Source organism: Lepus europaeus, chromosome 9 (genome assembly GCF_033115175.1).
Source record: "Lepus europaeus isolate LE1 chromosome 9, mLepTim1.pri, whole genome shotgun sequence".
NCBI lineage: Eukaryota > Metazoa > Chordata > Mammalia > Lagomorpha > Leporidae > Lepus > Lepus europaeus.
Window position 1 is genome coordinate 10,763,894 of NC_084835.1, and position 72,089 is coordinate 10,835,982.

Genomic DNA, 72,089 nt, shown 5'->3' on the forward strand with positions numbered 1-72,089 from the left:
CAGAGTCCTGGAAAACTAGCCTTCTAGGAGGAGGGAATGCCTATGCAAAGGCCCTGAGACTGGGATGAATCTTGGAACTCATGACAAAAAGGAGGCCAGCATGATGGAGAAAGAAGAGTGAGGAAGTGGGTGGAGGATGGAGGGAGTAAGGCAGGCTTTTGTGCTCTTGTTTCCTGAGGGCAGCAAGGCAGTTGCCAGGGCATGGAGACTGGATCAGATCCTGCTCCATGACAGACAGACTGCAGAGTCACAGGCCAGGCCTGGTCCCCTCCATCTTCCCCCATTTGAAGATGGGGTGATGATGTGGGAGGCACTGACTGGGCACCACATGAACCAGTTCAGGTAAGGTCAGTGCCTGGATGCTGCCAGAGGATGGGAGGTACTGTTTCCTCATGGTTGACCTCTGTGAGGGCCAGGCTCTGCTACCCTGTCACTACCAAGTCCCCAGGCCTGGCCTGTAGTGGCTGCACATTGCCCATCAGTGATTGGCTGACCAGGGGTCCAACACCTGTGAGGAGCAGCTGTGGGTGGGGGTGAGGCTGGCAGGCGGTGGAAGTTGGAGGGGCTTGTGCACGTGCAGACCTGCCTCTCAGAACTCTTTCTGTTTCTTTTCCTCTTGGACCCCTACCTACTAATTCGCTATAAGCAGTGCCCTTGCTAAGGCTATACCAGGAATCTGTGTTGTAAGCAGGTCCTGGACCCAGCCTCCAACCCTGAGGCTTTCAAGCTTTTGTGACTGCTCTCCCAAGGAGGAAATACATTTCACACAGTGAAGACAAAAAGCAAAAGCCAGCACTCACATGTTCACTTGTTCTCTGAGCGTCCTTCCAGTGTGATTCCTCCCCTGGTAGAGAAGCAAATGGAAGCCCTGCTTAGAGAACACGTCCGAGGTCATGTGGCTGGGCAGGGGCTCCAGATCCCGCATTTTGAACCACAACACTCCTGAGTGGCTGAAATAGAGGTGGTCATCTTACTACATGCAAGGTGCCCTGTTTTCTATTCCATTTCTCTTTTTCAAAATGCAGGTCAGGACCCACTAAATGGGTCATTTGAAACACCCCGCCCAGCCCCATGCAGGATATGCTCTCTGAGACGCAGAGTGCCTGGGACGCCTCCACTGGCACACCCCTACCATCCAGCTCTCCCACCCCTACCCAAGCTCTCCTCCCAGCTCCCACTCTGTTTCCCCTCCCTCCAACCCCATTGTGCTGGCTGTACGAATGACTCAATCTCTCTCCCACATGTGAGCTGACAGCACCTAGGCAGCCAGGAGTCCCCAGTGGCCGTTAGACCCGTGGAAGTGGGAGAGAACTAGGAAGAGGGGCCTGCTCCAGTCTTGCAGGCACACACAGTCATTACGATGCAGCCAGTGGTGGAATCTTGGCCGGGATGGACTTTCATTTCCTAGGCCCGGAGCTGGAGGGGGGGAAGCGATGCTCACAGATAGGGAGATGCTGCTGCTGTGTCTTGGCAGGCAGCCAGGCTCCTTAACCCTTGCAGGAGTGCAGACTGAAAGGCAACAGGCAGGTGGTTGGGCTTTGCTCTGGTAGAGGGTGACAACGGGGGAAGACTAATCATTTTATCGATAGTTGTTCTTACTCATGTTTACTGAATGTGTGCTACATCCCTTCTCTGCATAGTCAGTTTCAATAACCCTGGGAGGTTATTGTCATTGTCCCATTTGACAGACAAGGAAGTGGAGGTCCAGAGACCAAAGTGGCTCACTCATTATTTCAAGGCATGTGTGGGAGGGTGAATGTTAGGAGAAGCAGGTTTTGTTTGGGAAAGGGGGTGATCCTTGAGGATCCTGGGTGAGGGGGTCTCAGCAACTTGGATTTACTGTACAATCTTGTGACCATGGGTAGACAACCTGGGCTGCCAGTGAGCGACTCCATCCTTTCGGGCAATCTCTCTGTCCTGCCTCTGTCCTTCCTGGAACTGTGTCTGTTACGTTAGGAATCACATCTTGTTCTCAAACAGCCCCCTTGTCACTGTGCCTACCACCTGGCCTGTTGTATCTCACTGTGAGAAAACGACCATATAGGATGCACTTGTATCCAGCTCACTGCCAAGTCTACATTAGTTCTAGTGGTTTGTCTATTGATTCTGTCTGCTTTCCTAGAACAATGATTAAATCATCTGAGAACAGTGACATTTCACCTCAGATTCTCTCTCTTATTTATTTTGTTAAAAAAAAAAAAGATTTATTTGAAAGTCAAAGTTGAGAGAGAGAGAGAGAATATCTTCCATCTGCTGGTTTACTCCCCAAATGGCTACAGTGGCCAGGGCTGACCTAGGCCAAAGTCAAGAGCCAGAAACTTCATCTGGGTCTCCCATATGGGTGTCAGGCACCCAAGAACTTGTGCTATCTTCCACTGCTTTTCCCAGGCCATTATCGGGGGGGGGGGGACTTGATTGGAAGTAGAGCAGCCAGGACACAAACTGGATCCCATATAAGATGCCAGCATCACAGGCAGTGGCTTTCCATGCTATGCCACAATGCTGGCCCCTCTTTTTCTCACTAAATGTTTATTTATTTATTTATTTTCAACTACTTGAAAGGCAAAGCAAAAGCAAGAGCAAGACAGAGAGAGAATCTTCATTTTCCGATTCACTCTCCAAATGCCCAGAATACTAGGTTGGGCTAGGCTGAAGCCAGGCGCCTAGAACTCCATCCAGGTCTCTCATGTGGGTGCCAGGGGCCCAAGCACTTGAGTCATTATGTGCTACCAGCCAGCACACCTAAGTAGGAAGATGGATCAGAAGCAGAGCAGCCGGGACTCCAATGGCACTCTGTTCTGCAGGTGCCCCAAGCAGCCGCTTAATCTGCTGCATCACAATGCCCACCCCCTTTAGCTTTTCTTGATTCCTAGTAAATGTACTTTAGCTACAAACTTTCTTTCAAATACTGCTTTAGTTCTGTCCCACAGGTTCTGACATGTACATTCTGACATTTTCCTTATGATTTCAGTTTTAATCTAAGGCCTACTGAGTACTGTTTCTTAGTTTCCATGAACTAATAAGTAAGGCATTTTTTAATTTATCACTCTATTTTATTCTTTTTGGAGAATACAATCTGTAGATTCATTTTAAATTTAATGAGGTTTCTTCTATGGCATAATCCGAGGCATATTTCTGAGAAATTCCATGTGTTTAAAAAACAATGTACTCTAAATGTTGGGCATATTTACATGCATACATACAGTTAAGCTTACTGATCATGTATGCAGTATTTGATAGTTCTGATTATTTTTTCTGCTTTATTAATTTCGGGGGGTGGTGTGTTAAAATATTCACTTCTAGTTGGCTATACTCACATTTTCAATTATAGTCCCAATAATTTTTGCTTGGTGCACTTTGAAGTTGCATGTATTATGGTACATAAATATTCCCATTCTTTTTTTTGCTTTTGCCACTCTGTGGCACCTTTCTCTGTCCTGCCTATTATTTGGCTTTAATTATATTCTGCCAGCTATTGGGCTTGCTACCTCAAGCTTTGAAGGTTCTTGTGTGCCTGGGTTATTTTCCTACTCCATTATTTTCTATTTATGTGTTTTTCTATTTTGAATGACTCAAGACACAATCAGGTCTCCCAAATACATATAGCTCTAATTTGAGAATTTCTCTCTTGTCAATATTTTAATAGCTTTATTGAGCTGTAATTCATCTATCACATAGTTTACTCCTTTAAAGTGTAAAATTCAATTATTTTAGTATATTTGCAGAGTTGTACAACATCATCACTAACTTTAGAACATTTTCATACTATCCCAAAGAACCTTGGTATCCACTAAAAATCACTCCCCATTTCTCTCTCCTTCCTGCTAGAGGCAAGCATTGAGTTAGTTTTGGTCTAGAGATTTGCCTATTCTGGAGTTTTCATAGAAGCTGAATCATATAATTGTGACTATTTTCCTTGACTTAGCATAATATTTTCAAGGTCTATCTATGTTTGTAGCAAATATCAGAATTTTATTCACTTTTAATTGCCAAATAACATTCTCCTTTATGGAAACATGACAAATCTGTTCATCAGTTGATGAACATTTGAGTTTTTTATACTTTGTGACTATTGTGAATAATGCTTCAATGAACATTCATGTACAAGTTTTTGTGAGAGTCTCCATCTTTTGATTGGTAAGTTTAACCAGGTTACATTTATTTTGCTAAATCTTATAATGTCATTTATTTTTTCCCATTTACTTTTACCTTTTTTTTGGTCTCTACTTATTTTCCGTTGGCTAGATAGTGTATGAATGGGTGGTTGAAAAGCTATATATTTGGGGGTTGGTGCTGTGGCATAATAGGGCAAGCCTCTGCCTGTGGCGCCAGCATCCCCTATGGACACTGATTCATGTCTTGTCTGCTCCTCTTCTGATACAGCTCCCTGCTTATGACCTGAAAAATCAGCAGAAGATGGTTTAAGTGCTTTGGCCCCTGCACTCACATGGGAGACCTAGAAGATGCTCCTAGCTCCTAGCTTCAGATTAGCTCAGCTCCTGCTGTTGCAGGGTGACCATTTGGGGAATGAACCAGAGGATGGAAGACCTTTCTCTGTGTCTCACCCTCTGTCTATAACTCTGCCTCTCAAATAAATAAAAAATCTTTAAAAAATAAAAGCTATATATTCTGTTATATATTCTTATGGTGGTTACATTAATTTAAGACCCATTTTATGTCTATCTATTATTTGTTTATCTTAGTGGTAAGCATCCTTGCAAAGTTTAATGAAGAGATTACACCTGACAGACCAAGCAGGTATTTCAGTAACGAAGAGAGAGCCCAGGCTGCATTCAGACTGGAGTTTTTATGGATGTGGGGTATGGGCCCTCTTTCTTCTCCCCTTCTACCCTTTCTGGAATATTGCTGGGTGGAGGGCTTTCTGTGTGTGGAATGCCTTCCAAAACTTCACAGTAGCCTCCTTGGTGGAGGGTAGATGAGATGTCCCCAGACTTTTTTTTTTTTTTTTTTGACAGGCAGAGTGGACAGTGAGAGAGAGAGACAGAGAGAAAAGTCTTCCTTTGCCGTTGGTTCACCCTCCAATGGCCGCTGCAGCCGGCACACTATGGCCGGCACACTGCGCTGATCCGAACCCAGGAGCCAGGTGCTTCTCCTGGTCTCCCATGCAGGTGCAGGGCCCAAGCACTTGGGCCATCCTCCATTGCACTCCCAGGCCATAGCAGAGAGCTGGCCTGGAAGAGGAGCAACTGGGACAGGTCCCCAGACTTTTGATGTGTAAATGCTGATTTGCTTCCAACTATGCCCATTTATTCTTATTGATTCTTACACTCATCAATATCTGCTTTTCCTCCTAACAAGTAAAATACTTCATCATACTGCCATGTTGCTGTACAATTTACTTTATACTTTCAGTTCTTTAAAACTATTACTGGGGCCAGCACTGTGGCGTAGCAGGTAAAGCCGTTGCCTGCAGTGCAGGCATCCTGGTTTGAGTCCTGGCTGCTCCATTTCTGATCCAGTTCTCTGCTATGGTCTGGGAACACAGTGAAAGGTAGCCCAAGCCCTTAGGCCCCTGCATCCATGTGGGAGAACTGGAAGAAGCTCTTGGCTCCTGGTTTAGAATCGGCTCAGCTTCAGCCGTTGTGGCTAACTGCGGGGGTGAGCCAGTGGGTAGAAGACCTATCTCTCTCCCTGCCTCTCCTATTCTCTCTCTGTGTAACTCTGACTTTCAAATAAATAAATCTTTAAAAAAACTATTACTATATTCTTCTTGCATCTATTGTTGGTATGAAAAATCTGTTGTTAGCCTAATGTGGTGGTCTGTTCCTCTCTGGCATCCTTGATTTTTCAAGATTTCAAAGAAGGGGGTTTGCACCCTGCTGCTCAACCTGTCTCCTTCTTCTGTTCATATAAGCAGAGTGACTTTGTTAAGACTTCCTGTCTTCCAAAGTATTTTACTATCTTAAATTTCCATTAGCAATGGATTAGAGTTCTATTTGTTACACATACTTGCCAGCACTTGGAATTTAGTTCAAGAAATCTGTTTTCCAGCCATTCTAATAGATAGCTAGTAGCAGCTCATTCGTGCTTTTAATTCGCATGTGTCTTTTTTTTTTTTTTTACCAGCTATAGATTTGCTTTTGCAAAATATCTGTTCAAATATTTAGTGAATAAGATTGCTAGGGTGGGTGTTGTGGCATAGTTTGGTCCCATCAGAGGCTCTCCCTGGGGTCACATGTCACTGATCTTGGCCCCTTGGAGTGGGATATTTGTTCCCCTGGGAAGTAGGAGGTCTTGGGCTGACTTAACTGTCCACAGAGGAAGCTCTGGGTTGGGAAGCCAAGGGCTTAGCCTGGCTGGCAGAAGGCTGTTGGGGACCAACGGCTCTGTAGGAGCCAGATGGAGTCAGGCCTGCCCCAGCCAACCAGAGCCTCACTCAGACGCGAGAGGCAGCTTGCTGGTTTATTATATAGAAGTCAAGGCTCAGAGGGAGAGGGTGGAGGACTGGGGACCCAGGGATGGCCTGGGCATGGGGATGGGATCAGCAACCACCAGGGCTGGTGTACTTCCTTTAGTCGTGTTTCTTTCACAAGGTCAACTTCTTACTGCCTTTCTGCCTTTCTTGAGTTTGCTGAGAGGACGCATCTCCATGTCAAGTTGTTTTACCCTAAATATCAAAACAGAGAAAAGCATGCACTGGAGAGTGCTTGAGAAGCACTGAACTGCAGCTCTGGCCAGAGGGCCACTGCCTTCTGCTTTGCACAGCTGAGGCTGTGTGGCTATTGCTACTACCTGGGGACAGAGTGGCACGATGACTTTTCATAGCTCTGCTTTCCTGTCTTCCAGGGAAACACATGATATTCATATCCTACTACCACCCAGTTACTGGACTTCTGACAGGGCCAGAGTGACCTGTAGAAAGACACCCTGCACATTTCTACCTTTCTCAGGTGGATGGGTATGGGCTGTGGAGTTTTGCTATCAAGTATATAAAAGGTCTCAATTCCAAACTCCACACCCCAGACCACTGCCCACAGCTCTAGGGAAAAGCCTGGATGCCCAACTAAAACATGTAGATAAAAGCCAGCGAGATGTCAGGCAGTGATCCAAGTCTCAGGGAGAAGTGATGTGCTCCTGGCCACATTGACTCATGGGAACCTTGCTGACCTGTGGCAGAGCCATGGGCCTGCTATGAACAATGCCTACGATGCCCACCCCAGGATGTGGCAACCTACTTTTTCTCTACTTCGGAAGTGGATTCCTTCTCTAACTCTTCCTCTCCCATGACCAGCGAAGACAAGCTTCCATCAAAATCGTCCGACATGGTTCTCTTGGCTGATCCAGAACTCTCCGGGCTCAGGACAGAAGCTGAAGGACTTCAGGGGAGGCAGAGTAGGGAAGGCACTGCTCAGGAGAGGCAGAATCACAGGGGCTTCCGTGCACCAGGCTGGTCAACAGCCAAGCACACAGCTGCTCGTCCTCCAGAGGACAGGACAGGGAAGGGAGAGTCTGACCACCCTGGGGACCTAGGGACCCACAGGAGCTCAGCTTCCCTGGCTTCTCACCAAGGATGGGTTGGTCCTCACTCCTGTGCCAGCTACACCTATACACCCAACACTGGCAGCGGGAAATGCCCAAGGTGGGGTGCAAGGGCTGAGAAATTGAGCAAAGGACAGAGAACAAGAAGTTAAGAAGTTACATCATCACAAATGCAGTTGTGGGCTGGACATGGCCCTCCAAGTCCAATGGTTCTTACCCTCAGGACCCCAGAATGGCACCTGATTTCTGAGTTATTGGCCATGTAATTTATTAAAATGAGGTCATACTGGAGTGGGGCTAGCCTCTAATGCAATCTACTAGCGTGGTATTTTAAGGGAAAGGTGGACAGAGACACGCATGCAGAGAGATACCACAGGAAGACTGGTGTTGAGCTCAGGCCAAGGAGCTACCAGAAACCCAGAGATCCCTGGGACACTCACCATTACAGGGACCATGACCCTGCCCCAAACTTCCTCTCAGATTTCTGGCCTCAGAGCTGTGTCTGAGCCTCTTAGCTAGGGGTAGCTTATGTCCCAACTATTTGGGCTGCTACAACAAAATACCATAGATGTGGCTTATGCTGACCTCACTTTCCTTACAGTGCTGGCAGCTGGGGAGTCCATCAGCAGGGTGCCAGCAGACTGGGTATCTGGAGAGGGCAACCTTCCAGGTTCATGATCACAGTCTTGCTCTCTGGGGCCTCTTTCATCAGGGCACTAATTCCATTGACGATGGCTCCACCCTCATGACCTAATCACTCCCAAGGCCCATCTCCTCTATCGCCAGCTTGGCAGTGAGGATGTCAACTCACGCACCGTGAGGGACACAAACATTCAGAACACAGCGCTCACTCGGTGGCCCTAGTGAACTCTTAGCAAGCCCCCTCCTACATCTGCACTGTGCCCCACAGCTGCAGCAGTTTACTCTTTATGTGTCCATGTTCCTGGAGGGAACTGCGATGCAGGGAGCACAGGAAAATCTTTTGTCCCCATTTCACTGACAAGGGCAGGAAGCCCAGAGAGGTGAGGGGGCGTGTTCAGGGTCACATAGCTCAGTGGCAGAGACAAGACTGTCTCGTTCCTTCACTGCCTGCCTTTCAGTCTTATTATTAATGCCCACTATGTTCCTGACCCATCCTGGTCCTGCTCCTGAGGAGCGTGCATCTGCAGGAGGGCTGAGAAGCTGGGATGAGAGATGCCATGCCTGCCCCACAGACCTGGGGTGGCACTGCAGTGTCGGGGCTGGGCTGGGCTGGGCGTGGACAGATTGCCCAGGACAAGGCCCCTCCTGCAAACGCTGACAGCTAGAGACAGTGTGGTAGGGGCTGTGGTGAAGAGCTTCCCCTCCAATTTGCAGAGCGCTAGAGAGTATGTAAAGCCTTTGCTTTCTGCTACATAAGATTCAGCTCACAAGGCCTTTGGGAAAGCACAAAGGCTCTCCCGCACTACACTGTCTTTTATGGGTCTCATCCAGCCTGCACTGTACTCTGCAGTTCATAGAGCACAGGAAAGGTATCAGGTACTCTGTGCTCCTTGAGCCCAGAGACCTATGATCACCTCACTAGGGCTGGGCCCAGGAGGTGCTCAATAGGTTCACATGACTTGGTCAAAAAGCCTGAGCTCAGAAACTGGGGGCAGACTTAAAGCAGCATGTCCTTTCCCAGGGCCTGAGTTCATGCCATGAATGACCTTGACCATGTGGTTCAACTGGCACACCTGGCATAAGCAGGCACGGAAGTGCATAGAAGGTGGGGCTGAAGTGCAGCTGGGGTTCCTGCACACACATCCCCTTTCTTCTCAATTTCCCAGCAGACACTGGCACGGTGGTAATGTTCCCAGCTCCCTTTCTGCAAGACAGCTCTTTGTCCAAACTTGTGTCCCAAAGAAACCCACAATTTGGTTTCATGCTCTCCTGGCCACTGCCTGCTCCTCTCCTCCTGGGCCAACTGCTGTGTTCTCTTGCTGCAGCTCTTCCCTCAGGTCCAGCAGGTGGAGGCTTGGCTCCCCAGCTCTGCTCCCTGCTCACTTCATGCCTTTGTCCACCTGCTACCCCCACAGGGCCCATCCCACAGCTGGAGTCTGCTGTCCACCCAGTCCTTCTCTGTGCCTGCCTTTCATTCGGCCTCTCCTGTCTCACCTGAATTTGTAGTTGTCTGGGAGGAAGTAGCCCATCTTGCCATCCTGCTGTGTGCGGGTGATCTGTTTGAGCAGATTCTGCTTGCTCAGGCCATATCCATTGAACACACGGCCCCCGAAGAGGAGCTTCCCCCCAGAAAACATCTGTGCACAGACAGGAGGAGCACATTAGCATTGCAACATGGACTGAAGGACAGCTGAGTTCTTTATCTCTGGAGGACAATGCCATTCTCCTCGCAGGCCTGGGTGAGAATGTTGGCCTTTGGTGGCTGGGGAAGGAGGACTGCCCTTGCTAAGCCACCCAGGCAGCTGTGCCTGAGCCTGGCCCCTCACCTACGCCCCCAGACCAGAGGGCAGCCCCACTGGCCTGGACTTTGTTCCCCGTTGGGCCAACGTGTTCCAATGCCATCTCACATCTAGACCCTTCCACACTGCTGGGGCCAGAATGGTGTCTTCCCTGTTCAGAGAGCTCCCGCCCACCTGCCTGTGGCTGTCTGCCTGCTGTGTCCCTACCCACTTATCTGGATGCAGTGTTCAGTTCATCCCGTGGTATGGGGGCCCTTTGAGGGGAGGGTTCTTATACCTCTTCAAATATTTCTGTGCAAGGATACTCATCACAGTAAGTTCACCATATACTCCCCCCTCCAAAGGGACATAACTATGCTGTTTAACAAGAGCAGTGAGAAAAGAGAAAGGAAATGATGGGCTTTATAGTAGTTAATGTTAGGTGTTATATACTCATAGAGGGTGGGAGAAATGCTCGCATGATTTTAATTTACAAACCAGGATTCCAAGTGTACATACAGAAGGCTGGTGTGGACCAGTGGGTGCCTAGGACATTTGTTCATTATTGCTAGATTAATAGATGAGACTAGATGATACAACGGTGTCATTATTTTCTACATAGAATTTTTCAAGTTTTATATATAATAATCCAATTTTCCAATACACTCTTTGCAGTACAAAGTCATTTTAAAACAATCAGATGATGAGCATTTGACTGAATGGGTTAAGCATCAGCTGTCTCTTCAGTCTCCTGGGACAGGGATGTGTGGGCTCCTGCTGGGCTAGCAGCTGGGTGACTCTGCTCTTCTGCTCTCTGCGCCTCAGCCTGTGGGGGAGAGACTCCTCCAGGGTGCTTGCTCCCCTCTCCTTCCTCCCACATCTATGTCCTGCAGGGGCAAGGCCTGCTGAGACTGAGTGGCAGGCACTTGGGTGGTGTGTCCCCACAGGGCCCCGACTCACCAAAACCATGCCCTGTACCACAGCATGCTTCTTCACCAGCAGGGGCGGGACCTCCTGCAGGGGGCTGTCCAGGTCATACTGCAGCAGGCGGTAGGGGTCATGCCGGCACTGCCGAGACACCAGTATGGCAGTCATGAGCATGCACTTCAGTGACCACATTCTTGGCTGAGCTGGGACATTTCCCCACCCAACTCCTGCTCAAGGGCCCTTCAGGTCCTGCACACATCTCCCAGCATGAGTCCCAGAGGACGTCCCGTGGCTCAGCTCAGAGCCATCTCTGGAGGAAGGCTGGTGCCCAGATGATGGTTCCATGTGACACTCACTATCCTGGTTCTGTGGGGTCCACAGAATGTGACAGTTCCTCGTGCTTGCCCTAGGATAAGTCCTTCAGAGTTTCAAAGATGGAAACCTCTTCCCATCAAGTAGTCCACGGTTGGCTAGCCACTGGACCTTCCCAGTCACTAAATCCAGCGTAAGCATCTGAACAGAGCCCAACCCTCATGAGCAAAGCTGGCCTCCCCCTGTCTCCATTTCGGTGCTTTGGGCCCACCAATATGGCTAACGTGCTATCTTTGAGTTTATCTGCCTTTTGTTTCCAGGTGTCTCCAGCTACTTCTGTCACAGTGTGAGCTGTGAAATCCACAACTCTTCAGAATCTTGCTAGGAAGAAATGGTTTTGTCTTAATAGTAGAACCCTGGTCCTTTGGAAATCTACACTACCCTGTCTGTCCTCACAACCTGTTGCCCACTGCTTTAGTTGTTCAACCACCTTGGGTCAGGTCTTGCCCCCATTCATGCTGCTCAGAGCTGGGCTATTACTGCTCAGGGATAATTAGAGTGAACAATGGATAGCCCCAAGAAACCTAAAGTCACCTCTAAGTTCCCACCATGTAGGGATTATCCACGTCCTTACACAGATAGGCACGAAGGAGGTGCTCAATGAATGGTCGCTGAATTGGACTCAGTAGGAAGTTGACTCCAGAAAGTAACTGACTTTGATTATATGGAACTAAGGAAAAGGCTCATCATTAACTCTGTGTCATCATGGAATGAGCCAGGGCCTGGGCTCCAGCTGCCTGACTGGAAGGGATTAAAAAACTGAGTTCCAAGTCCTGGCTAGAGTGGGCTCAAGGGTGGGCATGGGGGGTTCAAGGAAGTGACACTGCTTGGAGGAAGGGATGTGCCAGTGTGCCTGGGTTAGGACTGGTCCTTAGCCTGTGCTAAGATTGTTGGAAAGGACTGCCAACTCAGAGGACGATGAGGGCTGAGACTGCCAACACCAGTAGGTGGGACTGGGTTCCATGGGAGATTTCCTTGGGACTTCACTCACGGTGAACTGGGGCCTCCAGTAGTCTTCTCCCTTGTCCACCTTCACACAGGCCACAGGCTCTTCCAGGGACACTCACTGCCTCCCAGAAGCCCACACAAAACAGAATGACCTCCCTGACCCCAACAGGCAGCAGTTCTAAGTTCTCAGGGTTCTCAGTACCCAGGGTGGCCCTGTCACGGCCTTCACAGGGCCTTCAGAAGCAGGTGCTCTGCTGCGAGCTCTTCCGGGGCCTCAACGGTTCCTGACTCCATGGCAGATCACAGGGCCCAGTACAGGTCCAGCACACAGGGGTATTCACTGACATTCTTCAAATATTTACTGAATGTTCATGATATAGTCTCTCCTATAAGTATGCACAGCAATAAACAACCACACTCTGGTATGTGTTCCCAATGAAAAGAACAAGTCCTTGGCTTTGTCTCAAGGCTCATAAGAGGTACCTGCACTAATGTGCTGACACTCATGCTGGGTAGCAGACTGAGTTGGAAACTGAGAAGAGAGTTAAAATATTGCACACAGTGGGAAAAGTATGTGCAAAAGCCCTTGGGTGAAAAGAAACTGAAAGAGGTAGCCTCTTGGTCAGATGCTCAGCCAATTCTAGCACCACATGGGTCTTTGTCCAAGACACCTCCCTAACCCTTGTCCTTTTGGGTCTCCTGGGACCTACCTGGAGACAGGGTGAGGCACGGCCCCGCTGCTGATGTCTGTACAGTGTGTCCAGAAGCCATCTGAGCTGTGCTGTGCTGCTGGGGTTCTGGTTTGAGAGGATCCCAATCACTAGTACTTGGCTGGGGTCTCGGGGCACAGACAGGAATCGCTCCAGCTCCAAGTCAGACACCAGGGGCACCTTTGCTATGCACTTGCAGCCAGCCCGGGCGTCTTCTTTGCGCAGGAGCTTCCGCAGCACCAGCGGGCAGTCCGAGGGCGAGGCCACCCACCTGGTGGAAGTGCGCACCTCCTTGGTCTTCCCTCTGCGAGGAGGAGCACATTGGTCAGGGGCTGTCAGTGGGCAGTGTGCAGGCCGCTGCCCTCAGAACTCCAGAGGGGTGAGGGCCCGCTGCCGAGGAAGCGCCACAGGCAGAGTTTAGTCTGGTCTCCACTCCCAGCATGCAGCGCCTCCCTGAGTGGTCTGCTAATCTCTCTGGGCTTCAGGTGCAAGATGGGAAGGACAAGTGACTCATTCATCTGTGCACTCAGTCAACACACTTTGGAGCTTATTTTACTCCTTTCTGCCACACTCATGTCCTATCCCATCGAGTCACAAGTTTCTCCTATCCACATCCAAGACAGACCTAGGATCTGACCACTTTTCCTGCCCTCCACTCCCCTGATGCGGACCCCGCCTGCTTCATTTCTAGAGGGCCTGCTGGTGGGTCTTGGTTTTTTCCCTGCCCTCTCTTCAGTCTATTCTGCACACAGCTGACAAAAGGGTTCTGTTAAAACCTACCAATGTCACATTGCTACTCTCCTTGAAACTCTTCATTGGCTTTCTGTCTTTTACAGAATCAAAGCCAAAGTCCCTACCATGCCCTTCAAGACGTCACAGGATCTGGGACTCCTTTCTTGCACTCCTTACTGCTCTCATTCTCCAGCGTCCTCACATCTGCCCACTGCGCTCCTCTATATAGTTCTCTGAGCATGCTCCAACCTCGAGGCCTTCGTTCTGCCTGTTCTTTCTGCCTGGTTGGCTCTTCCCTACAGAGCCACAAAAGTGACTATCTCATTTCCTCCAAGTCTTATTTCAAATATCACTGTCGTTGGGCCAGCATCGTGGCTCACTTGGTAAATCCTCTGCCTGCGGCGCCAGCACCCCAGGTTCTAGTCCCAGTTGCTCCTCATCCAGTCCATCTCTCTGCTGTGGCCTGGGAGGGCAGTGGAGGAGGGCCCAAGTGCTTGGGCCTCTGCACCCGTGTGGGAGACCAGGGAGAAGCACTGGCTCCTGGCTTCGGATCTGCACAGCGCTGGCTGTGGCGGCCATTTGGGGAGTGAACCAACGGAAGGAAGACCTTTCTCTCTGTCTCTCTCTCTCTCACTGTCTATAACTCTACCTGTCAAAAAAACAAAAACACAAATATCACTGTCGCAGTGAGACTTTGTGTCCACCCTAATGTGATCCTCCATCCCCAGTAGCCTTTCTCTTCCATGCTCTTCTCTGAAAGCACTGGTTGATATCTAATGTAGTACATATTTTACTTACTTATTGTTATTGTTACGATTGCACTTTGTCCCACTAGACTTTGAGGAGTGTTTTGCTCAATGGAGTAAAATAGCAACACTTGGTAAATGGTAATCAATAAGCAGAGATTTAATAGACATTCAAGAGAATGTTTATTGGGCACCTACTCTGTCCAAACACCAAACTGGGTTGTTTCAAGTGTTGTACGGTTGTAGTTAGGTAGGAACAAGCAGCCATATAAAGCACTGCTATGATTTCATTTTTCTCATTACTACTGCCTTACATCGTATATACCATATTATAGCATCCACAGCCCTTGGAATTGGCATTGTCTGGGTCATTCTGTATATCCCAGTGGAATAAGCCGGGCATAAACTATTTTTGACACTTACAGACAATAAAACAGAAGGTTACTGCCAGAGGAGTGAGCTGCCTGAGTTCATACAGTAATTAGTTGGCAAGGGCTGGGTTTAGGAATCCAGTTATGGTAGAGCAACAGCAACACAAGTAATTTACAACTCACAATTTTTCAGAGGCTGCTTACACTAGCAATACTTGCTGAACACACTTACTAAGAATATCTCTTGGTCATGAACCTGAACTTCCGGTGAGTGAGGAAGTTTGGCTCTACCAATGTACACTGGCCATCTAGTGTTAAAATATTTTAAATGCCTACAACTTCAGAGAAAATCAGAAGATTGTTTGGAATTTCAGGAAGGCAGGTACAAATAAAGCCAGATTATGAAAGCTGGAACAAATTTATAATCCTCCAGTGTGCAATGTCATATGACAGCAAGCATCAGGAATGCTCAGGGAATCAAAATTTCACCTAAGGAACAAAATAAGGTATCAGAAACTGACCAGATAACAATAAAATACGTAAATTCTCAGATGTATAATTCAAAATAGTTCTTTTAAGGAAACTCATTGAGCTTCAGGAAAACACAGAGAAATTATTTAATTCTCCAACAGAGAAACTTAATAGAGATGGAATTAATTAAAAAGAAACAGAACTCCTTGAGCTGAAAGTAAACTAAGGGAAATTAAAAATGTAATAGATGACTTTAAGAGAAGAATATATCAAACTTAATGATTAGTGGGTTCCAATACAGACTATTTGAAAATACAATCATAGTAGAAAAAAGAATGAAAAAAATTACAGAGACTTTGGAGTCACATTAAAAGAGCATATATCCATATTTCAGGATTCAAGAGGAAATTAAGAAGGTCAGAGAGGTAGAAAGTATATTCAAGGAGATAGTAACTGAAAACTTCCAAAAACTAGAGCGAGATAAGCTATTCAGACAGGAATGTCAGAGGCCACCAATCAGATCCAGCTCAGCCAACACTTGCTATAATCAAGTCCTCTAAGTTTAAAGATAAAGAGGATTCACAAAGCTGTGAGTGAAAAGAAATGAAGAAAAGAAAGGTGTGCAGTGCGAGAAGACTTTCACAGTACTGAAGGAAGAAAATCTGCGCCAACCCTGAGTACTGTACCCAGCAAAGCTATCCTTTAGATATGAGGGGAGAGAACGATATTGCTAAACAAACAAAAGCTGACAGAATTAATCACCCAGCGACCTGTCTTACAAAATATGCTAAAGCTGTAGAACTGAAACACACCAAGAAATGCTTTTGTTTTCCCATAAAAAAATGGGCAACTAGGCCAGATAAGACCTACAGCAAATCCCTGCTCTAACATGTTACTCTGATTTATTTTCTTCCAGCCATTTTAGATCATGATCTAAAATTACTTCATTCAGTCATGTGTTTACTTCCTCTTTCCCTGTCCCTAGAAAGTAAGCTCCTAAAGAGGCTCATCCCCTGTTTGCTTCACCTCTGTATGTCTAATGCCTACCCACAGTCCCGGAACGTAAGGAGGAAATGAGGGCTTCAGCTGACCTGGCTGTGACCATGGCTTTGCTCTGTGCTTTCATGATTTTCTTCTTAACGGATTTCACAGGAGCAGGCTCAGATGCCTCCTTCAAAGGCTCGTCCAGAGAGGATTCTCGCCGGGCGGACTGAGGTGGTGAAGTAAGTTTTCCTCCATATAGACTTAGCTTGGGACTCCACTCAGGAAGAGATCCAGATTTCAGCCTGAATCGAGTAAATTCTACCTCTTTCATGACAGGAGGATAGTCTATGGTGAGCAGATCTGTTAACAGAAGACACTACTGTCACTTTCCCCACGGCCAGTCCTTCTCTGCCCCTGCTCTTGGGCTGTAAATAGCAGAGCCCACATGCACTCATCCCCATCTCCAATTCGTCATTCTTGATTCTGCAGCCCTGGCCACCTCCCCTCTGTGTCCAGCACAGTGCTTCAACCCTGGTAGTTAGAAATCAGCCAGCGCCGGCTGAATGTAAGACTATGTGAATCTCATTTATACTCAGTCTCTGAATCCCAGCCTCGATCTCACTCCCCAGGCAGCACATGTTTCAGTCAGTTTTGTCCCCTCCATAGAACTCACCACAGTGGCAAGGCACATGAAGCATCCCTGCCCTGTGCTGTTCCCCTCCAGGAGAATGCTATTCCCTGTCTCTAGGGTTATAGCAATCCCATGTATTTGGTTTTTTTTTTTTAAAGAATTATTTATTTATTTGAAATTAAGAGTTACACGGAGAGAGGAGAGGCAGAGAGAGAGAGAGAGAGAGAGAGAGGGGTCTTCCATCCGATGGTTCACTCCCCAACTGGCCACAACGGCCAGAGCTGCGCTGATCTGAAGCCAGGAGCCAGAAGCTTCCTCCAGGTCTCCTACATGGGTGCAGGGTCCCAAGCACTTGGGCCATCCTCTACTGCCTTCCCAGGCCACAGCAGAGAGCTGGATTGAACGTGGAGCAGCCAGGTCTCGAACTGGCATCAATACAGGATGCTGGCGCTTCAGGCCAGGGCATTAACCCACTGAGCCACAGTGTTGGCCCCCCGTGTATTTGTTAATATGCTTGTCTTACTTTTCTTACTACAATGGAAAACTTCTGAGGTTAGGGACATCTCATTTCTTCATTCACTTACCAAACATTTCTTGAATACAGGTGCTGGGCATACAGAAATAAAACAAGACAAAGTTCCCAGTCTCTGGGAACTCCTAGTAGGGGGGCACAGTGAGAGGCAATGCATGCTAGGTAATAAGATTAGAAACATATGAAGTGCTGTGCGAGCCAAGGGGAAGGTGTGACCCATTCTGCAAGGGTAGTCAAGAGGAAGAGGGAAACTGAATTGTATGTCTAAAGAACAAGAAGCAACTCCCCGGAGAGAACACAGGGAAGCACAGCTCCTTTATGGCCAGCCAGAGAGTGATACAGAGAGGGGTCAATGTCCCCATGTTCCTATGCCTGTCAATGAGGGGGGAAGCCTAGATGTAATGGGGCCCTAGGCTAGCCACACTGGGCCTGGGGAAACTTTGGGGGCCTAAAAGGGACAAGTGGGTGGGGTGACTGCTTTTTTCTACTCAATTGACATCTTTCCCTCAGGAAAGAACAGGGCCTACAACTGAATGACAGATACAGTGGATGGAGGCAAAAGGTGAGACAGATGTGAAGGTGGGGAATATGAGGGCTATAAAAAGACAATGAGAGATGCAGGAAAACAAGCCAGCCACATGGAGACATTGGAGACACACAGGGGGAGCATGATGTGGTGCTGCAGTAGCTTAAACTACTGCCTGACACCAGCATCCCACATGAGCGCCTGTTTGAACTCCTGGCTGCTCCACTTCTAATCCAACTCCCTGCTAATGCGCCTGGGGAGGCAGTGGAAGATGGCCCAAGTGCTCAAGCCACTGCTGCCCATGTGGGAGACCTGGGGTTCCTGGTTCTTTACTTCAGTCTGCCCCAGCCCTAGCCATTGCTGCCACTTGGGGAACTGAACCAACAGATAGAAGATCTCTCTCTCTCTCTCGCTGTCTCTCTCTCGCTGTCTCTCTAACTGCCTTCAAACAAACAAATAAATCTAGAAAAAAGCACACAGGGAAAGTTCAGAAATCTACTGGTAAACTTCACTACTTAGATGAGTGGCCTCAGGCCAATCCCTTCAGCAAGTTGAGCCCAACATCCCCACCATTTTGAAATGGGGAAATATCCCTGCCAGGCCCACCTCTCTGAAGGCCAGAACTCCAGAGGCAACAGGTGGTAAAGAGCTATCCATTGAGAAGAGTGACCCAGGATGCAAGAAGCCACTGAGTAGCCTTTATCTGCGTTTCTGTCCCCTTACCTGCTGCCAGCAAGATGGAATTCATGAGCAGAGTCAATGTCTTCTGAAACCACTTCTTGAGCTCAGCCAAGGCTCGGCTCATCTTAGATATCTTGTCCTCCATGACACTGATTCTGCGGGATGGCTGGAGAGAGGCAAAGGAGATGGGGGAGTCATCACCAGTCCTTCAAGGAGCCATCTGTCCAGCCCAGTGATAACCAGGACTTGCTCTGGTTGGAGGGATGTGCTGTTCACTCCACCCTGAGCACACCTTTCTCTCCCTCAGCCCAGGGAATTCCTGCACACCAGCCGAGACCTGACTCGTGTCCCCTCCTTGGAGGGTTTCCTGGATGCTATTGGGCAGAACTGCCCTTGGCTTTGGACTCCCAATATGCTCTATGCAGCTACAAAAGAGACTGTAGCACTTTGCAAAGTAATAATTTCTGTGGGAGCCTGTGTCCTCTGCCAGACCGCAAGCTCCTGGAGGGCAGCAACCAGGTCTTTGTCTCCTTTGTGCCTGTCATGTAGAAGGTGCACATTAAATGTCGCTGCCTTCATGAATAACTGGGTGGATAAAGGCCTCTCCAGAGCTTTTGCTGCCCTCCAGTTTCCATCTGGAGTGGATGCAGCAATGCATCCCCCAGAATCCCCTTCTGCTTTTCAAAGTATTGGTTGCTGACAACTGCTAGCTGAAAAATTGCCCTTGGCCAAGGTTTCAGAGATGGACTGCTCACTGTGAGACATAAAGGCCCAGACTTTAATTTGGGAAGGGCATCTTGCTGTGGGGATCCTTTTGACAACCCCCTGAGGCCTTTTGCTATGTTTGCCCTGCAGTTCAACTTCTCCCTTTGCTCAAATCCTCAAAGAGGCTCTACCCAGGAGTATGCCACACAATTCCTGTGCCCCTGCTTCCACTCCTGAGACTATTTCCCAGGGAACCTGACCTAAGGCCTGCTCTGAGCAACTGGGGTATCTCATTGCAACACAAACGCAGATCGGGTCTGACTTGTCCTCAGGGAGCCTCCCCTGATTTCCTTAGCCATCAACAATTGCATTCTCTGCTCAGTTTCCACATCAGCCCATCCCTGTCCTGTCTGCCCTGAATCCCAGTCACTGCTTACTTCTTTTACCCCTAAATTCGTTCAGCTCCTGAGGGCAGGATCTATGCTTTCTATAGCTCCTATTTAACCCAGAGATATATGGAAAAAATTATTCTGTGGAATTTAAGCCTCAGGTGGACAGAGTAGAGTGGGCAGTGAACAGATTTCCTGGAGAACAATAATATTTGCCCATAATGCTTCCTTCCTGCAGGCAGGAACCCTGAGGGTGCCCCAATCATCCTTTCATTTGTTGGGCCCAGGCACCACTTCTGGGCCAATATTATTTATTTATTTATTTACTTATAATTTATACCCAATGTACTTTCAAAAAGGATTTGAGGTACCACTCTGGGCCACTAAAGTACTTATATACTGAGGCACTGCCTCCCTTCCCAAATGCTGCCTTGATGGGAATAGTGAGTGAGCAGTCAGGCAGTAAAAGCTGAGCCTGCCATTGTGTCTGTCACTCTGATGGGTGGCTCCTGCAAGGGTTATGGGTATTTGGGGCAACATCTACCAGGCTTCCCAGTAACAGAAGACTTTGAGGGAGGAGACCACCATACTCTGATGTTACTGATGAGTGATAACCAGCCTCACACACACACACACACACACACAGTGTAATTCAGCCAACCATTCAAGCCCCAGGATAGGAGACTGTTAAGCTGGGCATACCTTTACAAATGACTATCCAAGAGAGGAAACTGAGGCCAAGGTAGGGAAGGGTCTGGTCTGGTCCAAGGTTCTATGGCCTCATCCTAGCCTAGACTCTGCCAGCTCCAACATGCAGTAGATTTTTATTGAAGTTTTGTTGCGGCTCTCAGGACCCAAGAATCTGAGATGAGCCAACTGCCTGAGCCTCAGGATTTCATGCAACAATATCTTGAGATATTGAAGCAGCCAATTAAAGCCAACATTCGGAAACACTGTTACCTGCAAGAATCATGATGTTTACTTATGTCTCTGTCTATCTAGCTGGAACTTGTAATGCAGTAGACAAATCCCTGCCTTCCCCAACAGAAGAGGTTAAGCTGAAATGCCTTCCAGAGCTGTTTAATGTATTGCTGTGTTCATGCTATGTTGAACATTCCCAAGACAGTGATTCTTCATGAGTTATTGCATCATTTTCAATAACATCTCATCTTACTACTGCACTGTCAAACCTTGCCTTTTGTAAGCATTCCTCTACACCAGCTGGTCCAGTAGAAACAGTGTAAGCTATATAGGAAATTTTAAAGTTCTAGGAGCACATTCAAACTGTGCATTTTAAGGGGCTGGCATTGTGGGGCAGAGAGATAAGTCATTGCCTACAAGGCTGGCATCCTATATGAGCACTGGTTCAAGTCCTGGCTGCTCCACTTCTGATCCAGCTCCTTGTTAATGCACCTGGGAAAGCAGTGGAAGATGGCTAAAATACTTAGGTCCCTGTCATCCATGTAGGAGACCCAGATGGAGTTCCAGACTCCTGCCTTTGTCTTGGTCTCTTTCTCTCTCTGTAACTCTATCTTTCAAATATATTAATAAATCTTTAAATCCAATATATTTTAAGAGGCAAATTAATTCTAATAATATATTTATTTAACCCAGTATATTAAAATATCATCATTTCAACATGAATCAAAATAAGGCCATTATTCAGGAGAAATTTTACATTCTCTTTATAGCCTCTCTCAACTCAGATCTGTCACATTCTATGGGCTCAACAACCAAGTGTGAATTGTGGCTACCATATTGCACACCACAAATCTAGAATTCTAGTTCTAACTTGCTAAGATTGAGCTAAAGTAGCAGAAACTCATCGTTAAACTACTGTGGTGCTTATCTAGGTCCAGGGGGCATGTACAGTAATTTCTCTCAGCTGGGGTCTCTCACAGGGGTCTTTGCTTGCTTATAGTCCAAACTTCAGACAACCAGACAAGAGGTTGCCAGGACAAATAAAGCATGAATGCAATTTCAAGAGAATGAATAGGTTTTTATCTATTGCCTTTGATAAAATTGATAAGAAAATGTTTTCAAGAAACAGACACATGATCTCATATGTAGTGTGCACTTAATCACTTAACCATGACTTTTAAAGTAAGAATGTGGGATCAAATGACAGATGGACATGTCCATAAGCAACACCATTCTTCCCAGCCCAGATGGACTCAAAATCTGTGGTCATATTGCTCTCAGAAGTAACCAGTACCAGCTGAATTCACAGGCATCTGAGTTTCCTGGGTGCTCCTACGAGACCCCTCAGTGAACATTCTGTCTTCATACCCCAGCAACTCTCAGGTGTCCCTCTGGCTATGACACCATTCTAATCAAGTTGGATTTTTTTTTTTTTTTTTTTTTTGACAGGCAGAGTGGATAGTGAGAGAGAGACAGAGAGAAAGGTCTTCCTTTGCTGTTGGTTCACCCTCCAATGGCCGCTGTGGCCGGCGCATCGTGCTGACCTGAAGCCAGGAGCCAGGTGCTTCTCCTGGTCTCCCATGGGGTGCAGGGCCCAAGGACTTGGACCATCCTCCACTGCCTTCCCGGGCCATAGCAGAGAGCTGGCCTGGAAGAGGGGCAACCGGGATAGAATCCGGCGCCCCAACTGGGACTAGAACCCGGTGTGCCGGCGCCGCAAGGCGGAGGATTAGCCTGTTAAGCCACGGCGCCGGCCATCAAGTTGGATTTTAACAGGTGTTCATGTATTTGCCCCTTTCATTGGACTGAAAGTGTTGTAGAGACTGAAGGGAGACTTCATTTCTACATCCCTAATAAGCAACTTGGCACACTACAAGTGCTGACAAATTTTTATGAAATCAGGCAATCAATGAATGAAGGTGAAACACTGCTGGGATGAAAACACAATGAGTAAACCAGGTGCAAAGGTTTCCTCAAGGGAAATCCAGGGCTGGATATGCTTTATGGGGTGTGCTTCCTCCGGGAGTCTGAGTTTGTGGTTTACAACAGGCAAATATAATAGGATATCGTGCTCAGGATGAAGAGATAATTTATCACTCGAACTAGGATGTTTTTGAGAGGGAACGGGGTATTATTTTTCTGGCCTCCAGGCAGACAGATGTAAACTAGGACTGGCTCTGGGCAGTCTGAGAGATGTGGTCTCTCCCACCCCCACTTGTACTCCTCAGAGCCATTCCTTAGTGAGCCTGTCCAGGTAAAGTGCTCCACAGGGAATGCAAGTGGTCTCCATCCAGCTGAGCCCTTGGTCACCCCAGTCTTGTGTTGCATATCAAGTGATCTCTATTGCACTCCTCAGAATTTAGGGACTATGTCCTCTTCCTGCAAACACTACATTGTTTTACAGAAGTAACTTGAACATCCTTGGATTTTTGGTACCCATAGAGGACAAATGTACTTAATGTGAAGCAGTCATTGTGCTGGGCCCTGTGAAAATAGACATTAGTAAAAATCAAATTGGGTGGAGAATATTGAGTTGCGAATAAAAGATCACTAAAATGGAGATTGTCACAGGATGGCTGAGCAGAGAAACAAATGTGACTTGAAAGAGGGTAGGGACAGAGGTGATGCTGTGCCCACATATTGGTTGTTATTCTGTCCCACACCATGTCTCCTTCCAGGAATAGCCTCAGGATTTTTCTTTAGGGAAATACTTCTGCCTCACCACTTGGTCAAGTGGTTCCCTTCTGGCTGATCTCACACCTAGGCACACAGGATGGACACGAGATTCAAGTTGGACACAGGGAATGTTTCAATTGTGGGCAACCAATATAGTCAATGAGTGCTGACAATGGCACGTCTACTGGACTGTTTAGGAAGAGAGGCCCTCTGTTGCCCAGGGACACTAAAGTTTGTGGAATGACAGAATCATTCGAGAGTCTGTATCCAGTCAAGTTTGAAGCCCCTTATGACATATTTCTAGATTTACTGAGACTCTGCAGTCTCTTTTAATGGTTAAGCCAGTCCTCATTGGATTCTATCACTTGCAACTCAAAGACTTTAACTCATAAAAGAAGTTTCACAGAGGAGGTAGCACTAAGGTTAGGCAGTGAATGACGGCAGAGAAAGAGAGAGGCTTTGAATGGGAGGCTGCTGGGGGTAGGCACACCTCCCACCCTGAGAGATGAAGGGCGGCCCATGTTGACCTACCACAGGGCTGGGCTGGTGCCTGATCAGCGTTGCTTACCCGTTTGCTGTGCAGTGGCCTGTGCGGACAGTTTTTGGATGATACAGTGAGCGTTACTGTCTCATTCAGGGAGGTGAAGGTGACAGTAATGCTGTCCTTCCCCAGGATTGTTAGCTTCAATTGCTCATTCACCTGCAGATGAAGAAATCAGTACTCTAAGATTCCTGCTTCCCTTGTCCCTCCCACTCCTTCCTGACCTACCCCGAAGCACAAAACACCTCTGGGCTTGGGCTGAAGATTTATATACTCTTTCCCATTGATAGTAACAGATGCATCCGTACCCCTGTTCCTTCTGTCTCCAACCCAAGCGTGGAACCAACTGGGAAAGAGACACAGATGTCAGGCAGGGGAATCAGCTTCAGTTCTGGTAAAGCTGGGCTGCAGACGCATCTTGGATCAGAAGCAGCCCTCTTCCCTGAACTGGACAGATGAACACACTCAGGCAGCAGGCCTGACTAGGAGCACAGTCCAGCAGGTGGGAAGGTGAGCACATGGTGGGCAGCACCAGGAAGCATCTCCCTTGCAGGTAGGTGGGCAGATGACAAGAACCCAGAAGGGGCTGAGCCACACATCTCAGTCCCTTCTCCCAAAGTCACTAAATGAATCACTGCTCTTCATGAGGAGGAGCCAAAGCCAGATGGAAAAGGGGGCAGGAGCTACTTTTTTTTTTTTGAAGATTTATTTATTTATTTGAGAGGCAGAGTTATGGAGATGCAGAGGGAGAGGGAGAATGAGAGGGAGAGGGGGAGGGAGGGAGGGAGGGAAAGAAATGTCTTCCATCCACTGGTTTACTCCCCAGTTGACCACAACTGCCAAAGCTATGCCGATCTGAAGCCAGGAGCCAGGCGCTTCCTCCAGTTCTCCCACATGGGTGCAGGGGCCCAAGGACTTTGGCCATCTTCCACTGCTTTCTCAGGCCACAGCAGAGAGCTGGATTGGAAGTGGAGCAACCAGGACTCAAACCTGAGTCCATATGGGATGCGGGCACTGCGGGTGGTGGCCTTACCCTCTATGCCACAGTGCTGGCCCAGGAGAGCTACTTTTTCACCACTTCCAAGAGGATGGGATTTCCTCTTCAGCAACCCCAGACAGGAACCAAGGGAGGGTCAATTACCCATAAGACAATTCACTGCTTACTGAAAACTCTGTGACCTAGGGGTGAGTCCTTGTTTTGCCTCCTGTTAGCAAGTCATTTAGCTTCTCTGAATCTCAAATTCCTCAACATCAAATAGTTGAAAGGCTATTTTCAGGGTCAGATGAGCTACAAATGATGGAAGTATTTTGGAGGCCTTAAAGGCCCTTGCCCACCATGAGCAGACACTGTCAGGAGGCAGCAGAGCAGGTCGTGGTTTGCATGCACACAGTGTTATTTCTACACAGCCGCCCCACCCAAGGGCCTTGGTGTGCAGTGCTCACTGCTGTGCTTCTCCTGGTCTTTGGTAGCCCTGACCTACAATATCCCCTTGCCTACACACACCCCAGGACTCCTCTGAACCAGGACAAAACGCTTGCCCATTTTCTCCTTCCATTTCCTTCTACTGCTCCAGTGGTTGGCCCAGAAGCCTACACTCAATTTCCTTAGTACTGAGTCTCTTCCTCATCCTCTGCCATCTAGGTGCTAGTCCCTTCCAGCACCCTGAAAACACCAAACCTTGAAGAAACTTTGGACATCTTCAGACCTGTTGCTCATTCTCACTTAAGAGAAATCTATTCTCTCCTGCTTTCCTTCAGAGAGATGTAGTCCACAGCCATGGTTCCATAGAGCTGAAGATCTATAGTTTGACAGGTTCGGCGTTGTCAGTGAGGCAATTGTAGGGACACTGGCTAGCTTCTCTGAGCCTGGAGATGGTAACAAAATATTTCTCTAAAGGCAGTGGGCAGATAAAGCTCCCTGATCCAGCTCCCTATAAATGTGCCTGGGAGAGCAGCAGAAGATGACTCAAGTTCTTGAGCCCCTGCACCCACTTGTGTGGTTCAGCATGGTGCAGATGTTATTTATTATCTCTGCTCCTGGCTAGTTTTTCTTTCTCTCCCCCCAGTGCCCTGAATACTGATGCTCTACTAACTTAGCCATGGCCTGTGTTATCAAGAGTTCATTATTTAGCCCTCATATCTTGTCCATCATCCCCAATCTCTCACCCTAGATTAGGATTAATGTCATAATAGTGCAGAACAGCATGCCACTGAGCCAAATCAACATATCTAAAAACATTCATTCCTGATCTTCTCAGAAACTTGTTTCTACCCAGATATATGCTCCATCATGGAATCATATATAATTCCCACCTCCCTCCATCTATCCCTGTAGCAAATGCTGAACCCCATTCATTGAAATGGCTCTGTAAAGACATTGACATCATTTAAAAAATATATTTACTTATGGGAAAGGCAGAGCATCAGAGAGAAAGAGGAAGATCTTCCATCTGCTTTCAGACCCTAAATGTTTGCAACAGCTAGGGCTGGGCCAAACCAAAGCCATGAGCCAGGAACTCCATCCAGATCTTCCACGTGGATAGCAGGGACTCAGTACCTTAGTTATCATCTGCTGTTCCCCAGGCACGTTAGCAGGAAGCTGGATCGGGAAGCAGAGGTAGAGGTAGGGCTGGATCCTAGGCCGTTTGGTATGGGATGTGGGTGTCCCAGGCAGTGACTTAACTTGCTGTGCTACAATGCCCACCACAGTGCCACCATTTGTAGGTAGTCAGGTCTACCTATAGAATCCTCAATTAGTCTCCTTACAAGCCCATCCACTGGTCTCTCCCTCTTCAATCAACGGTCCACACTAATATTGGACTAAGTATTCTAGCCCTCAGCTTAAAAACTGACTAGCCAGTTCTATTTCCAGTATAGCTGATTCAACTCCTAACAGGACAATTATCAGTTTCAAAATATACATGAAACAACTAATCAGAGTCTTTACAGAATAAACAAAATCAAGAAGAGTTTAAAGAGAAAGCCAAAATTTAAAAGAAAGGAACAACCTAGGATGAGTTTTTCTTTCTAGGTTTAGCCTAAAGTCAGGCCACAATCCTTGCCTAATATCTACCATATTTCTGGCCTGAAGGACTCAGGGGACAGAGCTTTGGACAACTCCAGTCACTGGAAAGTGTAGAGAGAATTCCAGAAGACACAGATACAGAGAAGAGCCCAGAATTCTATGTATAAACTATATCACTGGTATATCTCTGAACAGTGCAGGGGCAAAGCAAACTCAAGATAGTTTACAGCTATGGAAACAAACAAACAAAAAAAAAATGAACTCAAATTTGAGCTTTGTTTACTGTAGGTGAGAACAAATAATCAAGTCTGTTATCCGCCAAAACAAACAAAAACACCCAAAAAACCAGAAACACCAATACCCTTGAGAGAAACATAAGAATTTATAGACTCTTTAATATAACATTGACAATGTCATGCTTCATTTCAAAATTTACTTGTCATGTGAAAACTCAGTGAAGTGTGAGCCATTCTCAAGACAACAGAAAATTGGCCGGCACCGCGGCTCACTAGGCTAATCCTCCTCCTGCAGCTGCGGCACCCCAGGTTCTAGCCCCAGTTGGGGCACTGGATTCTATCCCGGTTGCTCCTCTTCCAGGCCAGCTCTCTGCTGTGGCCCGGGAGAGCAGTGGAGGATGGCCCAAGTGCTTGGGCCCTGCACCCACATGGAGACCAGGAGGAAGCACCTGGCTCCTGGCTTCGGATCAGCGCAGCGCCAGCCATAGCGGCCATTTAGGGGGTGAACCAACAGAAAAAGGAAGACCTTTCTCTCTGTCTCTCTCTCTCTCACTGTGTAACTCTGTCAAATAAATAAATAAATAAATAAATAAAAAGACAACAGAAAATTAACAGAGGTCAGCGTTGATATGACCCAAATAATGAATATTCAGGTAGATAATTTAACTATGATCAATTAGGCAAAGTAAAATATATCTGTAACCAATTATAAAATAGAGAATCTCAGGAGAGAAAAAGAAAATATAAAAACTAAATGGAAATTATAGAAATGAAAATATGTAATACCTGAAATTTTTAAATTTCACAGGATCAACAAAATAGCATAATGGAAATGAGAGAATACAGCCAGTGAATTTGGAGATAGATGAAGAGAAATTATCTATCCTAAAAAATCAAGAAAAAAATGGAATATAAACAAAAAATAACAGAAATCCAAGGATCTTTGAGAGAATGTCAAAAGGACTAAAGACATACAACTGTAGCTTAAGAAAAAAAAAAGGAGAGATTTGGACACAGACTTTTTCTAAGGAAAATTTGGAAGATTTATCATATTTGGTAAAATGAATTTATATTTTCAAGTAGCTCAGTAAACAGCACACATAGTCAAACTTAGAAGAAGAAAATAAAACCTTAAAAGCAGCTAGAGAAAATGAACAGTGATTTGAATAGCTAGAGAATTCTCATGATAAACTATGGAAGACAGACCCAACATAATATCTTTAAAATGCTCAAAGAAAAAAAGTCAACCCAGAGACCTGTGCTGTGGTACAGTGACTTAAGCTGCTGCTAGAGATAGCAGCATCCCATATGGGAGCACGGGTTCAAGTAACAGCTGTTCTACTTCCTATCCATCTCCCTGATAACGCACCTGGGAACATAACGGAAGGTGGCCCTAATGCCTGGCCTGGCTTCAGTCCTACCCAGTCCCAATAGTTGCTGTCATTTGGGGAGTGAATATCTCTCTCTCTCTCTCTCTCTCTGTGTGTGTGTGTGTGTGTGTTTTGTGTGTGTCTCATTCTGTTTATCAGATACAAATAAATAAATAAATCTGAAAAAAAAAAGTTGACCCAGAATTCTATATCTAGCAGAAGATATTCTTTGCCAAATAGACTTTTCACATGAAGGAAAACACAATTTTCTCTTCCTGACAGGGCCAATGAACAAATGACTAATCCAAATCGTGGGTATCACTACAAGAAAGAAATGGGAGTGGGCTGAGGTACCATGAAAGAGGGGAAGTCTGAGCAGATGTTTAAGGAGGAAAAGTGTGTTGGCAGAGAGGAGGCTGCACATTTCATGACAAGTGGGTAGGAATGCTAAGACATGTTCAAGCAATTGAATATTTCTGAGCAGAGGTACTATATAAAGGAGTCAGGGTTTAAGGACAATAATCCTTGGGCTGGTGCTGTGGCATAGTGGGTAGGGCCGTCACCTGCAGTGTTGGCATCCCATATGGGTGCTGGTTCTAGTCTCAGCTGCTCCACTTCCAATTTAGCCCTCTGCTATGGCCTGGGAAAGCACCAGAAGATGGCCCAAGTCCTTGGGGACCCTGCACCCGTGGGGGTGACCTGGAAGAAGCTCCTGGCTCCTGGCTTTGGATGGGTGCAGCTCTGGCCATTGAAGCCATTTGGGGAGTGAGCCAGTGGATGGAAAACCTCTCTCTCTCTCCTCTCTACCTCTTTGTAACTATGTCTTTCAAATAAATTAAATAAATCTTAAAAAAAAAAAAAAGAAAGATGAGACTCCAGTGGACCATGAAGATGAACTGAATGGGAATGAGAGAAGACATGAGGATTAGGGTGCTGGCGGCCCACCATGCATTCCAGGAATGTTCTGTCTCCATCTCTTATCTTGGGGCATTAATCTCAGGCCAGCACAAGTGGATTCTACGTTCTATGGTAAGTCTCTGAACTCTCTCCTTAGGAGTTTTTGTCTTCTCCTTGCCTACCTTGGGTCTTAGTACTCTCCTAGACTTTTGAGTTTCTTAAGGATTTTTTTTTTATCTTTCTATCCTGATAGGTGATTCTCAAGAGAGGACAATTGGCCCCCCAGAGGCTACAACTGGTGATGTCTGGAGATATCAACTGTCAAAACTGCGAGATGAAATACTACTGGCATCTAGTGGGATGTTACTAAACATCCTATTATGTGCAATTATAACAAAGAAATTTCTACCTAAAAATGTCAGCAGTGTCAACAAGAGGCTTTCGTTAGAGTGACAAGAATACTTAGTAACTTCACAAATCAGTTAAATCTATTGTAATATTGTAATATTTAGAAATTAGTGGTATTATTTAATAAATTTTAATGAGTGACTATCAGAACAACCAGTGAACAAAAAAAGGGTTTGTGTCCTTTTTTTAAGAATTTATTTATTTATTTGAAAGGTAGATTTACAGAGAGAAGGAGAGACAGAGAATAGAAATCTTCTATCTGCTGGTTTACTCCCCAAATGGCTGCAAGAGCTGAAACGGGGTCAGGCCAAAGTCAGGAGCCAGGAGCCTCTTCCAGGTCTCCCATGTGGGTGCAGGAGCCCAAGGACTTGGGCCATTCTCTGCTGTTTTCTCAGGCCATTAGCAGAGAGCTGGATGGGAAGCGGAACAGCTGGGACTTACTGGCATTGCAGGCAATGGCTTAACGCTGCTATGCCAAAATGCTGGCCTGGGGTTTGTGTCTACTAGCCAATTTGCTTCCCAGATATTTTGATTTCATAGATAGGAAAGGTATAAAACAAGAAGTGGTGAGATCAACACAGAATTTATGACTTTTATTTTTGCCATGTATAGGCATTAGAAATAAAACTATTAACCATGATAACCATGACTTCATAAAATAAAGGATTTTAATAGAAAAAATGTAAAAATATTCATAATAAAAATTAAATAAGAAAGATATTGCCATGAAAGTTCAGTATAGCAGCCAATACTTGGTGTAGACTGATAAAAAATTCACTTCCACTAATCCTGAACCACAATCCATAGACCTTGGAATAAGATGAAGAAGACTACAAGCTTCTTCAGGGTGAACTCCTGTCTTACAGGTAGCACCTTGGTTCTTAATCCTGGGCAGCTGGTGGAAGGCTGTCAAGGCTGTCCCTGAGATAGGAGAACTTGCTACCACCTCTCCTAGGCTACCCACATCTACCTTGTACTGAAGGGAGAGCAAAGTCTCCGTCTTGGAAGACCAGCTCCACTTGTGGACTATGTAGCCCTTGTGGTCAGTGGTGGTCCCACCTTCTTCATCCAAGACCAAGACATATGGGCATCTAGGAGAGACACAGAAATGAGTTGCTGACATCAGACCCCAGAAGGAAGCCCTTATCACTTACAGGCTATAGGCAGGCAGGGCTAACAGGCTGTCCCAGGCTAGAGAAATGATGGGGTCCTGAATGCAGCCTCACTTTCCCTGACAAATATGGTCCGTAGCCCTTTAACACCTGTTGATTCTACCACAGGAGTCCATGGGGAAGATGATGGAGGCTTAGACCAAAACAAAAGAAAGAAGTAGAGTAAAACTTCAGGAGCTGCCCTTCTAATTAGCTGACAAGGATCCAGCAGGGGAGGGCCAGCATTCAAAGTATGCATATTGCCACAGGCTGCCTCAGCCCTGCTTCATTGCATTTCTAGACGTTTGGACTTTGCCTGGCTCTTTCTATAACCAGGGACTCCTAGGTACCACTTCAGCTTACACCATGACCTACAGAGACACTTGTGTGGGGCCAGAGACTCCCCAACCCACTTACCGGGTCTTTGCATTGTAGTGAACATAGCCCTGGCTGTCTGCGATGAACAGGGCCAGGAAGGAATGAGGTATGTCATTATAGAGGTAGGTGATGGTTCTCTCTCTGCAGCATAGAGGAATCTGACACACAGCGATGTTTCCAGAGGGGTAACTGGTAGACATGGTCAAGTAGAGCTAACAGGAAACTTCCCAGGCTCTGCTCTCATAAGCTTCAGGGAAGCACAGCTACAAGTCAATGTGTTAGCTTTTATGTGAATCATTCCCCATCTTGAAAGACCCTCCCTACACAAGTATAAGTAACAAATGATTATGGTACCCAGCCATGTCATGGGTGCTTCTCTGTATCCTCTGTGTATTCCTCACAAACACTTTCTGCTTGGTGGTTTTACCTTCACATGAGTCATTTCCCTGGGTCTGATGGTTTTCCTGGAATGTGAAACTTTCAGTGATAAAACCAAAAAGGTTCCAGGAAAATCAGCATAGTTCCTCATCTTACAGATGAGGATTCCATGGTGTACAAAACAATCTGCCCTATGTCACATCACAAGGAAGTAAGAGTCAGGATCCAAACTCTGGGGCCGGTGATATTTTTTAACCATGTGGTGTTTTTTGAGAGGCAGAGAGAAGAGGAGTGGATTTGATGGGAAGGAGAAAGATAAACAGAGAGGAAGCTCCCATCCACTGGTTTACCCTCTAAATGCCTATAACTGAGGCTGGGCTGATAATCAAAGCAGGACACAGGAACACAATGCAGGTATCCCATGTGCATTTCAGAATCCAATTACATAAGCCATCACCAATACCTCACAGGGTCTGCAAGCTGGAGTCAAGAGCTGGAGCTGGGAATCAAATCCATGCACTCTTATGTAGGCCACAGGCCTTAATCTCTAGGCTAAACACTTAAACACCTACTTTCCCAGTGATATTTCAAGTGCTCTCAAGCTACTTCCTCTTCTGACCAATCTAGGAGAGCAAATAATGTTCCCTTGCTTCTTAGTAAAGAGGCCCAAGAAGTATTTTTTTAAATTTATTTTTAATTTACTTATTTGACAGGTAGAGTTATAGACAGTGAAAGAGAGAGAGACAGAGAGAAAGGTCTTCCTTCTGTTGGTTCACTCCCCAAATGGCCGCTACAGCCAGTGCTGCACCGATCCGAAGCCAGGAGCCAGGTGCTTCTTCCTGGTCTCCCTTGCAGGTGCAGGGGCCCAAGCACTTGGGCCATCCTCCACTGCCTTCCCGGGCCACAGCACAGAGCTGGACTGGAAGAGGAGCAACTGGGACTAGAACCCGGCACCCATATGGGATTCCGGCACCGCAGCCACAGCGCTGGCCTCCCCAAGAAGTATTGATCCTTACTAAGGAGGACGTGGTATTGGTAGCTATCATTTATTTCAGAAGTAGTAACTCAGACAGAAGAATTTCAGTGGCTGACACTTGGTTCTGCGCTCTTAAACCACTCTGACCAGCTGAAAAAAAAAAAAAAAAAAGAGGTTAACTGACAGAAACTATACTAAGTAACCTAACAGAAATTCTGGAGCTGAACAGTTCAATAACTGACATGAAAAATTCATTAGGTAGGCTCAGCAGCAAATCAGAGCAACAGAAGAAAATTCAATATACGTGAAAGAAGATCAGTGGAAGTTATCCAGTCTATGGAACAGAAAGAAAAAAGATGAATAGGGCCTCAGGTACCTGTGGGAGACTCACTTTAGATCCAAAGATATAAGGAGGCTGAAAATGAAAGGTCAGAAAAAGATATTCTCTGCAAATAGTAACCAAAAGTGAATAGAAGTGGATATAGTAAAATCAAACAAATAAACTTCACGTCAAAATGTTTTTACAAATGACAAAGAAGAACATGAGATATATAGAAAAAGGTCAATATTTCAAGGATATATAATAATTATATATATAATAATTATATAAATATACCTAAAAACAGAGCCTCCAGATTACACAGCAAAAACTGACAAAATTACAGGGAGAAAAGTCTACAGTAATAATTGGGGACTTCATTTTTTTTTAAAGATTTATTTGAAAGGCAGAGACACAGAGAGAGAGAGAGAGAGAGAGAATCTTTCATCTGCTGGTTCATTCCCCCAGTGGCCACAATGGCTGGAACTGGACTGATCTGAAGCCAGGAGCCAGAAGCTTCTTCTAGGTCTTCCATGTGGGTGCAGGGGTCCAAGAACTTGGGCCATCTTCTACTGCTTTTCCAGGAATCTGGATCAGAAGTAGAGCAGCTGATAATTCAATCAGCACCCATATAGGATGCCGACACTGAAGGTTGCCCACTATGCCACAGCACTGGCCCCCATTACTTCATTTTTAAAAATGGATAGAATAATCAGAAGATCAATAAATAGAGGACTTGAGGGGCCAGCGCTGTGGCATAGCAGGTAAAGCCACTGCCTACAGTGTGGTATCCCATGTAGGCGCCGGTTCTAGTCCCAGCTGCTCCACTTCCAATTCAGCTCTGTGCTATAGCCTGGGAAAGCAGTGGAAGATGGTTCAAGTCTTGGGACCCTGCACCAGCATGAGAGACCTGGAAGAAGCTTCTGGCTCCTGGCTTCAGATCGGCTCCAGCTGTTGCAGCCAACTGGGGAGTGATTCAGCGGATAGAAGGTCTCTCCTTCTCTCTGCCTCTCCTTCTCTATCTGTGTAACTCTGACTTTCAAATAAACAAATAAATCTTAAAAAAAAAAGAGGACTTGAATAACACCATGAATAAATTAGACCTAGCTGGCATTTATAGACCATTCTACTCAACAACAGCAGAATACATATTCTTCTCAGGTTTACAATGATCATTTTCCAGTATAGGTTAATAAAAAAAAAAAATCCATGGCAAATTTTAAAAGGATAAAGTCATAGAAGGTATTTTCTTTGACCACAATGGGATGAAATTAGAAATCAATAAGAGAAGGAAATTCAGAAAATTCACCAATATGGAGATCAAACAATCAATCAATGGATAAAGAAGAGATCATGAGGGAAATTAGAAAGTGTTTTGACATGAATGGAAACAAAAACAAAACATATGAGAACTTATTGGAGAAAGTGAAACCAGTGCTTGAGAGAAATTTATAAATACCCTCATTAAAGGAGAAGAAAGGGGCTAGGCCTGTGGTGCAGCAGGTTAGGCTGCTGCTTGGGATACCGGTATCAAATACTGGAGGACTAGTTCAAGTCCCAGCTGCTCCACTGCCCATTCACTCCTGCTAATGACAGCTCAAGTTCTTGGATCAGCAGGTGATATCGGCAGATGAAGCTCAAGTTCTTGGATCAGCAGGTGATATCGGCAGATGACAGCTCAAGTTCTTGGATCAGCAGGTGATATCGGCAGATGACAGCTCAAGTTCTTGGATCAGCAGGTGATATCGGCAGATGACAGCTCAAGTTCTTGGATCAGCAGGTGATATCGGCAGATGAAGCTCAAGTTCTTGGATCAGCAGGTGATATCGGCAGATGACAGCTCAAGTTCTTGGATTCCTCTGCCCATGTGGGAGATACAGATGATGGAGTTCTTTACTTCTGGTTTCTCCCTAGCCTAGCCTCAACTTTTGCAGGCATTTGGGGGAGTGAAGCAGCAGGTGGGAAACCTCTCCCCTGCCCAATCCCCCACCAATAAAATAAAATAAATCTAAATCTTGAGAGAGAGATAAAAGAAAGATCTCAAAATAGCACCCCAACTTTTCACTTTAAAGATCTAAAAGAAAAGTAGTTCCTCCCCTTAAAAAAAAAAAAAAAAAAAAGCTATCAGAGAAGGAAATAATGGAGATTAGAGTGGAGAGAAACAAGACAGAAAACAGAAAAACAGAAGCAACAAATCAAAAGCTGGTTTTAAAAAAAAACACATAAACCTTCAGTTAGATTGATCAAGGAAAAACCCCTCAAATTTCTAAAATCAGAAACAAAAGTGGGACAGTACTATGGACTTTAATGCAGCGGTCAAGACTCTGCCTGGGATGTCCACATTCCGTATCGGTGTGCCTGGGCTTGAGTCCCAGCTCCATTTCCAAGTCTAGCTTCCTGCTAATGCACATACAGCAGTTTTATGTGCTGGGAGGCAGCAGGTAATGGCTCAAGGACTTGAGTTCCTGCCAACCAGGTTGGAGACCTGGACCAAATTCCTGGCTCCTGGCTTCAGCCTGGCTCAGCCTGGCCCAGCCCTGAATGTTATGTGTATTTTGAGAGTGAACAACTAAATTAAATAACTTGGTTCATCTTTTTCTCTTTATTAGTCCTTTCTTATTTCAAATAAAAATGAGATTTAAAAAAATAACCTTAGAGAAAAATATCACTGTATACTAAAAAGTTAGATAACCTATATGAAAATAACAAGTTCCCAGAACACACAAACCATCACCAAATGACTCAAAAAGAAAGAGAAACTTGAATAGATCCATAGCAGGAAAAGATATGTCATTAGTAAAAAATCTCCCGACAAAGAAACACTCATTGGTAAATGTCTCAATTATTTAAAGCAGATTTAGCAGCAATCCTCTTCAGACTCCTTCCTTGAATTCAGTGTTACCCTGATACTAAAGCTAGACAAAGAAGAGAACTGAAGATCACTATCCCTTAGGAATATACATGCAAAAAATTCTGAACAAATACCAGCAAACCAAATTCCCCTTCATATTAACATAATTATACACCATGACCAAGTGGGGTTTATTCCAGGAATGCAAAGGTGGTTCAATATCACAAAAATCAATCAATGGAAGGAAACATAGTGGAATGAAGGGGGAGGGGCTGGCACCATGGCTCACTTGGTTAGTCCTTTGCCTGCCGCGCCTGCATCCCATATGGGTGCTGGGTTCTAGTCTTGGTTGCTCCTCTTCCAGTCCAGCTCTCTGCTGTGACCTGGGAGGGCAGTGGAGGATGGCCCAAGTGCTTGGGCCCCTGCACCTGCATGGGAGACCAGGAAGAAGTACCAGGCTCCTGACTTCGGATCAGTGCAGCGTGGGCCGTAGCAGCCATTTGGGGAGTGAACAACGGAAGGAAGACCTTTCTCTCTGTCTCTCTCTCTCTTACTGTCTATAACTCTACCTGTCAAATTAAAAGAAAAAAAAAAAGGAGGCAAAGACTCTCCTCTAAAAAAAAATAATAAAAGAATGAAGGGGGAAACACTGATCATCATAATTCAGGAAGAAAAATTATTTGAAAAAAATCCAACACCCTTTCAGGAAAAGCACTCAACAAACTCAAAAAAGAAAGGAAACCCAACATAACACCATTATCAGTGGCAAAAGACTGAAAACTTTCTTAAAGATCAGCCGAAGATAAGAAGGTTTTTGCCACTCCTGTTCAACACTGTACTGCAAAATGCTAGCCACAACAATCAGGTAACAAAGGAAATTAAAAAACTTGAGACTGGAAATAAGTAAAATTAATCTCTATTTGCAGATGATGTGATCTAACATATGGAAAATCATAAAGATTCCACACACCAAAAAGAAAAAACAAACAGGGACCAGTATTGTGGCACAGTGGGTTAAGCTGCTGCCTGTGATGCCAGCATTCTATTTGAGCAGTGGTTCAAGTCCCAGCTGCTCCATTTCCAATCCACTTCTCTGCTAATGCACTTGAGAAAGCAGTATCTGATGGCCTGAGTGCTGGGACCCCTGCCACCCACATGGAAGACTTTGATGGAGTTTCAGGCTCCTGATTTTGGCCTGGCCAGCTCTTGTTTCAGGTATTTGGGGGAGAGAACCAGTGGATTGAAAGATCTTTTTCTTTTTCTCACTCTTTAAGTTTGGCTTTCAAATAAATAAGTAAGTAAATAAATAAATAAATAAATCTTTAAAAGAAGGAGGTGGTTGGCCAGCGCCAAGGCTCACTAGGCTAATCCTCCGCCTGCGGCACTGGCACCCTGGGTTCTAGTCCCGGTTGGGGCACCGGATTCTGACCTGGTTGCTCCTCTTCCTGTCCAGCTCCCTGCTGTGGCCCGGGAGTGCAGTGGAGGATGGCCCAGGTCCTTGGGCCCTGCACCCGCATGGGAGACCAAGGAGAAGCACCTGGCTCATGGCTTCGGATCAGCGCAGCGCGCCGGCTGTGGCGGCCACTTGGGGGGTGAACCAATGGAAAAAGGAGGACCTTTCTCTCTGTCTCTCTCGCTCACTGTCCACTCTGCCTGTCAAAAAAAAAAAAAAAAAAAAAAAAGAAGGAGGTGGTGATATTGTGGCAGAGCAAGTTAAGCTGCTGTTTGGGACACACACATCCAACACTGCAGTGCCAGGAGTAGTACCACCATCCTAGGAGGTAGAGGTAGTGGATGATGGCTCGAGTGCTTGGGCCCGCCTTTTAAGTAGATGTTGAAACAGTGCTGCGGCTCTGCCTTTCAAATAGATGAAAAAAAAAGAGATAAATATTAGAAAAAATCAGTTGCCCCCAGCATGTCTAAACGTAGAATGTCTTTCTGTTTATTTGGATCTTCCTTAAAATAACTCAGTAGTTTTTAGTGTGTATGTCTTGCACCTCCTAAGTTATTTTATTCTTTTTGATGTTATTCTAAGTTGTATCATTTCCTTTCCTTTGTTGCGTTGTTTGAAAGACTTAATATTATTAATGGCAACACTCCCCTACAGCATCAATGCAACCTTCATCAAAACCCCACATGTTTTACAAAATGGAAAATCTGACCCAAAAATCATAGGGAGTTGTAAAGGACCCCAGATATCTATGATTACTTAAAAATAAGCATCAAAACAAGAAAGTGAGGGGACTCCCATTTCTTGATTTCTGAAGTTAATACAAAGCTATAATAGTAATTAAAAGAAGTGTCGAATTGACTGAAGGATGGACATATTGATCAATGGATTAGAACTAAGAATTCAAATATATATATATATATATATATATATATATAGCGAATTGATTTTAGACAAGGGTACAAGACGATTAAATGGGGGAATACTCTTTTCAATAATGATGCTGGGATAACTGAATATCTACACACAAAGGAATTAAATTGGACCCTTATCTAATATCACATCATAATTAACACAAAAGGCATCAAACACCTAAATCTAAGAGCTATAACTATAAAATGCTTACAGGAAGACATACAGGTACGTCTTTATGCCTTTGGAATTGGCAATGTTTTTTCTTAGATATGATATCAAAAGTTAAAGCAATGAGAAAAATTGAAAAAAAAAATCAGACTTCATCAAAACTAAAAACAAGCTCTTAACACCCTGGGGGCCCCATCACCAGGCTTCTCAATCAATAGAAAAGCTCAAGGAAATCCTTATGCTGTTACAAGCCCCAGCATTCCGTGGGGCAGGGTTGCAGCCACTGACACAAAAGGATACTACACGAAGGAGGACCCGTCGTAGAAGGTGTAATGCAACTTAATGGGCTTCTTGGGCACCTTCTGCTTTTGAGGATTTCGTCTGCATTGAGCACGGTGGGTGGAAGGCTGGTGAGGGGCAGGACTGGCAGTGTGAGCACCGGAGGCCTGAAGGTGATGGGAATTCGGGACCTGTGAGTCCAATTTGGGGGTCGACCCTGGCTGAGAGGGTATCTTTGCCCCGTAGTTGCGGACAATCGTGGGGTAGGAGATATTCCTCCCTTTCCAGGAGGCCCGTTCAGCTTCTCTGCAGGAGAGGAGATCAATGTATCTGTTACCTACTGGCTGCACTCACCAGGGAGCTCTCCACAGCCCTCCCTGTCACCCAAGACTCCCTTCCCCCTCCTCTCTCACCCTTAAATGTGGACTAAAGGAAGAACTCGACTGTTCCAGGACCTGACTGCTTTCTTGACTGTGGTGGTGAGAACTAAGCGGCAGGACTGTGTGCGGACAGGGTCTGGGAGAACTGGAGACTTTGCTCAACCCCTAGTCCTAGGCTTCCAGAGCAAGAAAGCCTCCTTCCAGAATGTCGCCGTCAGGAGGCCATCTGGGTGGCTGCCCGTGACCATGCTCTGGCCCAGGGACCCCCAGCAGCATATCTGACTTATCTAACTGGGCTATTAGATATGAATAGTTTTTTAATCCTTCAGGGTCGAGGGAGGCAGGAGAGGTGCTTTTCTTCTCTTGTACAATGCCTGCTAAATGATGTTAAGAAATGAATTCTCAGGACACAAATGCTGTAAATAGTAAAGAGTTGCCCAAAAGGGGCACTACTGGTGAGGCAGCTTATGGTGGAGATGAAAGACCCCAGCCTGAGGCCTAGGGAGGTGAGGGAGCTCAGGCAACTCCTCATCTGCACACCTGCTTTAGGGCTACCTCTGTTTCCTTATCTGGAAAATGGGCATCTGCGCTGTCTTCACACTGTGGTTGCAGGAAGATCATAGCGAGGTCATGGAGAGGACGGTGAGAGAGGAAGGAAGGGAACACGTATGCAGGAGGGATGCTGCCCTGAGGTCATCATGGGAGGTAGTAGGCAGCCCCTCGCCCCTGACAGGGTTTGCACACTTCCCTGACTGCACTTTGGGGCTCTCATTAGGGGTAAGGTTGGGGCTGAGAACCCCTGCCCCTGCTGCCCCAAAAGCTACGGCACTACTGCTCACATGTGGCAACACAACTCCTGCAGCTTCTCCCTGGCCTCGGGGCAGGGATCTCTGAACTCCACACTGTCAGGAGATGCTGCTGCTCCTTGAGGAAGTGACGTGAAGATATCTTTTACGGATCTGGACTTGCCTGCAACTGGAGATGAAGAGGATAGAGAGGGGTTGCAGAAAATGGTTTCTTAAAATGTCCTGCTCACTGGTGGCAGGGGCCAGGAAGAGCCCAGGAGCAGCATCCCCTGAACATCACAGTAACATGGCGGGGGGGGGGGGAATGTGTGCTCCTCAGGGACAGGAATCGGGGGCTGGCCACTTGCAGAATAGACATTATGCTGTGAATCAACCCTTAAGGGCACGTCAGGGACCGGCTAGTGCAGAGGGGTGAGATGGTCAGGGAGTGAAAAGAAGGAGTAACAATGACAGCCACCTAAGTGGTGGCCAGATGGGGGCACACCGAGACCCCACACGACTACACCCCCTTTTACCAGAAGGAGAGTGAGGCCCAAGGAAGGCGCATCACGAGGCCAGCCAGGACAGGGCTAGGAAACATCCATGCTTCTCAACCTCCAGCCTTACCTGCGGCATCTGTGGGAATCAATGGGACAGTCTGAGTGCTGCCACCTGCCCTCCCCTTCCCTCCGCACCTTTGCCAGCACCATTCTCCCCTCCCTACCCTGGCCATCCTCCCACCCTGTCCTCGCAGCCCACCAGGGAGGTCTGCTCTCCACAGCCCTGGCTCCTCTGCTCTGCCCTGAAGCTGCTAGTTGCACACTTGCTGTCCTGTTAGCTCCCATCTGCCACCATCCTGTCCCATGAGTGTGCCTTCCCTCTGTTTGCTGCCCTCACACACTAGTCCCATCAGGGACACACAAACGAGTCTGTTCATTTTGGCATCCAGGTACCTCTGTTCAGATCTGTGGTGCCTCACTTGTGTGGGACTGGACAAGGTGTCCCTAAACAGATGAGTTGGGGTTGGGATCCACTAGAGGAGGGAACATGGAGGTGGGGTGGGGGTGCGGTGCCAGGGGAGGGGAACTGCTTTTCAGGGAATGGACGACATGGTCGCATTCAAACGGTGAGACCATGCAGCACTGGGAGCTCCACGACTGCTCTGAGACAATGTGTCCATCACTGCTGGGTCTCCACCAGGGCAGTTGTCTTGGATCCTCCTGACCAGGAAATCAGATCTAATGATCCAACAACCTACAGATGCTACACAGCAAACTTCTCATCTTCTATCCCACCTGCCTGTACTTCTAAAGGAGGGTAACGAGATCTTTCTGGAAACCATTTTCACCTATTTTCTTCTTGGCTTCCTTTCCAGTTGAGAGGCAAAAGCTCAGACAGGCTGTGGAAGGCTGGTAAGTCAGCTGGTAGGGAGAGTTCACTCCTATTGTAGAGAAGTTCATGGGGGACTCTGCAGAGGAAGATACAGTGATTCTTTTTTCCATTTCTCAAGTGTAATTTTAATTTTTGAAAAGATTTATATTTAAGAAAGTTTATATGAACAGGAAGAGTGACAGAAATTTAAATATATATACACAAAGTGGGAGGAGCGAGAGCTCTGCTGGTCCACTCCTCAGATGGCTGCAATGGGCAGGGCTGTAAATGCCCTCTTCTGATAGAACAACCAGATTCAAGAAGAGTCTTCTCAAAGCAAGGCAGAGGATTAGGTAAATTAAGGATAATGTCCAAAATTCTCCTCTGTAGTCTCTCCTCCCTCCCCATTTCTCGAGAAGGAAGTGACATCAGAACAGGGACAAAACATGACAGTATTCCAATAACTGCTGATGTAACTGCCGTACTAGGTTGAGAGAATAAACCTTGGGCCAGCAAGAGGGAAATTAGAGTCATCTCTTTCCCCTCACCCAAGTCACAGAAATCACATGGTCCTTTATCAATATATCAGTCTCCTGTAGAATCACATCATGTTGTGGAGAATCATTTGATATCTGGTCACTTAAAATTTAGGGGCAGGCACTGTGTGGCTCAGCAGACTTAGCTTTCGCCTAGGAGGATGGCATCCCTCATGGAGCACCAGATTGAGTCCCAGAAGCTCTGCTTCAGATCCAGCTCCTTGCTAATGTGCCTGGGAAAGCAGCAGAGGATGGCCCAAGTGCTTGGGCCCCTGATATCCATGTGGGAGACCCTGATGGAGTTTCAGACTCCTAGCTACAGACTGGGAAGCCTACGCGTTTGTGGCCCTTTGGGGAGTGAACCAGCAGATGGAAGATTGCATTCTCTGTCTCTCCTTCTCTCTGTCACTCTGCCTTTTAAATAAATTTTTTTAAAAAATTAAAATTTTGCACCTTCACCACAGTGGAAAATCTTAATTATTCTTACATAAATCTTACCAGGTAATTTTCTTATTCTTCCCTCAAATGTAGACATTTCACTGTTTAGACATCAAACCACTGTTAGCAGATGTTGAGCAATTCACTTATAATAGATCAAATTCAGAAAGAAGATGGCAAAGCTGATCTCATGAATAGATAAAGTCTAAAAATAGACTCTACACTAGATGTCAAAACATAAAAACAATCAATGACCTTTGCTAATGACCCAAACACTGAAATTAGAACAATTTTCCATATATCTAACAGCAAAAATGACAAGAACTAACAAGGGTCAGTACTGATAGAAATGGACTAAAACCTGTCAACCATGCTGGTGTAAAGAAAATCCACAAAGAAAGTGTTTTTAGCAAGAAGACTTGTACATATATGGAGACCCTCTGCCTCAGTAATCCTTCCCCTGGGAGATTAATCTTAATAACTAATACAACAGAAGTGACATGTACAAAGTTGCATATTATACTAATATCAAAAACCATGGAAACCTAAGCAATTAGGTAAATTCAGAACTTGAAAACATGAAGGAGTTTACATCCACTTAAAATGACAATTACTTAAAGTATATAGCCACACTGTAGTGAGTGAAAGAAACAGAAAATTCACAGTACTGAAAAAACATATACACATGCAGGAGGACAAGAACCATAAAGCAAAGTGTAAAAATGAAGATAGTTCCCGTTTACGTAAAGATGCTAAGATCATTTGTTTTCTTTAGGGTGAGTTTTTTCATGTTTTATTTAATAATATTTCTGTCAGCTAAAAATAAAGGCATAGTCAAGTTTTCTTTGGTGACAAGGCAGGAGTAGTAGGTACCAGGACAGGAGAAAAAGCTGGAAATGGACTTCTTACTTCAGAAATTGCACTTTAGCAAAGGATATACTCTGGCTACAGTTTCAAGAGAAACAGCAGCTTTGGTCTACCTCACACAGAAGATAGTCCTGGAAAATACAAGTCATGCAAGAGAAATCATGAGTTTGAGTCTTCTTTTTACTGCCCTGAGAGAGTTATCTAATTAAAATCCTTCTGGGATGATGAGTGCTTCTCCCAGAGAAAAGGGTTACTCCTTAATTTGTATTCTGCTGTTGTCATTTTTTGTCAAGCTCTAGGCTTGCTTAGAGAGAGGGGTGTGGACACCAGAAGTGCCAACAAGTGGGAGAGATTTCCCGGCAGTGGGATGGAGAGGGGCTCAGCTCTCCATCTCAGCTCTCCACTGATACAGCAGGACGCAGAAATCATCCAATGGCTTCCAGAGTTCAGCTCCACTCTTCCCACCAACAGGAGACCTTCACTAGACAAATCACAACCCAGGGACGCCCAAAATCTCCACACATGGAGGTGAGAGCTGTCCTCCTGAGAGGACACTTAAACACTAAGACGCAGTGCGAATGGGGAGCACCACTTTCCCTTTTAAGCACTAAGACACAACATAGTCCTCCCTCAGTAATTGCATAGTTTGGTTCTAAGACTCATGCCTAGACACCAAACTTCTATAAAATTGCATAATTTTGCACAGAACCTCCATATACTTTAAATCATCTGTAGATTACTTATAATACCTAATATAAGTATTGAGTAGGAAATGACAAGGGAAAAGAGTCTGTACATGTTTAGCACAGACACAATTCTTTTTTTAAGATTTATTTTGTTTATTTGAGAGGCAGAGTTACACACACACACACATAGAGAGAGAGAGAGAGAGAGAGAGGGAGGGAGGGAGGGAGAGAGGGAGAGAATCTTCCATCCACTGGTTTACTCCCCAAATGGCTGTGACCACCAGAGATGTGCCAATTCAAAGCCAGGAGCCAGGAGCTTCCTCCAGGTCTTCCATGTGGGTGCAAAAGCCCAGGTATTTGGGACATCTACCACTGCTTTCCCAGTAGCATCAGTGGAGAACTGGATCAGAAAAGGAAAAGCCAGAACTCACACTGGCATCCATATGGGATGCTGGCACTGCAGGTGACAGCTTTTCCCACTATACCACAGTGCTGGCCCTGTCAATGCTTTCTCCAATATTTTTCATCTGCAATTGGTTACTGTGCAGATGTGGAACCCGAGGACATGAAGGGCCAACTGTTTGCAGGTGTAAGAGCACCATGGGCAGGTGTGAGGGGCTGATGGGTTGCTCTGGGGTTCTCGTGATATCTCAGACTCTCATACTCAAGTGTCACCTCACTAAGCAGCTGTGCGCCAAAGCTCTGAAGCAGAATGCAAAGTATGGAACTCGGCATGTGATCACCTTCTGCACAAATCAGTGCAGCACGCTGCAGAACGTGTGGGATCAGCACCGGCTGATCCAGCACAAACGGACACAGAACAAATCCCTGTAACACAGAGACCTCATTTCATGCTAAAAGCTGGAGTTGGCATGGTGGGGATGGAAGGGAAGAGGGGAGAAAAGTGGAAAGAAGGAGGGGGAGTGTTTGGAACTTCATCTTAGAAAAGCAAAGCAAAATTTATCAAAATAACCTTCTTTTATCTTGTATAAGGGGTCTTCAAAGGGTTCATGTAATATGTGCATTATCCTCCAGTTCCTTTTTTCCAACAAGATTTTGAAGTCTCCTTGTATTTAACAAAAATTAGTCACTGTTGTAAATATAGACTGATTTTCATAAAAGGAAAAAAACTACTGAATTGTCCTTTTCCCTGAATGACTGTATGATGGCAATAGCCATGAATACTTTGATGTTTGTTTGCAAAAATGTTTAAGGGCTTTATCACCATTTATTAATTCTTTGATACTCCAGAAATCCTTTCTCCTTGGGGTCTTTATCCTGGATGATCTTCCCTTCCTTGGAAGTTACTGGTCTCATCCCCTGTCTCAGGCATCAGTGGCTTTCCATGGGAATCCAGCAGCTCTCCAACTTCACCTTCACAGACTCCCCGAGATCTTCAATTTTTCTATGCAACCTACTTGCGTTGTATGTATGTGTTAATATGGTCATCACAAGGAGCCTGAGAAAGATACTGAACTGGTGGATGAAGAGAAATACTAACTGGGGAACTGATTTTACAGGTGAGGGCCAATGGTTATGGAATATGAATATTTTAAGCACTCTCATAAAATCTTCTAACAATGAGTATTTTTAGACATTCAAAGTGAATACCTGTATATGTATCAACTGATGATTCAAAGTATTACAGAGAGAAGAATAAAGAGAAAAGAAAAAGGAAATTTGAGTTAAGAAGTTGACTAGGAATCTAGGCATTTCTTAAAATAAGACATACAAATGTCCAACAATATGTGGCCAGGACTAGAACTGGCGTCCATATGGGATGCTGGCGCCACAGGCAGAGGATTAACCTAGTGTGTATGGCGCTGGCCCCTTGATTCAATTTCTAAGAATTATTTGAAGCACCTTCATGTTACATAACCTCACTTGTAAGCGGGGTCTAAAAAAGTTGAACTTAGGGCCGGCACTGTGGCGCAGCAGCTTAAACACCCGGCCTGCCGCACCAGCATCACATGGGCGCTGGTTTGAGTCCTGGTTGTTCTACTTCTGATCCTGCTCTCTGCTATAGCCTGGGAAAGCAGTAAATGATGGCCCAGGTCCTTGGGCCCCTGCACCTGCATGGGAGACCCAGAAGAAGCTCCTGGTTCCTGGCTTCAGATCAGCTCAGCAGCTCAGCTCTGGACGTTGTCGTCATTTGGAGATGGAAGACCTCTCTCTCTCTCTCTCACTCAGTCTTTAAAAAAATAAATCTTTAAAAAATTAAAAATAAAAAAGTTGAACTCAAACTCATAGAAACAGAAAGTACAACAGTGGTTGCCAGATAGGAAAATGGGGAGATTATGGTCAAAGGGTACAAACTATCAGTTATAAGATGAGGAAGTTCTAGAGATCAAACAGATAGATGGTGACAATGGTTAATATTACTGTATTGGGGCTTGCACTGTGACATAGTAGGCTAAGCCTCTGCCTGCAGCTCTGGTATCCCATATAGGCATTGATTAGTGTTCCGGCTGCTCATCTTCTGATCCAACACCTTGCTATGGCCTGGGAAAGCAGTGGAAGATGGGCCAACTGGTTAGGTCCTTGCATCCGCGTGGAAGACCTGGAAGAAGCTCCTGGCTCCTGGCTTTGGATCGGCCCATCTCTGGCCACTGCAGCCATTTGAGGATTGAACCAGTGGATGGAAGACCTTTCTCTCTGTCTCTCCCTTTATCTCTCTGTAAATCTAACACTCAAATAAATAAAAATCTATCTATCTATCTACTGCATTATATATGTGAAAATTGCTAAATGTTAGATCCTTAGTATTCTTCATGCCACACTTTCCCACAAAGTTAACTATGTGAAAAACCTAAGAAATAAAGCAATGCAGATCTGACTGACTGTTATCTCCAAGATCCTACCCTCATTCCTTTCTCTAGAGATCACTCCATCAAATTTTTCCTAGCATGATTTTGTACTTCAATTTTATATAATGTACTCATAAACAATGTATTAATACTCTACATGCTTTCAAATTTCCATGACTTACTTTTTTTTCTTTTGATTAACCATATTTTGAGATTTGTCCATATTGAAATGTCTGCTTTAGTGGTTCACTCATTTCTACTGCTCATTATATCCCACTATCTAAATAGACCATAATTATTTTCCTCTTGCTGGTGGATATTTAGATTGTTTCCAATTTTTTTTGCCATCCCAAACAAGTCCACAATCAGTATTCTCAGAAAACTTCTTACACATGTGTGAGGGTCTCTCCGGCAGTGTGACTGTTATTGTAGCCTGTGGACTAGGACTGACCAGCACAGGACTTAACCAGGTGAGTACAAACACTGAGACAAGCTTTGAGAAGCCTTTGTAACAATTCGACTGTGCTGCAGCATTTCTGCTGTGTATTTATACAAAGGCCAGTCCATAACAGATTGGATATTTAAAAATTGGTCCTTCATTGCAGTTAGTTTGAGAAGGACAGCACTAGGGAATGGTCTAGAAGAGGGGGTGCTGGGTTGTAAAGTATAGACATCTCCCAGCAAACAGATACCCCATATCCTCTTCTCCACAGGAGTCACACCAATCTCTACTTACCGGTAGCATTTGGCAATCCCTGTTACTCCATATCCACCTCAATTCGGGGAAATGTCAACTTTCAAACCAGGAGTTTTACCTTTTCATGGCATTGCTGTTGGCATTGTTTGTACTTTTCACTTAAGGGCTAAAGCTTGAGTACTCACCTTTACCCATCTGTCCCTTGCTGTAGCCGCCTCTCCTGACTATGCCGATCATGTAGTTGAAGGCCATCTCCTTGGCATTGAGATGGAGCAGCTGACTGGCCTCTACAAAGCGCCTGGGGATGTCCAGAGGATTGGCACCAACTAAAGGAATGATTGAAGGCAAAATAGTTTCCCCTCAGCACAAGGCTGATGTTTCCAGAAAAATACCTCTGTAAACAGCCCAGGAAATAAAAGAAGAGAGCAAATCTATTCCTAGGGTCAGCAACTGTGAGGGGTTTCTAATAAGAGTCTTGAGCTGTCAAGATACATTAGGAGGCACTTTGCTTCCTGCCCCCTTACATGTCTTTTCCCTACACATAGTATCAGAAAGGATACAGCACTGGGAAGGCTCAATTAATGACACTGCTCTAGCACTGATACTGGAGGATGCTTTCACACTGGAGGCAGCCTGGTTCTCCTCGCTTCCCCCAATTCTGACCCTACTTGTCTCTGTCTGGCTACCCGTCAAATGAACCTCTAGATTCTCAAATGTCACATATTACCCCCTCCTGGGTACTGTCTCTCCCCATGTCTGCATCACAAACCACAGATTACTCAGCAGCACCTCTGACCTCACACTGTTCCCACTGCTATCCTTCCAGTCCAGCCTGGAATGGGAGGGCAACTGCAGGACCAGAGGGATGGCAGGATAATGCTCCAAAATGCTTGGGAACAGTGGTGTTTCAGATTTTAGATTTTAGAACATTTGTATACATATAGTGAGATATTTTGGGGGATGGAATACAAGTCTAAACATGAAGTTCATTTGTGTTTCATATACATGTTCTACACGTGGCCTGAATGTAATCTGAAATCATATTTTTAGGGCACCTGTGATTTGACTGTCACCCCTTACATGAGGTCAAGAATGGAATTTTCCTCTTGTGGCATCATGTTGATGTTCAAAAAATTTCAGATGTTGGTGCATTTTAAATTTCAGATAAAGGACGCTCAACCTGCACCTGTCTGTGGTAGGTAGGGGATGCACACAGGCACCGGAGCCAGACGTTGGGGAGAGTCTGGGGAGTCGGCCTTACCAGATGCAGACTCTTCCATGACCTTCATCTTCAGGGTGAGGAGCTCTGTCAGCACGTGAATGGACTGCTGATGAAACCTGTCCAGGGTCTCCTGGATGGTGGGCCTCGGGTGGGCCTGGCTGGGAGAGGAGATGGAATGCTTGACTGCCGCAGTGACCACTGGCAGTATCGGCGGCAGTGTCCGTGGTGGCGGTTTCTTTGGGGTGACAACAGGCACAGGGATTGGTTCTACAAGCACCACAGGTGGGGGACCAAAGCTGACTTCCAGGCCCAGTATGTTGGATGGGGTGGGCACTGTCGGGTCTGTGATGAGTTCCTCCCAAGTGAACTCAAAGATGTTTCTGATGCCCTTTGGTACAGCAATGCCCTCTTTCCTGCAGTGTATCAGGAGTCTGGAGACGTGGGCCAGCAGCCTGGGGGCTGTGGCAGTGTAATGCTGGTACAGTTCTTGGTTACTCTTAAAATCGCTCATGGTGTCTATGCACCAACACTGCTAGGTGATACTGTGTGATAGAGATTTGAGGTATACAGAGTCAGAGCACTCTGACAGGTGGCAGTGAGCCAATGTCCTTATTTACAGAGAAGCCATGGAGACACATGGAATGAAGTACTGGAACGGCCCTTACAGGTCATTGAGTCAGCAGTTCCTATCTGGGAAGGTAAGGCAACATTTGGTCAGTCTCCTCATGGTAGGGTAAGAGCATGATCCCTCTCCCTTATCTTCCCAGAGACACTACCAGGGAGACCCATATTAGTGAGTCACTTTGGGAAGGGCCTGGTGAGAAGGTTCTAGAAAGGCTCCAGGAACATTCACACAAACTGAGTACTTATGGGAGGACCCCAGAGGGACCAGAGGAATGGAAGGGCTGGGGAAGGAGAAAGGTTCTACTGCGTATTTTGTAGTCAGAGATCCCAGGATGGAAGATGTGCTCGTGGTCTATCGAGGAAAATCTGCAAAAACAGGGGCTTCACTGGCTCCCCCTCTGGAGGTAGAGTGTCACACAAGTCCCTGGTGGCAATTCCAGGAAAGACATGGGATGTGCCATCCAAAGACAGACAGGAAAAGTCGAGAATACAGTTTCATAGTTAAAACACTAATGTAATTGGCCTTATTTCATAAAATCAAAGACATCATCGATTGACAGATGTGCCATCTTACAAGAAAGAAAACAATGAATGGAAGCTGCCTTTGACTGTGAGAAGCATCACAAATTCAGAATGGTTAACATGTGAAAAATGCATACCTTGAAATCACTGGACGGGAGGGAGGCACCAAGATGGTGAAATAGGGAGGGAGCTTAGTGCTCTTGTCTAGGGTAAGATAGTTTATAAATCGTGGAGATAGTACAATCTCAAGGAAGAGTTAGGGAGAAAATTGCAGAATAAATTCCATGTGAATTAGAGGAACACTGTGGATCTATGCAGAGGGAGTGGACACACACAACTCAGGACCCCAGCAGCCAAGAGACAGCACTAGCTTTGGAGTGAAGTGAGACCAGACTGCAGCAGTCCACGCCACTGACGATAAAGCTGAGGGAAGAGCCTAGTATGAGTCTAGCCTGGAGCCCTGAGGGCGACAGTATATCTGTCAACCTAGAGGGAAGAAGGGGGCACATTTCTCTCTCTCTGACCACCCAGTTGATGTCCTGTAACTAGCTGAGAGCAGGCTGGTGCCATTTTGGACATATGTAACATCTGCGCTAGCTCCTGCCCACGTGCCCACCAACCAGCTAAGAGGAGATGCTGGAGTCTGGCTGAGAGAATTGACAAGGGGCTGGGTGCTCATGACTGTGGGAGTCTTGTGTGCTGGGACTGTGAAAACACTGTGGCTACGTGGGAGGGCACAGGGTGTGGCCGGCCTTTGGGCACTTGCTGTGGGTGTCTCCATACTCTTGGGGCTCCCTGATCCCCTGGTGATGGTCGTTGCTGCAGGATCTGTGCTCTCACTGAGGACTGCACGGATCCTTTGTGTGGTTCTTGTGGAAGTACGGATGAATATTGTACCCACTGGGGCTAGCACCCAGGCATTGGTATCCTTGGAGGAGAGGAGGTGAGTAAACAGAGCTGAACAAAACCTCCCCTCTGATTAGAAGACAGAAAGTAAGAGAGAGAGAGAGAGAGAGAGAGAGGGAGAGGGAGAGGGAGAGGGAGAGGGAGAGGGAGAGGGAGAGGGAGAGGGAGAGGGAGAGGGAGAGGGAGAGGGAGAGGGAGAGGGAGAGGGAGAGGGAGAGAAAGAAAGAGAGGTTTATCATGCCCAATTTGGGAGTCACCTTGGATAAACCCCGAGCACTAAACAGAGCTCCCTGGCCACACCCAGCACACGCCTCAGGATAATCATTGAAAGAGCAGACACTCCACTAATCCACAGAGGCAGAGTCCAAAGATAAAAGTCATCACAGGGAAAAAAATAAACCAAGAAGTATCTCCACAAATACCTAAAAATAAAAGCAGCAATTCAAGAAACAAGAATAAGAAAGATAACGTGATTCCCCCAAAGGAACACAACAACACTTCAATACTAGAATGTGAAAATGAAGAGACTGATGAAATGCCAAAAATGAAATTAAAAAAATTGATCATAGGGTTACTTAGAAGTAATCATAAGCAAATCCATGAACTAAAGAAATCCATACATGACATGAAAGAAAATTTTTCACATGAAATTGAGATTTTAAATACAAATCAAAAGGAAATGTTGGAAATGAAGAATTCAGTAGAACAAATAAGAAATGCAATAGAAAGCCTTAAAAACAGAATTGGTGAGGTAGAAGAAATAATACCTTAGTTAGAAGCCAAATCTCAGGAAATTTTACAGTCAGCAAAAAAGAAGAAAGAAGAAAGAAGAAAGAAGAAAGAAGAGGTAGAGGAAGAGGAAGAGGAAGAGGAAGAGGAAGAGGAAGAGGAAGAGGAAGAAGAAGAAGAAGAAGAAGAAGAAGAAGAAGAAGAAGAAGAAGAAGAAGAAGAAATTAGAAAACTGAAAAACAGTGTTGGAGATTTATGGGATACTATCAAATGTACTGGTTTTAGGAGTCCTGAAGGCATGGAAAGAGAGAATGGATCAGAAGGTCTTGTTAGTGAAATAATTACAGAAAATCTCCCTAATTTGGAGAGAGAAAAAGTACATCCAAGTACAGGAGCACATAGAACTCCTAAACTCCTAACAGACACAACCAGAAAAGATCTTCACCATGACATACTGTAGTCAAATTCTCCACAGTAAAACATAAAGAAAAGATTCTAAAATGTGTACGAGAGAAATGCCAAATTACTTTCAGAGGCTCTCTAATTAGATTCACAGCTGACTTCTCATCAGAAACCCTACAAGCTAGGAGAGAATGGCAAGATACAAACCAAGTCTTAAGAGGAAAAAAACTGTCAACCCAGAATACTATCCCCTGTAAAGCTCTCATTTATGAACAAGGGTGAAATAAAGACCTTCCAAAACAAACAGAAATTGAAGGAATTTGTCACCACTCTTCTAGCCTTACAAAAGATGCTTAAGAAAATCTCCCAGTAAAAGTACAAAGGAAATCCAAAGTAAAGAGGAATATTTATGAAAAAACAGCAGGGCTGAGTTATTACTTATCAATAGTCACCATGAATGTAAATGGCCTCAGCTCCCAGTTAAAAGATACAGACTGGTTGAAGGGAAAAAAAATCTATTTGCTGCCTACAAGCAACACATCTCACCAACAAAGATAGATGAAGACTGAAAATGAAAGGATAGAAAATGATATTCCATGCTAACAGAAACCAAAAAAGAGCTGGTGGAGTCACCCTAATATCAGACAAAATGGACTTTAACACAAAAACTATTAAAAGAGTCGAAGAAGGGGCCAGCGCCGCGGCTCACTAGGCTAATCCTCCACCTTGCGGCACTGGCACACCGGGTTCTAGTCCCAGTCAGGGCACCGATCCTGTCCCGGTTGCCCCTCTTCCAGGCCAGCTCTCTGCTGTGGCCAGGGAGTGCAGTGGAGGATGGCCCAAGTCCTTGGGCCCTGCACCCTATGGGAGACAAGGAGAAGCACCTGGCTCCTGCCATCGGATCAGCGCGGTGCGCCGGCTGCAGCGCGCCTACCGCGGCGGCCATTGGAGGGTGAACCAACGGCAAAAGGAAGACCTTTCTCTCTGTCTCTCTCTCACTGTCCACTCTGCCTGTCAAAAAAATAAATAAATAAAAATAAAAAATAAAAAAAGAGTCGAAGAAGGGCACCATGCAATGATTAAGGGATCAATTCAACAGTAAGATGTGACTATAATAAATGTATCCACACCTAATTAAAGGGCACCTGGCTACTTAAAAGAAATGTTAATGGATCTAAAGAGAGACATAGACTCAAATATAATAGCAATGGGGGACTTCAATGCCTCACTTTCAGTCATGAACAGATTAACCAGACAAAAAATCAGCAAGGAAACAACAGTTAATCGACACTATAAACTATATGGACCTTATGGATATCTACAGAACTTTCATCCTATATTTGCAGAACATTCTACTCACCACTGAATGGAACTTTCTCTAGGATAGACCACAGTCCAGGCCATAAAGCAAATGTCAGCAAATTAAAAAAGAGCATTGAAATCAAATCAGGCATTTTCTCTGACCACAATGGAATGAAGCTGGAAATCAACAACTCACGAATCTCTAGGACATATGCAAACACATGAAGACTGAACAACATGCTCCTGAATAAACAGTGGGTCATAGAAGAAATCAAGAGAGAAATCAAAAAATTGTTGAGGAAAAGTTTTTTTATACTATTTGTTGAACTCTTAGTATAATCTTCTGTATATAAAATCAATTGAAAATAGACCTTAGTAAAAAATAAGAATGGGAATAGGAGAGCGAGGAAGAAGAAAGGTGGGAATGGGGCAGGAACGGTGGGTGTGATGGAAAGAATCACTATCACTATGTTCCTAAAGTTGTAATTATGAAATGCATGAATTTGTATACCTTAAATAAAAAGTTTCTGGAGGGCAGAAAAGTGAAAAAAAACCAATGGACAATAATAGATACTTTCCCACTTTGCAGGAAGACTTGAGGGTTCTGAGTGCTCATGAGATGGGCATTTGTGGAAGTGGGTGGGTTCAGCAGAACATACTAATGTCTGGGTCAGCTGAGTAGCAATGGATACCACGGTGCTTTTTACCATAATGGATTTCTAAATTATGCTTTCTTCTTATATCACTGATTGAAAAGAGGGAGCATAAAGAGCAATGGAATGGGCCCAAAAATGGCAAGAAAAATCTGCAAACACAATTCCAGAGTTTTGAAGCCAGATCTCAAAATTTCATTCATCTGCTCCAAACAAACCCCACAGTAACATTTCCTTGAATGCATCCACCTGAAATACATTACACAACTATAAATCACTTATTCATCTCATACTACACAAAAGTGGTGGCTAAAAGAAATTACAGAATCCAGACACCTAGGAAAGGCTGATTTCATGGAAGCTCAGCACAGAGGGGTCCTCAGATGGCCTGTGTCAGCACCTCAATGCAGTTGGGATGAACTGTCCCTGCTGTCTGGTTCAGTGGTCCCAATTGGCACACTTGCCATACTACTGTCCATTGACAGCAGAGGAAGGGCACCTGCTGGCATCTTCTGACCATTCATGTCAGTGACTGCAGCCATTTGGTTGTGACATTGCTCATCTTCCTCCTGACATCACTCCTGCACCACATGCATGGCCCTCCTCCACCCTGGCAGTCCTTACTCTTTTCCTTTCCAAACCTTATCCTCTGAAGCCTGCTTGAGTTTTCCCTGCAGGACAAGTTCCTGGGATACTCTCTGTGTTCATGGAACAGGTCCTCAGGCAACAGCCCATGCACCCACCTACATCCTGTTATCAGAGGACCTGGGTACAATGGCTGGCACTAGCTCCTTATAACAGCTTCCTACTAATGTGCACCCTGGGGGCCAGTAGGTGAGGGTTCAAATAGTTGGATCCCTGCCACGCACATTGGAGACCTGGACAGATTTCTTGGCTCTCAGCTTTGGCCCCTACTCCTAGCCACTGTGGGCTCCTGGAGGAGTGAACCAGCAGATAGGGTCTTTCTCTTTGCCTCTTAAGTAAGTAAAAAGAACTTTCTAAGCAGCAAGAGTCCCAGAAGCAGACTCTTCCAACTTCCTTCTGTTCTGCACATGGAGTGACTTCCTACACATATCTACTGCCCTCTGGCATCTCCTTTCCTTGGGTTCGCAGACTCAGAAAAATAGATAATAGATTCATTTTTGGAAGTGACAAGTCCAGAGAACAAAGAAATCACTTAGAATTTTGGTCATCTGGGCAACCAGCCAGAGGAATCTGACCCTGAACAACTGTGCAGGGCATATTTTTTTTCAAAGTCAGTACTCAAATGAAGGGAAGACAACGACTAACACATTTTCTCTTGTCCATTTATCCACTTTTTAATTCTGTCACATATTATTCCATCATGGCCTTGCACTCGAATAGCTAATGGGCAGTACAGACTTACAACACTGACTCATAATATATGGTAAAGGCCACCCTACAGAAAAATGTACAAAGGTCACAGAAATCCAAAGAAAGTCTCAAGGAAGCAGCTTTGGCTCATGAACTAAACTGTCAGGGTGACCAAAAAAGATGAGTAGTACATTACCAGACAGACAGGAAGGAGAAAATCCTCCCACAGAAAAGGAAGATCACACACAAAGTTACAAACACATGTGACGCATGGAAGCTGCAGAGAACTGCAGACACCTCAGGATGGTGGGGTCCAGAGAGTCTGGGTGAGAGGAGCAGGTGAAGCTGGGAGAGTGGCCTCAACACATGTCAAGAAAAGCCTTGATTGGCAGCATTTGCTCCATAGTCAAACACTCAAGACAAATACCTACATGTGTTATCCTGAATGGTGTCCTGGGTCACAGGTGTCATCTCAGCAAATGGAGGGCAGAGGTCATGTCTTCTCTTCCTTTAATTACACCTCCACCATGCTAAGTCAAGTGCTGCCACCAGTGAGAAACCAAAAATACCTGGGGGGCATTGAAGTTTGACAGGTAACCTGAGAGGTCCAAACAGATGCTTTAAACAAAGTTTCAAGAAGCCATTCCCACTGAGGAATGTACAAAGTTCTGCAAGAGTTCATAAAGGACATGAGATGACCGTGGACCGAGTGCCATCTTCATTCAGTGACTCACTGCATGCCTCCTCTATGTCAAGTTACATCCCAGGACAGACATGAGGAAAGCACAGGGCCCACCGGCCCTTAAAGACCTTGAGGACCAGAGAGGAGGACCTACACACACAGAGGGTACTAAGAAGTCACAATGCTGTCAGCCAGGCAGAAACCCACAGGAAGGGCCACCAGTGGCCAAGAGTTCAGGCTCTGGGCTCCATGATCCTGTGTTGAAGTCATGTGACCTTAAGCCTAGCACTGGATCTGTGATGCTCCCAAAGGCCATGTGGGACACTAGTCCCTCCCGACCTAGACTATGAGGATTAGTGAGGTGAGGTGCATACAAGGTTGGCATGTGGCTAGCACACAGTTCAGTGCTCAGGATATGTTAGGCAGAAAAATGTCGTTGTTTGAAGTAGTCCACAGCATACAATGGAAATGACAGAACTGGTCCTGAAGCAGAAAACAAGTGACCCACAAAGGAAGGACAAGCAATGCAGGTGCTGGGCATACCTTGCATACAGGCCAAGGGCATCCGACAGCCTGGCAAGTTTGTGGGCTGGAAAGTGACCAGATGCTACTCTAAATGGTGACATCAAGCACAGGAGGCAGCTGGGAAGTCGGGTGTCCCTCCCAGCAGCAGCAGCATGGAGGCAAGGAGTATACAGACATGCAGCTGGACTCAAGTGAGCCATAGGGGTGAATGGTACCAACCGCACCTTGATTTCTTCTTGCAGTCAAAAAAGATTTCCCATCCTTGGTGCACCTGGAAGGGTAGGTAAAAGGCACAGACACAGGAAACTGAGGGGTACATCGTGGTACAAGCAGAATAATGAGGAAAAGGGGAAATGCTCTGACAGGGCTTTGGGGAAACCAAGGACACCCTGAGAATAAAGCTGAGGGGATGATCCAGAAGTAGACTTACAAGAAGTGAGGGAGTCTATTTGCTTACTTTTACTGGGACTGATATAAGAACACAGGTTTGGGTAAAATGTACGTGGCTGTATACCTGAAATGAAACCATGCTTCTCCAGGCCGTCCAATCTTAGATATTTTCTCTAGTTTCTGGCTTTCTCTGCTTTCATGAGAAATACTTCTCAGGGCAACAAGTCCTGATTATAAGAACACAAATGCTATCAGTAAGCATGGGCTTAGGGCAGGTCACTGGATGTCAGACAGCCATGAAGATGGGTCTGGAAAGATTCACAGATGCTGTCCTCTTGATTGACCACTATATATAGAACAGTGTACAGAGTGGCTCTTGCAATTCTCAAAGCTGATAGAAAAGCAGACAGGCTGAGCTACAGAGAGAAGTGGTTCTTGGAGTACACAGACAGGACCAGCATACAGAGGAATAAGCTTAACTTCGTGGCATGCAGAGGGGTAATATGGGACTGGAATCTCCTAGTAACCATCTGTCCTGCCCTGTAGTTCACTTCGCTCCTCCACCAGGGAGATTTGCTGTGGTACAGTGGGTCCTGTTGGGATCATAGACCCATCAAGAAGCATCAAAAGGACCATGACGGTGACCCAGTGACCTCACTCCTGGAAAGGATGCCCAAGAGCATAGATTCAAAGCGGGAAGGCACATGAGTAAAGATCCATCTGTGAGAGCAAACTTCAAGATGCGTACAGTCACTTTATTCCCAATAGGGAAATAACGCAGACAACCAGCAGTCGAGGAGGTGTTCAACACTCTGTGTGCTACCATGACAAACGGTCAGGCAGCAGCTAAAAAGAAGCGAGCAGCCAGCTTTAGAAAGACTCAATGAAAAGAGTAAGAAAGGATTAAATGGTATGTACACACTGATTGCAGATTCCATGAAAATCTATGCCTATCACAAATTAGAAGCAGAGATAGAAAGCCTTTCTTTGTGAAGGTAAAAATGGTTCTTTTTGGAAAGAAGTCAACAAAGAATGAGTCCCTGTGAAGATGGAAGCACAGATTTCAGACATACTTTGTTCTCCTCCTCCTCCTTCTCCTTCAAAGACTTATTTATTTACTTGTAAGGGAGAGTTACAGAGATACAGAAAGGGAGGGAGAGAGTCTTCCATCTGTTGGTTCATTCTCTAAATGGTTGCCGTGGCCAGGGCTGGGCCAGGCCAAAGCCAGAACCAATTCTCCCACATGGGTAAAGGGGCCCAAGTACTTGGGCCATCTTCTGCTATTTTCCCACGTGCATTAGCAGAGAGCTGGATCAGAAGTAGAGCAGCCAGGACTTGAACTGGTGCCCAAATGGGATGCCAGTATGGCAGGTGGTGGCTTAACCCTCTATGCCACAAGGCTTAACCCTCTGTCTGTCCTCATCAGACACATTTCTGATGTAGGAGTCTTGGACTGGGAGGAGGGCTTACAATTGTTTTTTTGTTTTCAAAAAGAATCCTGGAAAAGGTGTCCAGCATAGGGGTTAAGCCTTTCCTTGGTATACCTTCATCCCATGTTACACTGCCAGGGTTCATGTCCTGGATTCATACCTAATTCCAGCTTCTTGATAATGCACACCCTGGGAGGTGGCAGATGATATCTCAGTACTTAGGTCCCTGCCACCCAAGTGAAAGAATTGGACTGAGTTCCTGTCTCCTAGTTTTGGCCTGGCCCAGGCCCAGCTCTCATGGGCACTTGAGGAATGAGCCAGCAGATGGGAGTGAGCTCTCTGTCTCTGCCCTTCTAGTAAATAAATTAAAAAGACATTTTTACAAGATGTTACAAAAACAACTCTGAAGAACCACAATGTGCATGTGAAGAGGTAGTGCTAGACAAAAAGTGTGAAGTGGCCGGCACCATGGCTCACTAGGCTAATCCTCTGCCTGCGGTGCCGGTACTCCAGGTTCTAGTCCCCAATGGGGCGCCGGTTCTGTCCCGGTTGCTCCTCTTCCAGGCCAGCTCTCTGCTGTGGCCCAGGAGGGCAGTGGAGGATGGCCCAAGTGCTTGGGCCCTGCACCTGCTTGGGAGACCAGGAAGAGGCTCCTGGCTCCTGGCTTTGGATCGGCGCAGCGCGCCAGCCGTTGCAGCCATTTGGGGGGTGAAACAATGGGAGGAAGACCTTTCTCTCTGTCTCTTTCTCTCTCACTGTCTAACTCTGCCTGTCAAAAAAAAGAGTGGGAAGGAGACACATACCAAGTTTAAGTTCAGGGAAGCTTAATTCCTATATTGACCATAAAGGAATAAAGGAGGATACGGCCTACCTCAGACAAAGTGTTTAAAATCAGCCAAACTGCCACACGTTTGAGCTTTCAGAGTTGGGGATAACATGACAGAAATATCATGGAGAAAGAAGCTGCTTAAACTGAAGGTGGGCAAAGGGGTCATACTTCTGCCCACTCCTATCATTGGACAAACAAATTTACCAGGAGGCAATCTATAAATGCAGGTGATTATTAAGATAAACACCACACCAGAACATCAATACTAGGCCAGGGTGATAAGCTTTTACTAACATTTTACACTTCAACTGAAGATTTTTCCAGTTTTCCTAGACAATAACACCTATCAGCATGGCATGAAGATACATACCCACAGCTTATAGTAGCAAAAGACATAAATTACCAGCCGGCAGGTGCAGGTGGGATGACCAGGAGACTTCCATCTCCTCTCCCTTAAGTACACTGGGTCAAAAAATTCTTTTCAATAACCATCATTCACCTTAGTTACGTAGGTTTTCATGAACTGCTTGACAAAATATCCAACTTCACTCAACTGACTGGCTTCCAAGGAAATGCCACACAATGACTTAGCTACTAGATGTTGTGTTAACTGTAAAGACAAGAATCCTCCCGTGTTCTAATTCTAAATTCTGTTGCCTCATCAGTAGGTCACCAGACAACTGAAAACCTGCACAGTGCATACCAGCTTTCAGAAGGAATGAATGATCCCACAAGTCCCAGGCAAACATATAAGTAAACACAGTAGGGATCTCCAGATATGGAACTGAATATGCTCCTTTGGGTATTTCCTAAGCAAACACAGTGATTTACTGAGCCAATTCAATCAGACAGCGTCAAAACACACAAAGGCCTAGAGGAGAGATGACAATGAAAATAAATAATTCAAACAAAGTAATTTCTTCTAAAACATTTCTCTTAGCTCTATAAAGTGTGGTCAGGTTTTCCACTAGGAATTTTTCATCATTATTTGTTCTTTAGTTCACCATAGCTATAGAATTTATTCAAAGTTTAATGTACTCCTGGGGAGAATTTCTTGGCTAACCCTTTAGTGCCATTGAGAGGACTGTATGTAGAGGGACCATGGGGCAAGTAAACAGATCTTCTGACTGCTACCCAGTGCTGCAGCACCACAGGCAAGTAGCTCCTGCACCTCTGATCTGGGCTTCAAGTGATTAAGAAATTAAACCTTAATTTCATTAATTTAAATTCAAAACTGGATACTCAACTGAGTTAGTTGTTAGTTGTTAGAAAACTTTTAAATATGGTTAAGTATGCTTGGAGAAACTTGGACCAGAATGTACTTTTCCACTGTTTTAGGTATCTAAGTACAGATAAAGTACTCTTTATGAAGAGTTATCCAAACTGAGGTATAAATAGATACACAGTGGCCGGCTCCATGGCTTAACAGGCTAATCCTCCGCCTTGCGGCGCCAGCACACGGGGTTCTAGTCCCAGTCGGGGTGCTGGATTCTATCCCGGTTGCCCCTCTTCCAGGCCAGCTCTCTGCTATGGCCCGGGAGTGCAGTGGAGGATGGCCCAAGTCCTTGGGCCCTGCACCTGCATGGGAGACCAGGAGAAGCACCTGGCTCCTGGCTTCGGATCAGTGAGATGCGCCGGCTGCAGCGGCCATTGGAGGGTGAACCAACGGCAAAAAGGAAGACCTTTCTCTCTGTTTCTCTCTCTCACTATCCACTCTGCCTGTCAAAAAAATAAATAAATAAATAGATAGATACACAGTAAACTTTGAAGACTCATTGTGGAAAAAAAATGGAAAATATTCATTCATAATTTCTGTATGATGATTATGTGCTCAAGTATTTTGGATGTAGTGGGTTAAATAAAATATATTCTAAAGTTAATTTAACTTTTAAAATATAGTTCCTAGAGAACTGAAATATGATACTCTTGTCTTAAATTTCTTGTGGACCAGGCAACTTAGAGCCTGAATTTAAAATTGACTAAGTCTATTGCCATCTGCTGGACACAATGGTACAAAACAGGCTTGTGAGAAAAGGAATGGCTTGGTGATGATGAGTTAATACTGCGAGTTTGGGTCTGAAACAGAACAGATTTCACAAAACTCTGAGCTCAACTTATTCTATTAAGAGTGTATTAGAAATAGGTTTACACAGTCTTTATAACACCAGAGAAACTATGACTTAGAGCTGAGTCAGTTGTGACCAAGAGTTGAGGTGCTTGAGTGTCTCACTGTCCACCCAGGAGCTCTGGGTAGCAACAAGTCACCTGCATTAAACTCTTGCATGACCACTGGCTCCCACATTCATGGGCTCTTGTTCCTGCCTAGCCAGTCTTCCCTTCCCTTCTCTTTTCTACTCCACCATCTGCTTCCCAAGTCTTTCTGTTCTACCAAATACATCCTCTCTCCATCTTTGCCTTATTTCTATGCATTCGTTTCCTTCTTCTCTTCCCTTTTCTAGTATTTCTCATAATTTTAACATGCATACTGATTCTACTTTTTAATTTTAGGTAGCACATGTTTTAATTTCTTCCACCTTTGTCTTACAAGCAATTTCAGTTGGTGTTCAGTCTTAAGCTTATATCTAGCCTTTGATCCATTTAAAGCTGATATTTGTATATGGTCTGAGGTCAAACTTTAAATGCATTCTTTTGATTGACTGTGCCTGAACCATTTGCTGAAGACTATTCCCTACTGGATGTTCTTGGTATACCACTGTCAACATTCAACTTACCATAGATGAATGGGTTTATTTCTGGATTCTTGACTCTGTACTTCTGATATATGCATCTATTTTCAAGCCAGACTACCCTATTTGCATTACTGTAGATTTATGTCTTGAAATCATAAAGTGTGAGTTTTCAAACATTTTTGTCTTTTTCAAGACTATTTTGGCTATTCTGGGTCCTTTGCATTTCTATATGAAGTTTAGGATTATCTTGTCAATTTCTGCAAAAAACAAAAAGGCAGCTGGGTTAGTTGGTTTTATTGTATATTTATAGAACACATATTTGCCTCATTAGGCTGACAGAATAACTACCTATAGCCTGGCAATTTTCCCTTTTCAATGTGCTTTGGAGGTCAGTTTGTAAGAATTTAACAGTTTTTGTAAGACTATTTGGTACTGGGGCAACAAGATCAAGACCCAAGGGTGCATAAAAAAGCATGAGTCTGGAGGTTAGACACAGTGAGTAGGTTCCACATCTACCACTTTGATCCCACATGACTTCAATCCACTCTTGGCTGAGTGTGCCATCTGCAATGAGATTGAGGGCACTACCATGCACATGGCAATGCTGTGGGAATGGAGACAGTAGCAACACGGAGTTCCACTGGAGGGAAGACACCTCTCCCACTCCTCTCCTTTCCACTCCTTCAGGACACTTTAGGGACTTGTGCTATCACATGCTCACAGAGTCCACTGGTCTAGCAGTTGGCTGTGAGACTGGCAACCAACTTCTGACTGCTTGTCTACAGCTGTAAAGGTGAGACTCTGAGGTATGGCAGCAGAGGGTAGGGTGGTTCCCAGAAGCAGTGCTGTCTTTCTTGTTTCCTGCACATCTACCTCATCCTCCTAAGAGCCCTAAGGACGGGCTGGCACTATGGTATAGTAAGACAAGCTTCAGCCTGCGGTGAAGCATTCCATATGGTCACCAGTTCAAGTGTTGGCTACTCCTCTTCTGATCCAGCTCTCTGCTACGGCCCGGGAAAGCAGTGGAAAATGGCCCAAGCCCTTGGGCCCCTGCACTGTCATGGGAGACCCAGAAAAAACTTCTGGCTCCTGGCTTCGGATTGGCCCAGCTCTGGGTGTTGAGGCCATTTGGGGAGTGAACCAGCAGATGGAAGACGTCTCTCACTCTGTCTCTACCTCTCTCTTCTGTAACTCTACCTCTCAAATAAATAAATTCTCATTTAAAAAAAAAGGCCCCAAGGATCCCTGATTTGGAGTGCCCAGAGTAAGGCTGACATGGAGATAGGACAAGCTCAAAAGCTCTGACAGTTACGGAGGGTCATCAGTTTCTGACCAGGCCTGGCAGCCTTGCATGTGGCCCAGTGATTCATCACACATAGACTGAGTGGCACTGTGCATGGCAATATGAACAACAGGATGGCAGGACAATAAAAGTGAGTAAACACCTGCATTTTCCATCTTTCTGCATTAGGAAGTGCATCTCCCTGGTGTTCCTTATCCCTTTAAATATGATTGGTATCCCACTGGTGTCAGGGTCCTCCCGGGCACTAGGTCACTGGGCCTCCCATCCAGTGTATGGTCCTGTTGGACAGGCAATGCTCTGTCAGCTTATCCTGAAGCTGAATTCCTGGAATAAAGAAATTTGCATGTCAGTATCTACAACCAAAGGTGAATGGAGTCCTTATAGCTACACATTATGGGAGTGGGTATGACTGAGACAGGGTTACAAGCTCCTCACTGTGATAGCTTACAGAATAAATATTTCTCAAATATCCACTAGGATGTATATGATATAAGGTCAATTAGAAAGAAAGAACCAGCCAGTGGCCAAAGAATTCCCTCTTCTCTCCTTGCTGACAAGCCCAACCTCAACTCTGTGCCTTCTAGGGGAAGGACAAAGACACAGTTGGGTCCCTAGAGGCATCTCTCCCCTTTTGGGAAAGGAAAGCACCATCAGCAGTGCAAACCAATTCGCAAGCCTATGTAAGCTCATGTCACTTGTTTATAATATGATATCATATCATCCAGAGATTGGAATGTGACCATTGGTTGTTGTGGTGGGCCTGTGGGGGCAGGAGTGGAGCCCGTCTGTAGAGAGCTGGACTCCTGGCTCTGGCCAGAGTGCTGCCAAGCATCGCTTGGTGCTGCTCCAGGTCTGTTCCATGTCTGGCCGCTGAGAGAACCAGTTCTCTTCTGACCCACAAAGTAATCTGAAGGTGGAGAAAACTTAGGATCCCTCTCAGACCAGAGCTCTGACTGCTTCTTCAACCAGTATCCAAAGGAAAAATCTAGTGAAAACAAGGAAGACTGCTATCAGATCAAGTTAATCAGTTGACTTCATTGTTCCTATTTTTTGGCTGTTGCATGTATTTCTTAAAAGTCATTCCAGGGGCTGGCACTGTGGTATAGCAGATAAAACCGCTGCCTGCAGTGTCCACATCCCATGTGGGTGCCGGTTTGAGACCGAGTTGCTCCACTTCCGATCCAGCTCTCTGCTATGGCCTGGGAAAGCAGGAAAACATGGCCCAAGTACTTGGGTCCCTGTACCCATGTGGATGACCCAGAAGAAGCTCCTGGCCCCTAGCTTCTAATGGGCCCAGCTCTGGCCACTGAGGCCATTTGGTTAGTGAACCAGTGGACAGAAGATTCTCTCTCTCTCTCTTTATCTTTCTGCCTTTGCCTCTCTGTAACTGTGCCTTTCAAATACATAAATAAATCTTTTTAAAAAGTCACCCCAGATTTTCTGGAGTATAATGATAGCAAAAACAATACTACTTTATAAAGTGTAAGTAATACCTACAAAAAGTATGAGAAACCAGGCTAAGAAAGGGAGGGACTACATCTGGATGGGGAATGATTTGAGGAAGGTTTGGTGGAGAAGGCTAGTAGGTTCTGGAAACACTGCACACAAGGCACTAAAACTACACTTCAGAGAGAAATACACAAAAACGACACACAGTGCAATCATTTGCGTGACAACAAACTGAGCATTTTTCACCAAAACACAAAATTTGTCCTTTGTTGAGTTTTGAAAGATGCAAATGGGACCTGTCCAAACTGAACATGGTATTTTGTCTCTGTTTTTAACATTAGCTGTTGCATTTCTATTACTTCAGCCGTAGAGTTTATCTGCTCAGATAGTATGAGCGAATGATTCTTACAAAGATACATCAACTGTAGTCTTCCAAAGACAGGCTTCTACAGGCTCCATGGTGAATTAACAGAGCAATTTGTATACACTACAAATGGAATTAGTGGTGAATCAAGGTAACAGATTGGCATGTAGACCATGCTCCATAGAAAATAAAAGAGACTGGGGCTGGCGCTGTGGGTTCAAGCCCTAGCCTGAAGCACTGGCATCCCATATGGGCACCAGTTCTAGTCCTGGCTATTCCTCTTCCGATCCAGCTCTCTGCTATGGCCTGGGAAAGCAGTGGAAAATGGCCCAAGCCTTTGGGCTCCTGCACCCACGTGGGAGACCTGGAAGAAACTCCTGGCTCCTGGCTTCGGATTGGCAAAGCTCCGGCCGTTGCGGCCATCTGGGAAGTGAACCAGTGAATGAAAGACTTCTCTCTCTCTCTGTCTCTACCTCTCTCTGTAACTCTGCCTTTCAAATAAATAAAATAATTTTTTTTTAAAAAAAAGAGAAAAGGCCGGCGCCGCGGCTCACTAGGCTAGTCCTCCGCCTTGCGGCACCGGCACACCGGGTTCTAGTCCCGGTCGGGGCACCGATCCTGTCCCGGTTGCCCCTCTTCCAGGCCAGCTCTCTGCTGTGGCCAGGGAGTGCAGTGGAGGATGGCCCAAGTCCTTGGGCCCTGCACCCCATGGGAGACCAGGAGAAGCACCTGGCTCCTGCCATCGGATCAGCGCGGTGCGCTGGCCGCAGCGCGCCTACCGCGGCGGCCATTGGAGGGTGAACCAACGGCAAAGGAAGACCTTTCTCTCTGTCTCTCTCTCTCACTGTCCACTCTGCCTGTCAAAAAGTAAAAAAAAAAATAAAAAAATTAAAAAAATTAAAAAAAGAGAAAAAAAAACAGAGACTGCTGAAAACACACAGTCTATTAGAACTCCAAACTTTCTGTTTTTCAGGAACTTTTATAACCAAAATCATATTTGATATGAAAAATACACCATAACTATCAAAAAGAGGAGTCAATGAACTGTTTACAAGTCACAGTACCTATTCCATGACTTTTTCCATCTTATCCTCCAGGGGGCTTGCTCAGACTACCACACCAGTGACACTAAACACTTCCTTCAGTTGCTTTCAGTCAACTTTATAATCCAAATTTGCCACCAGTACTGTGCTTCCAAGTGTTCCAGTCTGTAATTCACAATCGCTCACTTGGAATGCTGTAATTACTTAGATAACGGGTGGCGTATACCCAGCTCACCAGTGACAGCCATCACTTTCTGCATTGCTCGCCTGCCATGTTTACCATAAGGATCTTCTTTGACATTCGTGGTTGTCCCCTCAGTCTATGCTTGTTTAGAATTTCAACAGCATATATCATGTCCCTTTGACTTTCCTTTAGTGTCTATTAAGAGTTCTTATATGGGGCTGTGATCCTGGGTTTGGCTTGGCTTGGCACACTCCCAGTCGTTGCAGTCATTTGGAAAGTAAACCAGTGGATGGAAAATCTTTTTCTCTGTCTTTCCCTCTCTCCATCATTCTGCTTTTCAAATAAGTAAAAATGAATCTTTAAAAAAAGAGTTTAGCTGGAGCCGGCGCTGTGGCACAGTAGGTTAACTCTCCGCCTGCAGTGCCAGCATCCCATATGGGCGCCAGTTCTAGTCCTGGCTGTTCCTCTTCCAATCCAGCTCTTTGCTATGGCCTGGGAAAGCAATAGAAGATGGCCTAAGTGCTTGGGCCCCTGCACCGACATGGGAGACCAGGAAGAAACTCCTGGCTCCTGGCTTTGGATTGGCGCAGCTCCGGCCGTTGGGCCATTTGGGGAATGAAGCAATGGAAGGAAGACCTCTCTCTCTGTCTCTCCCTCTCACTGTCTATAACTCTACCTGTCAAATAAATAAAATCTAAAAAAAAAAAAAAAAAAAAAAAAAAGAGTTCAACTATCTGACCTTACCAATTTTTTCTTTAGCCAGGTCAATAAGTGACTTCCATCTCACATCAAAAGATTTGCTAGCAGCCGGCACTGCGGCTCACTAGGCTAATCCTCCGCCTTGTGGCGCCGGCACACCGGGTTCTAGTCCCGGTCAGGGCACCGATCCTGTCCTGGTTGCCCCTCTTCCAGGCCAGCTCTCTGCTGTGGCCAGGGAGTGCAGTGGAGGATGGCCCAAGTGCTTGGGCCCTGCACCCCATGGGAGACCAGGAGAAGTACCTGGCTCCTGCCATCGGATCAGCGCGGTGCGCTGGCCACAGCGCGCCTACCGCGGCAGCCATTGGAGGGTGAACCAACGGCAAAAGGAAGACCTTTCTCTCTGTCTCTCTCTCTCACTGTCCACTCTGCCTGACAAAAAATAAAAAAAAATAATTAAAAAAAAAAGATTTGCTAGCAATAAAGTCTTGCCATACAGCTCAAACAAATTTTCTTTTTATATTTTTTCTCCTTCCTCTTCTCATTCTGGATAGGTCATTCTTCATCACCTTTTGGGCACCAAGATCCGTTTCAACCATCTCAGCCACAACTTTGCTGCTGCCATTTTCTCCAAGTTTGGGCTTTGTATTCAAAACTTCTTAATATTTTAAAAGTGGTTCCTGGGGTGGGCATTTGGCCTAGTGGTTAAGATGCCAATTAAGATGCCCGTGTCCCACACTGGAGTACCTGGGTTTGAATCCCAGGTCTGCTCCTGATTCCAGCTTCCTCTAATACAAACCCTGGAAGGCAGCAGTGGTATCTGTAGTGGCTCCTACCCTCCGCATGGGAGGCCTAGATTGAGTTCCACTTCCTAGATTTGGCCTGGTCCAACTCCAGCCACCATGGGCATTTGAGGAGTGAACCAGTGAACAGGAGCTCTATCTGCCTGTTTTTCTGCCTCTCAAACAACAAGAAAACAGTGTTTCTAGGAAATGACCTTACAAAGCTGCAAAACCACAAGAGCAACACGAACTTAAAATTCCCCCAAGTGCTTCTTAAGAAGAAAAAAAAAGTATCCTTCTGATATGACACCTTTGGAGACCCTAGTCTTTTATAATCACAAAGAGCTAGTGTAGATCTGGAGAACAATCAAGTTCAAGAACTGCTAGTATCAAATGACCACTGGGACTCACCCCACTTGGACCAAAAACGTCCTTGGTAGGGCCCTCTCACTGGAAAGGTGTTACACCGCAGAGGTCACCTCCCTCACTGGGCACTTCCCTCACCTTTTATGTGGTCCCATTCCCACACATGGGCACTTCCTCTCCTGGACAATTTCTACTATACTACTCTGGGCAGCAGGATGCAGAGTCACTACAGCCTCTGGTTACAGGTTCAGTAACATCTCCATCTATTTCTTTATGGGAATAAGACATCATTATAATGAAGTTTAGGGCTATTTTTAAATTAAAAAAAAAGTTTTTTTTTTTTAAACTTATTCTAAAGGCAGAGTGACAGAGATAGGGAGAGACAGACAGAAAGAGATCTTCCATCCACTGGTTCTCTCTCCAAATGGCTGCAATGGCTAAGGCTGGGCCAGGCCAAACCAGGGGCCTGGAACTCTGTCCACGTCTCCCACATGAGCAGCATGGGCCCAAGTACTTAGGATATTATCTACTGCTTTCCCAGGTACCTTAACAGGGAGCTGGATCAGAAGCGGGTCAGCTCTCAAGCTAGCACTTCAATATGGGATGCAAGTATCACAAGCAGCCACTTAACCCACTGTGTCACAACACTGGCCCCCAAAGCTACTTTTTAAAGCTAATCCTGAAACTCAAAGTAGTAATATTTATAGAGAACCAATCATATCCCAGGCAGTGGGTTATTTAAGTGTTTGTGTACAATAGTTCCTTTAATTCTCATAAAACCCTAACATTCAGTGTCTCCATTTAATCCCCATTATTTATATGAGGAAATGCAGATCAGAAATGCCACAATGGTAAAAACTACAAAGAGTGAGGATTCAAACTCCAGGTGGCCACCTTACTGCAGAAGTCATTTCCCAGCTTCCCCTGCAGCTACAAGTGGCCCATGGGAGGAGATGCACAGGTTGTATATAACTTCCTACTCACATATCTAGAAAAGAAGCCAGTTCTCCTCCCCTCTCTCTACCACTCCAATGGGTTGTATCTTTAACAGACACTGGGGGGCAAGCATCAACCACGGATGAGAACAACACTCTTAGGAAAAGGCAGAAACAGCAAAGCAGGAGGAAGCCTGGGATTGAATGACCATGTGGACACAGCTACTAAGCTGCCTGGACACCCACCCACCCACTTCTGAAGTGTTAATATAGAGAAGCAGGCTTCTCTCGTGTTTGAGCCATTCTATGAAGGGGTCTCCCTTATGTGGCAGATTAGCTTCCATTATCATAAGTCACACCTCAAGCTGGTTTGACTAAAGCAGTGTTTCTAGGAAAATGAACTCCAATTCTAAATGCCCAACTTCTACGCCATAGTTCTTTGGCAAGTTTTGGTGAACTGTCATCAATGTTCATATTTCTATGTTTTTCATGAATTACTGAACTTTTATTTAGTTTAGAGGCAGAGAGAGAGAGACAGACAGAAGACGCTTCCTATCCTCTGGTTAACTCTCCAAATACAACAGCCAGGACTGGAGCAGGCTGAAGTCAGGAACTCAATTCAGGTCTCCCATGTGAAGAGCCTGAAACCAGTTACTTGAGCCATCATTGCTCCCTGCCCGGGTCTGCATTGGCAGGAAACTGGAGTCAGGGACTGGAGCCAGGTATTCAAGCCAAGAACACAAACATGGGACATCAACTATACCCTACACCACCTTTTCTTTAAATTTCAGTTATTAAAATGTGCTGTTCTAAGAAATTCATGTATTATACATTTTTTTTTTGACAGGCAGAGTGGACAGTGAGAGAGAGAGACAGAGAGAAAAGTCTTCCTTTGCTGTTGGTTCACCCTCCAATGGGGTGAACATTGTCTGAGTGAAACAGGAAATAACAAAATTATTCTTGATATTTCTATTGCAAAGGATGAAGTAATTCTCTTTTAAAAACAGACTAATTGATTTTCATGTCATCTCTTAGAAACTGTCCTCAAGATCTTTGAAAATGAAGACCTATGAGGTGCTTTGAGGTGAGCCCCCTGGTGTCTTAGGAAGGTGACCAAGAGTTCACTAAGAATCATCATACATAATCCACCCTGAAATCAAAGAGAGAAGAAGCGAAGGTGACTTTGACTACAACAAACAGGTCTCTACGTCAGCGTCTTGGCACAAAGTTAAGAAACAATGTGGTCCTCACTACCAAGAAGACCCCTCAACCTGGGAGACCATCACCACTGATAAGAACATGCTTTGTCAAGGAAAACTTGATACACAATAAGTGCATTGTACCCTTTCTTGGATCTTTATTTTAGAAATCCTAGAAGGTAACTGATTACTTACATTTCTGATTTCAAAGAGAAGTCACCCATATAAAACTTCGCTGCAGCATCTAAGTTCACCGTAATCTAGCTGAGACAATTCTGCACTCTGTCAGCATCTTAACTCTGCTGGAATCCAGATTCTTGACTTAGTCAGTTCCTCACGGCCTCCTCAAGTCTCACTTTTTATTTTATCATTTTATTTGAAAGGCAGAGTGACAAGAGAAAGTGGGAGAGACAGAGAGAGATTTTTCATTGGTTGGTTCACTCTCCAAATTGTCACAACAGCCAGGGTTGGACCAGCCTAAAGCCAGAAGCCTGGAACTCCATCCAGGTCTCCCATGTGGGTGGCAGAGGCCCGAGGACTTCTGTGGTTTTCCCAGTTACATTAGCAGGCAGCTGGGTCAGAAGCATAGGAGTCAATACAGGATGCTAGTGTAGCAAGCACTGGCTTACTCCACTGTGCCAAATCTCACTTTTTATTCTTTCCCTCCTTTCTTCTTCTAATTGGTACAGTTATTACTAATGAATTAGAAATTTCTTAATGTAAGTCACAGTGTTTTCCAAACACTTTTTAACAAGCCAAACAAATAACATACCTCTTTCTCATCTTTGCCCTAATTATACAGTGGACAGACAAGGCACAATGAAATACTGTGACTTCTGACAAGAGGAACTATGGGAAGATTTTTGTGAAAATAGCTCATCTTCATTATGATACAAAAGGTTTTATTTTTAAAATTAAAGGCAAAGAATGGCCTGTGACCTTCAGCGGAGTGCTCAACACACACGAAGGAACCGATAACTGCTAGTCACTGGGGCAATTCAAGGCCGGATTTAGCAGGGGGCTTTGCTTCTGTTGGCAATTACTTTCCTTTCAAGCAATGCTGATTTCAGTTGTTAGCCTGTGATTTAAAAACTAAATGTTTTGAAATCCACTACTACAGCCTTAATGCTGATTACCACAAGAAATAAAATCAGCAACTGCATCAAGCAGAGTCTTTCTTTTTTTTCTAATGAATGGGAGGCGGGGCTATCTAGCCAGATGGTCTATGTAATTATTTACAGTATTTTTTCAGAACAATTTTCTACCACCTGGAAATTAAGTGCCAAAGGATTTTACAAGCAGTTATAATTCTGGAGCTTAATGCACATCAGAACAACTCACAGGGGAAAGTGTCCCAGTGGTGAAGACCCCATTTGGGAGGCCAGCTTCCCATACAGGAGTGTCTGGGTTTGACTCCCACCTCCCTGCTGAAGCACACCCTGGGAAAAGCAGATGATGGATCAAGTAGTTTTGTTCTTGCCACCCATATGGGAGCCTCAGACGGAATTCCTGCCTCCTGGCACTGTCCTGGCCCAGCCTCAGTTGTTGTGGTCATTTTAGGGAGTGAACCAGGGAATGAGAGATCTCTGTCTTTCTGTCTTTTAAATTATTTTTTAAAAAGATTTACTTATTTGAAAGTCAGAGTTACACAGAGAGAGAAAGAGAGGCAGCGAAAGAGAGAGAGAGAGAGAGGGAGAGAGAGAGAGGACTTCCATCTGCTGGTTCACTCCCCAATTGGCCACAATGACTGGAGTTGTGCCGATCCGAAGCCAGGTGCCAGGAGCTTTTTCTTCCAGGTCTCCCATGTGGGTGCAGGGCCCCAAGGACTTGAGCCATCTTCTACTGCTTTCCCAGGCCACAGCAGAGAGCTGGATTGGAAGTGGAGCAGCTGGGACTCAAACCAGCACCCATATGGGATGCTGGCACTGCAGGCAGCAGCTTTACCCACTACTCCACAGTGCCAGCCCCTGTCTTTTAAATTATTAAAAATAAAGTTTTAAAAATTTTAAAGTATTGTTTGTCCTGTACCTTCCTTCACCATATGTTGGCATATGACACCTTCAATTTCCCTCCAAATTCTTCAATTCAGTGGCAAGTACTGACATATTAATAAGTAAAAAAGGTTTTAAAGGACATTATATCTTCTAAGGAGATGAGATTTCTGCTATGAAATGCAATCACAGACAAGACAGCAGCCAGCGTCTGCTCTATCCAATGAGTAGTCACTTACTGAGCAGCCCACAGACAAAGTCTGACTCCAGGTACAGAGCCTAATGCAAGAAGGGCTGGAGCCATGACACTGTTAAAGCTCTGGGGGGAGTTAACATGCATGCCTGGGAACACACACTAACCACACTAGGTAGGATGTAGATTTGG

At 45.4% G+C, this 72,089-nt stretch overlaps 1 protein-coding gene across 1 annotated transcript; it reads right to left on the reverse strand.

The window, feature by feature from the left end:
• Window positions 1-7,192: 7,192 nt before the first annotated feature.
• Window positions 7,193-48,884, reverse strand: LOC133766184 (uncharacterized protein C3orf20-like). The gene is made up of 14 exons (XM_062199905.1): window positions 48,413-48,884; window positions 47,337-47,477; window positions 41,098-41,217; window positions 39,804-39,939; window positions 38,606-38,890; window positions 31,288-31,437; window positions 30,690-30,810; window positions 23,811-23,942; window positions 18,594-18,717; window positions 16,289-16,541; window positions 12,878-13,181; window positions 10,881-10,988; window positions 9,637-9,779; window positions 7,193-7,337 (listed from the first exon to the last, which is right to left on the reverse strand). Exons 1-14 carry the CDS (start codon window positions 48,882-48,884, stop codon window positions 7,193-7,195), a joined length of 2,634 nt encoding a protein of 877 aa, XP_062055889.1.
• Between the last annotated feature and the right edge of the window lie 23,205 nt (window positions 48,885-72,089).

Coding starts and splice junctions, on each gene's coding strand:
- LOC133766184 (XM_062199905.1), bottom strand. CDS start 48,884: ATGAGCGATTTTAAGAGTAACCAAGAACTGTACCAGCATTACACTGCC. Junction 39,940..41,097: donor GGAAGCCAAGAAGAAAATAG/GTGAAAATGGTT, acceptor CTTCATCTCCAG/TTGCAGGCAAGTCCAGATCC. Junction 10,989..12,877: donor GTGCCTCACCCTGTCTCCAG/GTAGGTCCCAGG, acceptor GTGTCTCGGCAG/TGCCGGCATGACCCCTACCG.